General features: G+C 41.9%; 1 long non-coding RNA gene across 1 annotated transcript; it reads right to left on the bottom strand.

The window, feature by feature from the left end:
* Nucleotides 1-14,183: 14,183 nt before the first annotated feature.
* Nucleotides 14,184-53,532, bottom strand: LOC133384236 (uncharacterized). Its single transcript, XR_009762461.1, has 4 exons — nucleotides 53,250-53,532; nucleotides 51,118-51,234; nucleotides 17,092-17,335; nucleotides 14,184-15,088 (listed from the first exon to the last, which is right to left on the bottom strand). It is a non-coding gene; the product is annotated as an uncharacterized LOC133384236 (long non-coding RNA).
* Nucleotides 53,533-72,089: the final 18,557 nt, after the last annotated feature.

Here is a 72,089-nt window from a genome sequence, read left to right as displayed (position 1 = left end):
AAGGATATTAATACTATGAGTCACATTTGCACCAAAGGTTATGGGATTTGGCACCCAATGCCACGTGATGAAAGTGTCATATTAACACCTAAGATAGTGCTGGACAAGGAATCCAGCATAGTGGCTGAGATGGACAGGACTGGCTTTTAATCACAGCGAATTATTTCCTCAATGCCCTCCAATCACAGTGATTTTGGGAAAGGATGTTCTTCATATTTTGTTTTTAATATGCTGCCAAATCTTCCTGTGGCTGCATGGGGGTGGTATTGCTATTGTTTGGCTCATGTTTATTATTATGTTTTCACAGTCTGTTTTATTTGTTTTGTGTAAGTCGCTTGGGGACCTTCAGGTATCACGTGACTAACACATCTAATAAATTATTATTATTATTATTAATTATTATTCATCTGTGGGCAGATTCTCTTCTAAGTTTTTCCTGTGAGAGCGGGAAGAAGCCGTAGTAGTAGACTATTAAGTGGAAAAACTGCCTTTTCAGGTTTTTTAAAATTAACAAGATTTAGCATGATAGCCCATGCACCTATTTGGCTGATCTTTGGCAGGTTACTTATCCAGGGGCATCTCCCTCATGTCCTCAGTTTTCAAACTGATTGCCCACAAAAACACCAGAGGGGGATAAGATTTGTATTTTCCCACCCCACAATGGTAATGTCTGCCTTAAGGGAGAACTGCTACACCTGTCTTTCTGGAATTTGACAGGCTTCATCCCCTCAAAAAGGGGTGACCATGCCTGCAATTTCCATCCAATTCTGAGAGAAAAAAGTTAGAGAACTCTCTCTCTCTCTCTGTGTGTGTGTGTGTGTGTGTGTGTGTGTGTGTGTGTAGAAGGTTCCCTGCATGATCTCAACAATCTCTGAACAAATCTGCTATTTTGTTTTTTAAAAGAATATCCTGAATCCTTGTGCAGCTTGTTTCCCCATCTATCTGCCAGTAGCTTTCCCCAGGATGAATTGTGGCTCCAATGGATCCCTTTGGATTTTCAGACAGCCTATTATAAAGTCCAAAGCAATGTTGTGCTCTTTGCTGCCACCTTGATACATTCCCTCCCGCTATGGTTTAGAATTCCCCATAAGTTCTAATTAAACATAAACTTTTTTTTCCAAAATAGAATATGCCAAAAGGGAGTTTTGTTGAGGTTTTTCATACTCCTACTCAAAGATTATACATTACACATTCATGTCATGTATAACTGTAGCATTTGCTAACCCACCTGGAGCAGGAGAGAGGAGATATGCCACAAAACTGTCATCCCACTCTCATAGGGTAATCCCAACTTTATGAACTAGACTAGTTCTCATATGCCTGTGCATATCAACTAATTACTCAATGGTTGATGACTTGCAGCTGAATGTGTGAAGACTGTGTTCTACTTGTCAGATCTGCTGTAGTCCTCAGATGAAGGGCATGTACAGACGAACTCTTCCCAACTGCACAGGTGAAATCAGAATGCTGGAAGTCTTCTGGAAAGATGCATGTGCAAAACCACCCCTGTGGTATCTTGAATCATTTTCAGCTGTACTTATCAGCCCTGTTTCAGTCGTGTCACTTTTCTCTCAATAAACCTCAGCATGCAGAGGCCCAAGCAATAATTGTGTACCTATATTCTTCTGTTCCTTTTCCTCGTAACTATAACCGTATGACAGATGGCCAGTAAACATGATGATGATGAATTAATTAATTAAATTTATATCCTGACCTTATTCCCAGAAGGAGCTTGGGATGGTAAGCAAAACACTAAAAACATCTTTAAAACATATTTGAAACAAAAAACCTTTAAAAACATTTTTAAATCTTCAAAATTAAATCATTAAAACATATTTTTAAAACATCTAAAAACAATTCCAACACAAATGCGGACAGGTCTCCACTTAAAAGTCCTGTTGAAGGAGGAAGGTCTTCAGTAGGCACCAAAAAGACAACAGAGCTGGCGTCTATCTGATATTTAAGGGAAGTGATTTGATGGGCTGAAATGGCGGCTGGAATAGCACACGTGCATCTGCAGTGTGCATGAATGAAGAAGGCCACAGTGAAATGCGCTTTATATACGCCACAATTTTTGAGAAGTGGCGTGAGAAGACACAGAAATGAAACAGACTATTTACAGCTGACAAACAACCTGAAGCCTGTGACCAGGAACATGGGGGAGGACTTCTGTCAGTAGGAGATCACTCCCAACAATCAGTTGGGGGTGGATTTGCTCCACTCCAATGAAGGAGGAAGCTTAGCACAACTTCTTCCTAAGGGGCGTGGAGGTGGGACTTCATCATATGGCCTTTGAATGCCCAATAGACTTTGAGGAACAGGCTGCCTTTAGAAGTTGGCCCCTCCCCTAAGGGCTTCCTTCTCCCGTTTCTTTGTGATCAGAATCCCATCCTCTTACCCTTTGAGCAGTGTAGGCTTTGCTAGCCACCATACGGAGGCGAGAAGGATTTTTTGGGGTACATCTCGATTGCCTTTGGATGTGCCTTTTTTTTGCCTATTTCACACTGCTCGTCATTCGATTAGCAAATGGTGGCATAGGTTGTCATTTGGCTGTTTGGCTTGTCTGGTATTTCGTGTGGGCAGGCAAATGGTCAGCATGTTGGGTAGAGAGCACTTCATTAACCATCTCCTGTTGTCAGTTGGCTTGGGAGGCTGCTTGATTTGGTGCTCTCAGGGCCTGGTTTGTGCCATCTGCTAAATGCTGGCTGGCACCTGCCAGGTAACACATCCATGGTTTCCCTGTATGGGAACGTGGCTATTTGCTTCTCATCATGCCAGCTTGGATGATGGAATTTATCTAAGGTGGTTTGTCCCTTAGCTGCAGGCAGGAGGCATGTTAACTGCCTGTTTAGGTTTTACCTGCCCATGCTTGTGTTTTGAGATTGGCACAAGTTTTCCTTGTTATATTTTAACCTTTGCCTGTTGTCAAGAGGTGTGGGGCAAAACCCTGTGATGTTCTTGATGAAATGTTTCAGAGATAGTCTGGCCCCACCAAAGCTCCCACCCTTGAAATTGAAATTCTATGATAATTTCGGGGCAACACTGCATCAGAAGATCCATAGAAGTCAAAGGTCATTTAGTTACGCTCTTGGATTAGAAGACAGCAGAGCTGGATTTTGTTCTTGGTTCTGCCCTGAACATCTAGGTGGCATTAAAGTCCTAAAGTGTTCAGCCAAGCACACGAGGGCATAAGCTGTTCAGAGTGTATGGGAGGCCTCTAGCATCCCTGCATGCATCGCCCCATCCATCCACTCTCAACCTTCCTGTGTTGGGTGCAAAGGTCTGAAGGGATATCCTAAGCACATTCAGCTGGATGTGGTTAGAAGCCTCTCTGCAACCCAGAAGCCTGTGTCATGAGGTGCCTGGGAACCTTGTGTTAGAGAATCTCCCTTCAGACCTTTGTGGGGGGGGGGGCTGGCACCCGCAGTACAGGGCAGGCATGCACAGCTTCATGTTTGTGCTCTCATGTTTAGCCGAACATATAAACAGGGGACTTGTAAAGTATTTATTGCTAGTTTTGAAGCATATGATATGGTCACTTCTTTCTGGTCAGAATGTATTGATCTTATTAACTTTGTTTTGATGAAATCCCTGATATTGGTGGATGTTCACACACTTTTAAATTATATACCTCTGGTATGAGGATTAACCAATGAAGAAACATAAGTGGATCCTGTGAGCTCATGTGGTTGCACAGAAACTTACACTGCAAGGCTAGAAGGATAAACATGTCCACCCACTGCTCATTGGTCTGAAGATCTTACTGCCCTCTCTACATCTTTTAATCACCAATCTCATTTGGATATCTGTTTGAACATATGGACTACTTACAGTAATATATATGTGTTTGTGATTGCTTATTTTCATTGTTCTGTGATCTGACAATGTTTCTTTAAATAAAATAAAATAAAAAATTATTTTAAAAAAGCGTTTTTAGCTAGTAACCTCTGCTTATCATTTGTCTTATATTGTGTTGTGAAACTATATAAGCATATAGCTATCTATTCCTCAGGATATCCACCACCACCACTCAGGTATTTTTTGTTTGTTTGTGTGTAATGATCCATAGACTGTTCTGGGTGACCCTCGCATGCAATTCATTCTCAGAACTCTTCTGGAGTATATTTTGTGGCAAATTCAACATTCACCTTTAGACAGCAGTTTCCTTCTCTCTCCCCCCCCACCCACACTTTTTAATTTTTTTATATAAAACTTTGTGTGGGTTACATCCATTACCTAGTTCAATGCACATGATATTGGTTTATTCATTACACCGATTATACTGATTGCATTGGATCCCAATTAGGCACCGAGCTAAGTTCAAGGTGCTGGTACTGGTGTACAGAGCTCTTTACAGGTGGGAACCACAGGATACCTAAAATATCGTCTCATCCCTTATATACCCAACCACTCATTGTACTTTGCAGAAAAGGGCATCTTGCAGACACCATCATATCAGGAGGTCCATTTCACACAATGTAAGAATTGGGCTTTTAGGGTGATGCATCTATGCTTTGGAACTCCATTACATATCTGCCAGGTGCCGTCTTTTCAGTGCCTATTGAAGACTTCCTGTCTGTCTGTCTGTCTATCTGTCTGTTGGACATGTTGTATCTGTACAATCAATACTAGGGTTTTTTATTTATGAATATACAGAGAAATATATGACAAGAAAAAGGACTATAGGAAGACTTGTGTTTTTCAACAAACCTTCTAAGTAGGAATGTTTTATCCCAGTATCTGCACTAGATTTGAAATGGTTTGTATGTGTGTCTTTTATATATGTCTCTAATGCAGAGGTGTCTAACAGTTTTTCATACCTGCCAAAAATGAGATGAATGTGTTTTCATATGTTAAAAATACCCTAGATTTTTGAGGGTAGAAAAATACACAAAAAAGGAGATTTGCAGAGCCACATTGAACCAAAAATTGAAAAGTTTTGCAAGAACTGTAGAGCCGTAAATTAATTTCCATTGAAAATAAGAGCCCACAACATAATAGAATCATCTTTCAAATGTTGAGTGCTTTGAAGTAAAATCACATCCGTCTCAAAAAGGTGTGTCTTCAAAGAAAGAACCCTCACAAGCTTTTGAGATAGCTGAGAATTATAGATGTCAAAATGCATTTATTTATTTATTATTTATTTAAAATATTACTATCCCGCCCTTCTACCCTATAATAGGGCACTCAGGGCGGCTTCAAAATACAATTGAAATACATAAAATACTATACACACACACACACACACATATATATACATAGATATAGGGAGTGGTACTAAAGGGGGCTACAAGGCTAAAATTTAACGTAGAAGGCATAAAATCATAAAATCAGTGTCAGGCTCTCCCTTCAGTCCCTTCCAAAGGCTCTCCGGAACAAGATCATTTTCAGAAGTCTCCCGAAAACCATCAGGGAGGGAGCAGAGTGGACTTCTTGGGGTAGGATGTTCCAAAGTTTGGGGGCTACAGCTGGAAAAGCTCTCTCTCGCGTGCCTGTCAGTCTAACATCTTTCACTCCAGGCACGCAGAGGAGACCAGAGGCAAATGATCTTAAATCCCGGGCAGGTACATATGGGTGTAAGCGGTCCCTCAGGTACATTGCTCCAAGGCCATTTAGGGCTTTAAAGGTCAGAACCAGCACTTTGAATTGGGCCCGGAAGCAAATTGGGAGCCAGTGGAGTCGATAAAGCACAGGGGTGATATGGTCTCTGTGTCGTGCTCCAGTTAACGTTCTGGCTGCTGCATTTTGAACCAACTGTAATTTCTGAACTGTTTTCAAAGGCAGCCCCACATAGAGTGTGTTACAGTAATCAAGCCTCGATGTCACCAATGCATGTGTCACCGTGGCCAAGTCAACTACCTCCAGGAACGGATGCAGCTGGTAGACCAGTTTGAGTTGGCCAAAAGCACTCCTGGCTACTGCAGCCACCTGATATTCAAGCAGCAGGGCAGGATCCAGGAGGACTCCCAAACTGTGGACCTGTTCCTTCAAGGGGAGTGCAACCCCATCCAGAATAGGTTGCAACCCAGTTCCTGGTGCATTTTCCCTTGACCAGCAGTACTTCCGTCTTGTCTGGATTAAGTTTCAGTTTGTTAGCCCACATCCAGCCCTTCACAGCCTCCAGGCACCATTTTGCAGAATATAGGACCTACGGACAAATCTATCATTGTTAAGGATGCAAGGGGGGCATTATTTGAACTGGTACATGTCTAAAAGACTTTTATTATTTTTATTTTTAAAAAAGGGTGGCAGATGTAATCCACCAATTCGCCCCAGGTCAATAGCCATTTTGCCACATATGCCAAGTGGTGACCATGTTGGACACCAAGGTCCTAAGACATTGTAAAGTCACTCCAAAATGCTTTATAGGAAGTGATTCCTAAATGACATAACAACAACAACAACAATTGATATTGTTATTGTTGGTAAAGGACAGGTGAGCTAGCTGGATATCCACAGTAAGACTGACTTTTTGAACACCTTTTGCTATATCTCTGTGGCTTTCTATTGCACTACTCTTCATGCCACCCACACAGCTTAAAGTGGCTGGTGAGAAGGGATGGCACTGTGGACTCAGCTTCCCAGCATCAGTATCATTACTGCTTACCAGGATGGTGTAAGGGTGGGTCAGGGTGACAGTGAGGTCAGGGTGTGGTGGCCACACCAGCAGGAGTACTGGATTGGCTCCATCAGCATGCCCACACTGCCCTATCTGCCATCGCCCTGCCACACCCTCACACTGCCCCAGTATGTTGGCAAACCCTGGTCCAAACCTCTTAGGAGGTCCCAGGAAAAGAGAAAATGACTATTGTGTGACAAAGTCTGACTGGAATCACCATATAGCTTCTACCTCATTATTTACTCAGTTATATGTAATTTCATTAATGGGAAGGTGCAGTTTGGAAGTGGTACTCTCCAGATCAGGAACAAAGAACGGCATACTCTGATGGGGGGTAAACCTTTAATCTTGGTAAGTTTATTACAAAATTAATGTGAATATGAGCATGTTCGTATACTGTAGGTACAACAGTGATGCAGAGACTACTCTCTGGGTCCTATTTATTTATCATTCTGTTTGAGGACTGAGTTGTTCAGAGTATAGAAGAAGTCCATAACAGAAAGTGCCTCTTATAATGAGTACGCTCATTACATTTGCAACACAGGCCTGTCAGATCTTCATTGAATAGTCTTATGCTGCTTATTTTGCCATTCACCCATCCACAGCATGTTTCTTACAAATTATCAACTGATGTGGCCTCTCACAGGAGTTGACTTTTTAACTTTGCCGCGATCCTATCAATAGGATGGGATGGCTTTTTGCCAGCATGCCAAGACAACATCTCATGTTGGAAGTCAATCATAAGTAACAATATGCATTGTTCTGTCTCACACTTCCTCCAAGGAGCTTGCATGGTGCCTATGCCAGTTATCCTTTTTTCTCACACACATAACACAAAAGCCCCATAAGCATTGTCAAATTACACAGGGGCCAGATGGGGCTGGATTAAGCTGAGGAGAGCCCCTAGGCTGATTCTTAGCCGCCCACCGTCCCGTCCCATCCCATCCCCCCCACTTCCCCTACCTTTCTGCTTTTTTTGCAGCTGATCGCATTGCGTGTGCAGGTTTGCCATCAATCAAGATGGCGGCTGAGGTTTCCCCAAGGGGCTGAAGCCTCTGCCACCATCTTGGTTAATGGCAGTAATGCGCATGTGTAGCACGCATGCGTGCCATCAACCACGATGGCGGCAGAGGCTTCAGCCCCTTAGGGAAACTTCGGTCGCCATCTTGGGTGATGGCAAACCACAAAAAACAGGCGAGGAAAAGGTAAATGAAGTGGGGGGATGGCGGGCGGTTTGGAAGCTCTTGTCCCGTGATCCGCGGCTCCTGTCCTGCTTCCGCGGAAGGAGAGCGGAGGACCCTCTGTAGCTCCAGGGGCCCTCGGGCCAGTGCCCCACGGGCCCCCAAGAGCTCCGGACCCCTAGGCTTCAGCCTACTAAGCCTAATGGATAATCCGGCCCTGGGGCCAGAGGGGGCTGGCCCCACTACCTTTTGTGACTTTGGTGGCTCTTTTTAGAAGGCTGTGAGGCATAATTCATTTAAAATTGAGAGGAGGAAATCATGTAGTGGTTTTCATTAATCCTTCAGTAATCCAAACATTACCCATAAAGTAAATTCTAAGGTGACAGTTCATCCAAGGCACACACACTCCTTGAATTTGGAAGGCGGAGGCCATTGCAATCCTGCTTCAATGCTATTTTTATCCATCTACATCATGCATGACACACAATATATTGCCCTGCCATGGCTGTCTCCAGTGTCTTTTCCTGTGACCTACAGAACTTTTTGAATCTGTTGTGTAAGTACAAAAGTTTGGGAGCTGCGCCTTACTTTCACAAAACTCTCTTAGCAGATCAGTACAGTCTTGCATGGGTATAGTAGTGGTGGTTAAATGGAGGATACTAGCTATCAACAGCTTTAGTCATAATGGAACCTCCACTTTCAGAGGCACTGTATCTCTTAATATCAGTTCCTATGTGGAAAATGACAGGAAAGCATGGCTGCCTTCATGCTCTCCTTCTGAGTGGCTAGTGTGGGGAACAGGGTGCAGAAATAGATGGACCTTTGATTTGATTTGCAAGGCTTTTCTTCTGTCATGATGAGTCATTGTGTCACCTCCACAGAAACATGCTACAATGGAAAGCAAGAAGAGGGAAAGAAGTGAAAGTGTAGTAAATCCTTCTCCTTTCAGTTCATTGAAGCTGCTGGAGGTGCAATGTTGGAAATGCCTCACTGAGGCATATGATGTGGGCATACCAGTGATATTTTCTTTTTGGCCTGAAGTAGTTGTCCATATTAACTTTGCATTGGCAAAATCCGTGAACTTTCTGGATGTCCATGTATTTTTAAATTAAATCTCTGTTATATGGGGATGAGAGTCAGTGTGGTGTAGTGGTTAGAGTGTTGGACTACGACCTGGGAGACCAGGGTTCGAATCCCCACACAGCCATGAAGCTGACTGGGTGACCTTGGGTCAGTCACTGCCTCTCAGCCTCAGAGGGAGACCACTCCTGAAAAAACCTTCCTTGGACCCAGAAAATTTCAGCGGCTACAGACCTGTAGCGAATATTCCATTCCTGGGCAAGATCTTGGAGCGAGTGGTCGCCAGCCAGCTCCAGGCGCTATTGGATGAAACCGATTATCTAGATCCATTTCAATCGGGTTTCAGGCCTGGTTTCAGCACTGAGACGGCCTTGGTCGCCCTGTTTGATGACCTATGTCGGGAGAGAGACAGAGGGAGTGTAACTCTGTTGATCCTCCTTGATCTCTCAGCGGCTTTTGATACCATCGACCATGGTATCCTTCTGGAGAGGCTCACGGAGTTGGGAGTTGGAGGCATTGCTTGGCAGTGGTTCCGCTCTTACTTAGCGGGCCGTCTCCAGAAGGTAGTGCTTGGGGAACATTGCTCGACGCCGTGGGTTCTCCAATGTGGGGTTCCGCAGGGGTCGGTTTTGTCTCCCATGCTTTTTAACATCTACATGAAGCCGTTGGGTGCAGTCATCAGGAGTTTTGGAGTGCGTTGCCATCAGTACGCTGATGACACGCAGCTCTACTTCTCCTTTTCATCATCTACAGGTGAGGCTGTCAATGTGCTGAACCGTTGCCTGGCCGCGACAATGGACTGGATGAGAACTAACAAACTGAGGCTCAATCCTGACAAGACTGAGATGCTGCTGGTGGATGGTTTCTCTGATCGGATGGTGGATACATAACCTGCCCTGGATGGGGTTACACTCCCCCTAAAGGAGCAGGTTCGTAGTCTGGGAGTCCTCTCAGACTCTTCCCTCTCATTCGAGGCTCATGTAGCCTTGGTGGCACGGAATGCGTTCTACCAACTTCGGTTGGTAGCCCAGCTACGTCCCTATTTGAGCAAGGAGGACCTCACATCAGTTGTACATGCTCTGGTAACCTCGCGTTTGGACTACTGCAACGCGCTCTACATGGGGCTACCTTTGAAGACAGTTCGGAAGCTACAGCTAGTGCAAAATGCGGCAGCCAGATTGCTAACTAGGACCAAGCAGTTCGAGCATATAACACCTGTTCTGGCTCGCCTGCACTGGCTCCCAATATGCTTCCGGGCCAGATTCAAAGTGTTGTTATTGACCTATAAAGCCCTATACGGCACGGGACCACGATACCTGTTGGAACGCCTCTCCCGGTACGAACCGGCCCGTACACTATGGTCTTCTACGAAGGCCCTCCTCCGGGTCCCGACTCATAAGGAGGCCCGGAGGGTGCTGACAAGATCTAGGGCATTCTCAGTGGTGGCCCCCGAACTGTGGAATAGTCTCCTTGAGGAGGTGCGCTTGGCACCGACACTATCATCCTTTCGGCGCCAAGTTAAAACCTTCCTCTTCTCCGAGGCATTTTAATCTTAATTTAAGTTATTTTATGTTGTATTGATTTTAGTTGTGTTGTTTTTATATGCTCTGTTACATTGTATTCTGCAATTTTATTGTATTTGTGATTTTATTGTACTTTGTTCACCGCCCAGAGAGCTATTGCTAGTCGGGCGGTATACAAGCTGAATAAATAAATAAATAAATAAATAAATAAATAAATAAATAATGGTAAACCCCCTCTGAATACCGCTTACGTGAAAACCCTATTCATAGGGTCGCCATAAGTCGGGATCAACTTGAAGGCAGACCATTTCCATTTCCATTTCTATGGGGATTAACAGCAGGGCAACAAGAATGGACTCTACATGCCCTAATGATCGCTAAGAGACTCGTACTTTAAGCCTGGAAGGACAAATACCCACTTATTATTATGCAATGGTTTGATGACCTAAATGTCCTTACTACAATTCAGCATGCCTTTATTAAGCACAAACTTCATCTGGATACATGTTAGTTAGGACATTTGGATAGCACACATTAATCTATATGTGTAAATGGAATGGATATATAGATGCTTAAATGTTCGGTTAATGTGAGCTGACAGGGTTTCTCTCTCTCTTTTTATGTTCACTTCTCCCCATTTCTATTCATTTTGTAAACTTTTTCTTTAAAAGCCCTCATGAAAATTAATATACATGTTGTGTGCATTTCTCCTAATGTACACATTCTTACAAGCACTTTCCCCTAATAATAATTTCTTCATTTATATACTACTTGCTTAATGCCAAAACAGGTTTCCAAATGGTTTACAAATATGAATGCACAATTTTTTCAGTAATATCCAGATCTTTGGGCACACTTTCCCCTAACATGCTTTTTTGTACACATTTTTGGGGGTTGGAGAACTACACTGCAAAAAAAAAAAAAAATCGGAGTTGTACAAATTTCAAAAGATAACTGCATTTTGGTTTGTGTATTATCCAGGAAGTGCAAATTAGCTTGGTTCACATTAAAATGCAAGCTGAACCATTTTTTCTCCTGTCCTCCCATTAAGTCCCGCCTGCCTTAGGACTGCAAGCAATACTTGACTAATATAGGATCATATGCAGGACACCCATCAAACTACAAGACTGGGTTTGTTTTGACATACCCCCTACCCGCCCAGTTTCTTGTACCTTTTCAGTAAAGGCAATAAACACACACACACACACACTGTGAACTATTGGGGCTGTAGTAATGCATTTGCATGGTGGGGGAAGAGTGGAGAGGGATGAAATTTCCTCTCTTCTGTGTCTGTGTAGTATTACCCCCGCTACAAGAAACAAGAGTGGAAAACTATTTATTTGTTGACCAGAGGTCTCCTACTAATAGTCTAATATAAAGACCAGTGCTAATAGGTCACTTGGTAACAGACAACTGTGAAAGTGTCTAAGGTAAGGCTCTTGCTAATAGACTAAATGTGAAATGAATGCAGTCAAGGCTTAACGGCATATTCTTTTTCCTTCATTTTTTCCCCGTGACTTTTCCCCATTTTAGCTTCATTGCCTTAGATTGCTTTACCTTAGTCAAGTGTGGCTATTTTGTTTAAGAGAGAGAGAGAGAGACTTCAGTCACTTTTCAAGAAAGAAGGAATGGTATTGGCTGCAAAGAAATCAATATTTCATCGGGTCTTTGTTGAGCCCTGGTTTTAGCTTTTCTTAATGGTGCACTTTACCAGGCAGCTTTTTCATACATCATTAAACAGCAGCTATAGTACTTGTGTGCCCTATTTCTGATTTACCGTAGATAGTAATGTTTAAGATCACATTAACAGCACACATGCTTTCAGCTATTTGGGCAGCATCCTAGTAATGAACAGTCAATAGTATTTCTCAATTAGACTGCTCTGGAGCTCTCCTGTTATTGAATGAAATAAGTATCATTGGGCACCCCAGTGTAGGCAATTTCAATGTGTGGCAATTAATTTGATATCTAATCTTACAGTTCCACCCCCAGTGCCAACACCAACACCACCTCCATACTGGCCTTCCAAAGTAAAATATGGGACTAGCATTAAAAAAATGGGGAGGGTCCCCAGCTGGCACCCAGCTCAAGACTCCTTAGAAAAACAAATATGTATAGCCAAACAAGTGCTGGTTAAAAGTTATAATTTCTTAAGGACTCAGCGGTTGCAACAGTCCATTCTCAGCCGTGAACAATACAAGTAAAACATGCTGATGCTAAAAACCAAGCAACCATGTGGTGTCCATTCTTCTGCGGCATTTCAGGTAGTGTAACTTGTTTAAAACAAACGCCTTGTACGTTCTTACAAACACACTGGATTCCTAGTCAATTATTCAAGGTCAGTGCAATGTCAAACTTTTAACAACTCATGCCAACCCTTGTCCCTCTTTCCTCAGCTTCAAATAAATCTTATATGCCAGCAGAGCTCAGTGTTGGAAGGTATGGGTGTGTGCAAGAGGTTTCCTTTTCTGCTTCTGTCCAAGAGAGCTCTGATACAACAAGCACACGCTCAGGCTCCCCAATGGCAAGGGAATGGGAACATCTCTAATGAAAACAGCACACTAACTTTTGCACATGGAGGGAGATTTTGATGTGGGAACCAATCATCCAGTCCCCTATCATTCTCAAATGGTGCAGTTCTGTGAGGACTGTGATGTCCCTGTATATATATGACTGTAAATACGTTAAGTGCGGGTTTATTAGAGTGTATATGGAAAGTGGCCTGAGTGAGAGGGGGGAGTACATGGGCTGGAATGCTGGAGAATGTTGTATTATGATTGGCTGAGTGTTTGAGTGTCTGAAGGTATAAATGAGAGGATGACAGTTGGTTGAGAATTCTGTTGGTGGGAGTTCTGAGGGAGGTTGGAGTTGGTTTTGTGGGTTGGATTGGATTAGGCTGGTATTGAGGCAGGTTATTGACAACTAGAAACATAAAGAGAAACACATCTGATGAAACCATACACTTGTTAACTATACCTTTAAGTAATCTTGTTATTCCCTGTGTAAATAAAGAAATAATTCTTGGTTTACCAAAACGCCTGATCCTTGGCTGGGTTTCACAGACCAGGAGGGTGGGCAGGGCATATACCAAGGTTGGGAAACAGTATCAATGGTGGCAGCGGTGAAGAGATAGTGTAACATCAGCAGGTATCCAAAACAACCCAGGGCTGTACTCTTTATAGGCACAAAGATACGGGGGGGTTGTGGCCTACAAGTGCACCCAGACACAAAGTATCAATAGGCCAGGAGGAGACTAAGGCACAATGTCAAGGCAACATTGAATTACAGGGAGTGACTGGTGGTGCTGCCTAGCAGTGGGATCTTGAGAGATCTTTGCTAGAGCCAGTGAGAACCATTTAAAGACCAGGACCCTGAGGTGGGACCCTGACAAGGCGGTGACCACAGGCGGGATCCTAGCAGGTGGCACCTGAGGTGGGATCCTGACAGGAAGGGTCCTGACAAGGACATACCCCATGCTTTTTCTATATGATTGAACTGATTCTTACTTTGTTCTAATATGTGTTCGTACTTGATATAACTGGGTTATAGATTACCCCGCATCCAGCACTAAGAGTGGATTTAGATAACATATTTTTTTCTAAATGAGTACTATTCATCAAGTAATAAGATTGTCTGAAAAGGTTCTAGTATACAATGGACTCTATACGTAACCAGCAGAAAAGACAGTTCCCTTTTATTTTCACAATTTTTCTAAAAATAACCCATTCTTCTCACTGGATATTTTTTTTAAAAAATTAAATTCATTTGAATCCACCTTAGTCTTTGTCTGTACACATGTAAACACTTTTCTCACTGTCTAGGTGCCAATGCATAATGGGCCATGAACACAACTCCCTGAATTGAGTCTCAGGTCAGTTCATTGGCTGCGTACCATCACAATACAGCCACTTTGCAAAAAAACCTGCATAAAAGACCAATGTGATTGCTGATATGCTATCATCGGGCAGTCTTTGGTGTTTCAGGCTACCCTAGATGGCTCATCCTTCATTTACCTCAACACTGTTCCCACTTCTTGCCATATCAGAAATGTGGCTCATGACAGGATAGATATAGCACCACATGTTGTTGACAACGGGGTTCAACGTAATACAATTCCCATCATAAATTCAATTAAACAATACAACTACAATATATTCAAAATGTTCATTCAAAGAAAAAGTAATCTTAAAGAGCACAAACTCTCCATCCCCTCTACGCAGGATGAACATCAGTAGCCTCAAAAGCTGTTCAAATGTCCCGGAGAATACGAATGCCTTTGCCTGGCACTGGAAAGATGACACAGTCAGCAGCCGGGTTTTGTTTTGTTGTACACCTTTGGGTACAAGCATGATTATATCCCAACTAAATCAACTGTATTTCAGAGTTCAGCTTTCTTTGGAGCAACAAAACTGAAAATCTTATATCAAGAAATCCAAATTTTCAGCATGGTTAGCCGAATGTCCATCAACATGATGGATGCTAAGCCCTTTATTGGGGTGGGGGAGAGAAATATGTCAGCAATCTCAGCTCTTCAATAGTCAGTTGGAAGCTTCTAGATTCCACCAAATTCCTCTGACTTCAGTAGGAGGATCTTCCCCACTTTCCCAGTTTTGGGGTACATGTTCTTTTTGTGAAACTTACTGCTCTGTATACATGCAAAAGGGAAACAGCACCATTGACCTGCTCTGTAACAAGAAAAGTGAAAAAGTTAACTGAATGAGACTGAAAAGCAATTGTATTTTGCTATCACTCAAAATGCATGGTTGGTTACATATGAAATTACCCTGCATTTCCTTGCTATGGAATCACAACACAGAGAAATGTGATTAAGAGTGAAGACTTTTGTGACATGTTCTTCAGTACAACTTCAACATAAATGGGAAATGAATGCCCCAATTCTTCCTTGATGCTGTCAGTTCTTTTGTTCAAGGCTGTCTGCATTTGAGAAAAAAAGTTGTCCTGAGAAGGTCAGAACCCACCAATGATTCATTAAAAAATATATTGTTGAATTTGTCTTGGGTACTTCACCTCAGAAATGTTTATAACTTTGAAATACCCCAGTCACCACCACCTTCATCACATCCAAGTTTTCCAGCTTTCACTGGCTTCTGTTATGTCAACCCCATAGTCAAAATGTTTGTGGTAACAGAGCTTAAATGAACACCCAAGGTGGTGGGACTTCAATGCAAAACAGTCAGAATCTAAATACAGGTAGAAGCCTAACGTGCTTAAAGTTATTTAATAATACTAAATATTGATAAAATAATATAATTGTATACCCTTTATTAAAAAGTTCCATCTGCTTGTCAATTATCCCAGTTCCTTTGCACTCATTGGCTAAAATGCCAGAAGGAAGACACAGGTTTACTTTTTAATGGGCAATTGGGTAGAAATTGATTGTCCTTATATCCCCACGAGCAAAAGGGGTAAATATAAGCATACATAATTAGGAGGGGTTTGAATCAGCTATGTGTGTGCCCTAAATAATGAGGCAAACCTGAGTGATTTGGAGTAGTCTTTACATTACCCAGTTGGATTGCTCCATTGTTGTAGCTTGTAATAGGTTAAAAAAAAAAAGTAAGGTCCCCTGCACAAACATCCCTTGCTGGATCTGCCTGAAATTTGGCAGGCGCAATCCATTGCAGAGGAGCTTTTTGCCTGCACACATATGTTATAGCTGTTTTAGGACCCCATTATAGTCAATATAGAAACAGAGCTTTGAATTTCACAGATCAGATCTGGATCCAAATGAATCACACTGGGATGACACAGAGCAGATCCAAAATGGATTGGGCTGCTGCAGGTTGGATATTACAGATAAAGATACAGATGGAAGGCAATTTCTGTGGTCCCTGCACACCCCTCGTAAATGCTATTCTTGTGTCTATAATGAAGTTGAAAATTCCAGAAGCAGCCATATAGCTTTATCTTTTTCCCAAAAAAGTACACTTTAGTTTTAGAAAAATTAGAGGGCAGAATTGCTGTCTAGCCAAGAATACATAACACAAGAACCCTGATGAAGCATTCAGCCTGATCTTGGGAAAGCTAAATGTGTGTAGGTGCCAGGGCTAGGTGCACATGTACCTGTCCCATGCTCAACATCCTGTGCACGCCAGGAGCATCCCATCTTCCCCCAACCTTGGCATGTTTACTCTGCTGGTCTGAAGGGAGTTTCTAACCACGATCAGATCAACAAGGTTAGACTCCTCCATGGAATCAGACACTATATACAGTAGGGCCCCGCTTATACGGCGGGTTCCGTTCCGGCCCCCCGCCGTAAAGCAGAGAACGCCGTAAAGCAGAACCCCTTTGACTTTAATGGGCCGCGTTGCGCAAAAATGATGTGAAAACGGCGCAAAATGTCGCAAAATGTCGCAAAAGAGAAAAAATAGCTTTTAAATTAAAAACGAAAGCCGCCACATCAGCGGAACACCTTAAAGCGGAACGCCATAAAGTGGGGCCCTACTGTAAAGGCAGGTTGCTTTGTAGAAATGTACTGCATACAGTTGTGTGTCTTCCCTGCTGGAATTATTGCATAGGATAACAAAGAGTTTTGAAGGACCACTAGACAACCATTATTTCAAAGCAATAGGCAAAATGACCAATGCAACTATAACAAGATTTCATGTATGGGGGGAACAAGTTGTTAATTAATTAAATCAATGGTTGAGTTAATTTAAATATTTACCCAAGAAAGCGTAAGCTCCCAGTGTGATCAAGTTCAGATCTTCCACGCCTAAAATTCAAATATGATTATCCAAATGCTTTGTGTGTGCAGTTAGACGTGAGAAGACAGAAAGATATGAGAGGTATCTAATTGGAGCCAATGGCTCTCTGCAGCATTTTGCTGACTTCTGTTGACAGTACATAGTTGCAATGGATCCAGTTCAACAACGGTTGTTCAATTTTCACTGGCGTAACTCAAACTGGATCTGCAAGGAGAACGACAGGAATAAGAATGCTGTGGCTGAATCATATGAAGTGTGCTCTTCCTAATTGGGACATGCTTCATCACGTAATCAACTTAATCAGGACCTTTCCCAAGGAACCCAATTAAAAGTTTAATGACACCGTGGCATGGACCGTTGCTTAATTGGGATGATAATTCTGTTCTCTGTAATTGGGATGCTACAAGGTGATTAAAGGAAACAGAACAGGGAGAAATGTCCTTTGTGATTTTCACAAGCTGACAGTAATTTGCCTTCTTTCAAAGGGCCTCTGTCAGTGGTACTTCTTTCCATCTTTCCAGGCTCTACTATGATACTGTTGTTGGAACTTAACTCATTCCAAGACAGCAGTAATATTGTACAAGGCTTGTAACAGTTAACCTCACAGTCACTCTCAAGTTAAAGTGTACCGGAAGCTTCAAGCAGCAAACTAGCTCTTGAATTGCTTGCTCAGAGAGATGTGTAAAATCTTAACCTCTGGTGGATATTTGCTGGGCATATCAAAAACTTACAAAACCTGACCATATAAAAACCTCTCTTTTCCTCTCTTTTTCTCTCTCCTTCTCTCTGTATGTATATATGTGTAAATTAACTAATAGGCAAAAAAACGTGTGGTTTAAGAACATACCTATAGCCAACAGATATTTCTATCAAACTTTAAAAAGCAGGAAAATTGGGCAGCTATAGTGAATGCCCTCTTCTCTGAGATATTGTACTACCCTACAAATTGGTCAAAATGCAAACACCATTTGGGTTGGCCTTTCACAGTCCAAACCACTTCCTGTGTAGCTTGGAAGAATTTGGTAACATGTGCCTCTGAGCATATGGTGAGTGGTGGCAACACCTGCCGTCTCCAAAGATGGAGAATGACATTTTTGTATGTTTGTTGGTGTTGTTCTCAGGCAGGAGGAGGAAGAGGAAGAGGGAGGGGAGGAAAGGCAGAGGGGAGGACTGGGATGGGAGCAGGCAGGAGGGGGAGGGGAGGAGAAGGACAGTTTTGATCATTTGCATGTTTAATGAATTCAGTGCAATTTACTCCCGTGCAATCATGCTTAGGATAGGTAAAACTGACCGGGGAAGGGAGGGAGGGAGGGCTGGAGTGGGCAGGGGAGGAGGAAGAAGGAAGAGGGGGAGGAGGAAGGGAGAGGAGAGAGGAAGGAGGGGGAAAGCAGGTCTGATCATTTGCATGCTTATTGAGTCTAATGGGATTTACTCCTATGCAATCATGGTTAGAATAGGAAAAACTGACCATGGGGGAGGAGGTGGGGGAAGGGGAAAGAGTGTATTGGAGGGGGGCAAAGGAAGGGGGAGGGGAGGGCAGGTTTGATCATTTGCATGCTTATAGAGTTCAACGGTATTTACTTCTGTGCAATCATGCTTAAGATAGGTAAAACTGACCATGGAGAGGAGGAAGGGAAGGGGGAAGGAAGGGGAAGGAGGAGATTGGAAGGTGGCTGTATAATATATATATATTGTATTTTATGTATTTTAATTGTATTTTATGTATTTTAATTGTATTTTATGTATTTTAATTTATTTTAATGTTTTTGTGATTTTACTGTTTACAATTTGATTATGTACATGTTTGATTTTATTTTTGTAAGCCACCCTAAGTGCCCTATTATAGGGTAGAAGGGCGGGATAGATTTTAAATAAATAAATAAATAGTGCCAGCTGCTCTAATTGCTGCCCTTTCAGGTTTTTAACCAATTAGTGAAGTCAACAGCAATACCTAAACCCCATTTCAAGTTCTGAGAACAGTTTCCTTTTCCTGCTTGTCTCACATCAGGAATTCAGTAAATATATAGCTTTCAGCAGCATAAAGAGTATTTTCTATGTACAGGATTTGGACTTGCTTCTGAGTAAACATGCATAGGATTGCTCTATAAAAGAAGATCACAGCAGGAACTTGGTAGGCATAAAAGTGTACATGCAGAGTTTTTTGAATTACTTGCAAAAATGGCATATTATACTTTTTATCTTTCAAATAATTTTTGAATAGAAGTTCTAAAAAGGGTATATACTGCAGTGTTATACTTTTCTAAGGAGTCAAACAATTTTAAATTTTACTGGACTGTTGAAGAGGGCAGTTTATTTGGCTTATTCATAACCTGTTTTGAAAACCTTCCCAATATGATTTTTTTCTGGGAGTAAAGCTGTAATGCCACATACCTGGGAGTTAACCCCATGGAATTGAGTAGGACTTACTTTTGAGTAGACAGGGTTAGGATTGTGCTGAAAATCAATGGGACTTCTGAGTGAACATAGAAAAGGATTGTGTTGTAAATCTTTCTCTCCCCCTCCAATCCTTTTATTTTGAAGCAAGTAGGCAGGGCTTACTTAGGTGTCACTACTTTTATTTGGCAGGAAACTAATTCTTATTTTTTTTAAAAAATGTTCTGCAATGGCCAGCTGGTTTTGACAATAAACTATTATGTGGGGTGTATTTATTTTTATATCTCCAGTGTGTGTGTATATGGAATATTTCCAACAACTCCATGAGGTAGGGTTGGAAACCAAAGCAGCTCACAACAAGAAATAAAGCCATTTAAAATCCAATAACCAATAACAAATATAAAACAGTTGCAAAACAGCTTAAAGTGGTATGATTCTGAATTTTGAATTGGGTGAGTGAAATTCCTTATCACCGAATTGCTGTAGTGTGCATGCTTCCCTGTCTGAGTAAGCCCCACTTAATACATTGGGATTTGCATCTGAGTAAACATGCATAGGATTGCACTATAAATATCTTTACAGGTTATGTAAATAATAAACATCTTTGACATTCATGCTTCTAGAAATATTTCTTCATACTATGTCTTGATATGTATCTGATTTCACACTATGGTTGTAAATTATTATTTACAAATTATTATTTCTGCTACATTTTAATTGTGCCCTTCTTCCTTAGGGTGTTGTCTTCACCCTGAGGGGCAGATTAGGCTGAGAGATGGTGCGTAGCCCATGGTCACCCAGTACACGTTGTAGCTCATTTTGCATTTTAAAATTTAATTAAAATTTAAAATTTAAAAGGCAAAGTTTATGAAGTAATGCAGATCCACATAATACATTTAAAGCACATCTAACTCACATTTAAAGCACATTACTTCCCCCAAAGAATCCTGGGAAGTGTAGTTTCCCCCTCACAGTTATAGTTCTCACCACCCTTAACAAACTACAGTTCTCAGGATTCTTTAGTGGAATTCATGTGCTTTAACTGTATGTTGAATGCGCTTTAAATACATGATATAGATCTGCCCTAATATGCTGTGTATTCATTAGTGAATTGAAAAGGACAGTTTTAAAAGAAACATTTTTAAATAGGACTGTAGGGTAGGGCACATGGTTTGCATGCAAAGGTCCAAAATTCAATCTGTGGAAGAGACTATTTCCTGGAATCCTTGAGAGTCAATGTAGTCCATGTCACCAGTACTGAGCTAGATTGTACCAAATGGCCTGTGTTGGTATAAGGCAGATTCCTTTGTTCCTAAAAATAACATTCAAGATAATAAAATCAACAATGAGTTCAAAACAGATAAAAGCATAATAACTTCTACATGCCTGGGTAGGCTTGCCTAAACAAAACTGTTTTTAGCAAGTGCCAAAATGAGTACAATGAAGGAACCTGCCTAATGTCAATAGGCAGGGAGTTCTAAAGCATAGGTACTGCCACACTGAAGGACTGATTTCTTACAGGAGCAGAACAAGTACTATGTGGTACCTGGAACATGGAAAGCACACCTTGAACTTGGCCTGGTAGCAAATCGACAATCAGTACAGATTTCAGAGCAGAGATACTATGTCCTGATAGGACCTCACTCATTTCAACTATCGTGCCACAGCATTCTGCACTAACTGTAACCTTCTGGTCAGGTTGTGCTGCATGGAGATTTCTGTGCTTTAAATGCATGATGTGGATCTGCCCTAGTAGGTTGTACATTCATTAGTGAACTGAAAAGAACAATTCTAAAATATACTTTCTTAAATAGGGCTGTAGCTCAGTGGTAGGGCACATGCTTTGCATGCAAAGGTACAAAATTCAATTTCTGGAAGAGACTATGGCCTGGAATCCTGGAGAGCCAAAGCTAGTCCATGTTATCAGTACTGAGCTAGATGGTACCAAATGGCCTGAGTCAGTATAAGGCAGAATCATTTGTCCTAAAAGAGGAAAAAGACCCAAGTGCCACAGTGACTCTGAAATTTATTTATGTAGTTTATTTACAACATTTATATACTGCTTTATTGTAACAAAAGATCTCAAAGCTTTTCAGAAGGAATTAAAAAAATAAAATAACTGGCAAAAAAATTTAAGACAGGTATTTTAAAATATTCTAAATAATAAAACCAACAATGAGTTAAAAACAGATTTAAAAAATAGCTTCTACATGCCTGGTTAGGCTTGCCTAAACAAAAATGTTTTTAGCAGGTGCCAAAATGAGTACAATAAAGACACCTGCCTAATGTAAATAGGCAGAGCGTTCCAAAGTGTATGTACTGCCACACTAAAGGATCGATTTCTTACAAGAGCAGAATAAGTACTGTGTGGAATCCCTAACATGGGAAGCACACCTTGATCTTGGCCTGGCAGCAAATCAGCAACCAGTGCAGATTTCAGAGCAGTGGTATAGTATTATGTGTTGATAGGGTCTCACTCATGTGAGCAATTGTGCCACAGCATTCTGCACTAACTGCAGCTCCGAGGTCATGTTGTGCTGCATGGGAATTTCTGTGACCTTGGCTGACTGGCTACCAGAATTTTTTTAGTTTTGGTTAGGAATCCTGACTGGTTGTGGAATGCTAAGTTTTCTGTCTTACTCCCAGGGATCTTGTTGTGGTTGGTATGGTATTGCATTTAGGAAATCATCACTGTCTTTTTTTTCCTATTTGCATTTCATTTACCTTTCACCTCACTCCCTTACATCCACAGAAGCAACAACAGTGGCTCCATGCACTCAGCTCAACCCTCTTAAACCCACTGATAATGCACCTTGTTGTTTGCATGATGGTTTGTTTCTTGCCCGATAGTGGTAAAATAGAATTCACATACTGGGAAGTGTAGCTGCAATTGCTGTTGTTCTCAAGCTGCCATGTGTATTTTCTCTCTGCCAATTATTACTCACTAGAGTTGGCTTGTCTGTCAAAGTGAGTTGATAGCAGCCCACAGGGTAGGCAGAAAAGGATAGAGAATCTTCTTACTCTTATTCATTTCCCAACCCTATTTCTGAAGTGAAGGGTCTGTGAAGAAGTTTGGAGCAGCCATGTTAAACGGCAGGGGCAGGGCATTCCAGGCAGGGGGTTGCCAACCCTGCTTGAATATCGATATCTTTGCAGAGGATACCTAGTCAAGCCTTACCAACAGCACAATCCTAACAATATCTACTCAGAAATAAGTCCTGTTGAGTTCTATGGGGCTTAGTCCTTTAGTAAGTGTGTTTAGAATTGCAGCCTTCAGGGGCATCCAACTTTATTCCTGAGAGCTCCCATCTAACGCCTACACAACGTTAAGTTCCCTTCTTCCTACAATGGCCTTCAGGTGACTGACCTGGTCAGAGGGTTCTTAAACCTTCTTGCCAGAAGCAGGTAAGCTAGATTAAATGTTCCTTACCCAAGCTCTCTAAGCAAATGATCCCATCACTTTAGCTGGACCTAGAAACACCATCATTTAGCTTCGATTTCTATCTTAATTTACAATCAGATAAAAAAATTTGTTTGAGTGATATGCCCCAAGCAACTGTGGTTGATGCTTAATGTATCATGCTTAATGACATCACCAGGGCCCGCCCCCTATGGCATCACTAGGGCCCATCCCCATGATATCACTAGGGCCTGCCCCTGAAATCTCAGGGTTTGGGATGCTTCCCACCCAAGTGATCCTGTTCCAAGGTTCTGAAGCAGGCCTTCAGTGAAGGGGGTGTGTGCTCGCACAGCCCTAACACTTACATTCATTCATACACACAGGGTGCATATATGTGATATATATGTGGGCCATAGTGGTTAGAGTGTCAGACTGGGACTTAGGAGACCAGAGTTCAGATTCCCTCTCAGCCATGAAGCTCAGTGGGTGACCTTGGGGCAGTCACTGTCTCTCAGCCTAATCTACCTCATAGGGTTGTTGTGAGGATAAAATTGGGAGAAAGAGAACCATGTTTGTATGCCACACTGAGCTCCTTGGAGGAAAGGTGGGATATAAATGTAAATCATTAAATAAGTATTAAACAAACAAACAAACAAATAAATTTTATATCTCTATCTTGTGCATATGGATGAATGGATCAGTGGATATTTATTTTTTAAATTTATAGACCACTTCAGAGCCTAAAGCCATCAAAAGAGTGTACAACAAGATACAAAAGAAATAATATACAAAAAGTACAAGTCCTAAAAACAATAAAATCATTTCTAGAAACTTTAAAACAATTAAACAATTCCTACCAAGTCTAAAAACAATAAAACCATTTCTGCAGATGTACAATTAATATTCCATAAATGACTGGGTCACATCCCAAGGAAAAGTTTCTTATACAAAAATGTCTTTGGTAAGTTCCTACGTTTCTCCTCTGCAGAGGAGGGAGGGAGGAGGGTCAGTGTCAGCAGCGCTGGGCTGCACCGGCAGACGTCCGAGACTTATACCACATCCTGGCCCCGTTCGGCTCTGTCCTGCGACCCCCAATCCTAGCAGATGCTGTGCTGGAAAAAAATGTGGCAGAAGGAAATATGTGTTTCTTTTCCTTCCATCGTCCTCTGCCAGCACAGCCAGTGTGCTCCTGATCAGAGCTGGGATGTGGCTAAACCTGCCATCTTCCCTTCTGCTGACTCCACTCCCTCCAGCCTCCTCTGAGCAGGAGAGTTCATAAATCTCAACCAAAATCCTCATGAAAATTCATCAGCATTTTAGTGTGAATTTCTCCTAATATACACATTTTTGTTTGCAATTTTACCTAACATACACATTTTTGCAAAACATTTTTCTCCTAATAGAATGCATTTTTGTATGGACAAAAGAAAATAAAAGAAGAGGCAACAGAGGAAGGGTCAGCCTCTGCTTCCATGCATTTTAAAAGGAAACGTACAGTAGTGCCCCTCTTTACAGCATTCCGCTTTATGGCGCTTCATTCATGCGGTGGTTTTCAGTTAGGGAAAGGCCCCGCTCTTACAGCGCTTGTTCTGCTAATACGGCGGGTTTTTTCCATCGCGCGCCATTTTGACGTCATTTTTGCGCGACACAGCACATTATAGTCTATGGGGCCCCGCTTTACGGCAATTTCTGCTTTACGGCGAGGGCCTGGTCCCTAACCCGCCGTATTAGCGGGGCCCTACTGTAATAGCTTTTGTACTTGTGTATGTAGCACCCACTTACAAAAAGTAGCATGAGAAGCTGTTCTGCATGATATTGTCTTCTGCTGCTGAAACTATTGGCAAGAAACCTTTTGGAAGAAGCAGACAAAAGAAATGAAAACCCCAAATCTAAAAGCAGAAATTGCCTTTTCTCCCTGTATAATGAACTTTCTCAATCTTCTTTTTGACAACTGATGTTTTTGTTTGTTTGCAGCTGCCCAGCTTCTGGATGTCTTTTATCTTGTTAGCATGGAAATCATGCTGTTCCACCTAGAAAATTGAATTCTTTTAATGCATTAATCACAAATGACAATTGTTCTGTTGTTGTGGCTTGTTAGTCAAACATGACAGCAGTCATGCATTTTAAGGCAAATAGATCTGAATAATTTTTGGCCTGCTAGGGTCACCAGTGTTCATTGTGGTGAATCCCTTCTGACTAGTACCAGCCATTAATACTAAGGATGCATGGGTTCTATCACCTTTCCATTTTTTTTAATTGAAAATTTAGCACAGAAAGTGGCACTTTCCTGGTGATGTTCACATCTCCTAATTGGCCTGTTCAGGCATTCTTAAATTGTATCCAATTGTATGCCCTTCCACCCTGATCCTTCCACATTGAAAGGGAAGGGTTGAAGTGGGATTTGTAAAGACATTCAGCTGAACAGGAAGGATCATAGCTCAGTGACAGAGCATCGGTCTTGCATGCAGACATACCAGATTCAGTCCCCGGCATCTCCAGGTAGGGGTGGGAATGCCTCCGGCTGAAACCCTGAAGAGCAGCTGCCAGTCAGTGTAGATCAGGAGTTCCCAAACTGTGGCCCGTGGACCAGCAGTGGCCTGTGAGCTTCATCCAGGTGGTCTGCAGCATGTCTACATTAAATATTCACACTGATTTTAATTGTATTTTTATTCCTTCTTTTATTTCTTATATTTTATTGTATTACAATCTGAATTCTATGAAATGCAAATTGTAATACAATAAAACACAATATAAGAAATAAAAGAAGCAATGAAAATCCAATTAAAAATCATGGAGCATCTAGCTCAGTACATTACGGGCTCATCCAGACGACTGCAAAATGTGTGACACGCCCGCTATGTGTGTTCATTATTTTTTGGTCGACCAAATGACGTCTCGCGCTGTTACGCATTTTCACGGGTTAAATCCGCTCCTTGCAATGCCAGCAAAAATGTGATTTGTTGTTTAAAATTGGGAATCATCCACTGTGCCTTCAGAAGGTAGGATGCAATACCGCAGACATTACAGCTGATGCGCGGTTCTTGGGCATTTCCCCTTGCCCCTTCTCCTCATTCCAGTCAATCACATATCTGCACTTTTGCGCATGTGCGAGAATAAGCCCGGGAAAATTGAACCAATCATCGCAATGGTGGGGTGTTGGTGGAGGGTCTGCAACTACTGCGCAGATGCATTTTATTTTTTGCCAGCCTGCAATCTGGGCGGCCGCTCTGGGTGAGATCTGCAATGCACAGCAAGTGAGAAAGGGGCTGCTGGTAAGTTTCACACCTGCCTCCGGAAAGCTTTGTCAATTTCATTCTACTCCCTGGGGTTTTTGTTTCAAATCATTTCTGGCAGGAAGGAAAGGGAGAAGGAGGTGTGTGTGACACATTTCTTGCTTTTTTGGAGAAATAAGTGCAGTTGCCAGCATGTGTATCTCCTTAAATATCCATAAAGGCAGAAAAGCATACATATAAAGGAACAAGATGGCGGTTAAGGCGGATGGTCACTTTAGAGCTCCGCATTTGGCTTTTTAATCTAGCCTCTTAATGATTTTAACACCTCAATGTTACCAACTTACCCATTGCCCCAGGACACGGGACGGATTTGGATGCGTCCGGGCTGACCGCTGGTGCTTTGGCGGAGGGTCGCGGGCCGAGTGTGACTGGGTGCGGTTTGGTTTGTCGTCATTGCGGCCTTCATCTCTGTGGCGCCGCGGTCTCCAGTTGCGTTGGTCCTGCTGCCGTTGTGTCTGTGTTCCTGGTTGCTGTGCCGCGCTCCGGCGGATTGTGCGCTGCTGTCGTTCGCCGCTTGCTGCTTGTTGCTGCTTGCTGCCGCTGCGGGAGTGCCTCCGCCGCTGTTGTCGCTGCTCTTCTTCGGACCTTTGACTTTGGTTGCGGTGGCCTCGCTCCTGGCTCGCTGGCGTTGTGGGTGCCGTTGTTGCCGCTTGCGCTTTGCCCTGCTGCCGTTCGTCTTGCTCTCCTGCCTTGCTGCACTCTCCAACATCGCTGTAGGTTACTTGGATGCTGTTTTACCATCGCTGCTTTTTTGACCAGTCTGCCCGTCTTTACCATTGGAGGATGCTTGTCCTGGAGGCGTTGAGCGATGCATTTATTGCTTTGGGATGCTGTCGCGGCTTTCGTTTTTGTCTCATCGCTGTCCTACCATTATTTTGTTGTTGCTGTATCTTTAAGTGCGGCTACTGTTGCCAACTTAGCTGCGGCCTTTGAGATTGCAACATTTTAACTCACTGTTGCCACCTGGATGTAATTAATGGTTGAATTTGTATGGTGTTTGTATGAATGATTGAGTTGGTTGGTATTTATGTTTTTATTTGGAAGTTTTGTTGTTTTGTCATTATGTAATTAATTGATTGGCTGTATAGTGTGAATTTTATTGCCTGAGTTAATGAAGTGTGTGTGTATGTATGAATTTTTGCGTGTATTGTGTTAATACGTATTGTCTGGTGTGAATGTTACCCAGTGTGTGTGTATTTGTGAGTTTTAGTTATTTAATATGTGCCTGGGGGAGAGTATTATACATCATTCGGGGAGACTTTCGGGGGCCCCAATCAGCATAGTGACGGGTAATGGGAGGTATGGTGTTGTGAGGAGAACGTGCCAGGTAAGGGGAACTTGTCCCAGACAAATAGTGCCTGTGACTTGTTCCGGTTCTGCTCACATCCCCAGGACTGCTAGTTGTTTTGTCAGTCAGCCTTCAGATCTCAACATGCTGTTATTAAATGCCAGGTCGGTATGTCATAAGATCTCTCTTGTTCACGATCTGATTGTGGAAGAAGCTGCCGACCTGGCCTGTATAACTGAGACCTGGGTGGGTGACCAGGGAGGAGTTGCTCTTTCCCAGATTTGCCCATCTGGGTATATGGTTCAGCATTGTGGTAGAACCGAAGGTCGGGGAGGCGGGGTTGCTGTGGTCTATAGGAGTTCTTGCTCACTCACCAAGCACCCTGTCCAAGTGACGACTGGCTTGGAATGTCTCCACCTTGTGTTGGGCCACGGAGACAGACTGGGAATTTTGTTGGTGTACCGCCCACCTTGCTGCTCAACAAATTCCCTAACTGAGCTGACAGAGGTAGTCTCGGAGGTACTGTTGCGGTCCCCTAGACTATTGGTACTGGGGGACTTCAACATCCATGCCGAGACTGCTTTATCTGGGCCGGCTCAGGACTTCATGGTTTCCATGATGACCATGGGGCTCAATTTGTTACTGGCCCGACACATGTGTCGGGACATACCCTTGATTTGATCTTCGCCACTGGACATGGAGATGGTGATCTGGAGGTTGGGGACTTATCATCTATACCATTGTCATGGACAGATCACCGCTTGCTGAGGTTTAGGCTCACAGCAACCCTTTCCCTCCGCAAGGGCGGGGGACCTGTTAAAATGGTCCGCTCCCGGAGACTAATGGATCCTGAGGGTTTCCAAAGGGCTCTGGGGGTTTTTCCGACTGAGAAGACTGGCGCTCCTGTTGAAGCCCTGGTTGATTTGTGGAATATGGAAATGACCCGGGCGGTTGACACGATCGCTCCCATGCGCCCTCTCACTTGCAGAGCTCATACAGCTCCATGGTATACCTTGGAGCTGAGAGCGATGAAGCAAGAGCGGAGAAGGCTTGAGTGCAGATGGAGGTGGACTTCCGATGAATGTAATTATGTCTTGGTAAGTGCCTGTTCAAAACAGTATATAGTACCGGTGAGGGTAGCAAAAAAGAGATATTTTGCTGATATTATTAAGTCATCACTCTCCTGCCCAGCGGAGCTTTTTAAAATTGTACGAGGGCTTTTACATTCTGGCCCTCGGGACATTATAGATTCATCTATAGCCCGCTGTGATGAATTTGCCAGGCATTTTCAAGATAAGATTGCTTGCATTCGTCAGGACTTAGACTCCAGTATTATAGCAGTTGGTCCTAATGAAGCATCCAGAGCACGGTCTTGTCCCCATTTATTGGATGAGTTCCAGTCGGTGCAGCTCGAGGATGTTGACAAGAACCTTGGACTGATGCGGGGGACCACATCTGTTCTGGACCCTTGCCCCTCTTGGCTGGTGAAAGCTAGCAGGTCCGGAACCACCGACTGGGCCAAGGACTCTTTAAGAGAGGGAGTGGTCCCTGACTGCCTAAAAGAGGCGGTGGTGAGACCACTCCTGAAGAAACCCTCCTTGGACCCAGATAACCTGAACAACTATAGACCTGTGGTGAATGTTCCGTTCCTGGGCAAGGTCCTGGAATGGGTGGTTGCCGGCCAGCTCCAGGGGCTCTTGGATGACACTGATTATCTTGATCCATTTCAATCCAGTTTTAGGCACGGTTTTGGCACCGAAACAGCCTTGGTCGCCCTGTATGATGACCTCTGTCGGGAGAGGGACAGGGGGAGTGTGACTCTGTTGATTCTCCTTGATATCTCAGCTGCTTTTGATACCATCGACCATGGTATCCTTCTGGGGAGACGCACGGAGTTGGGAGTCAGGGGTACTGCTTGGCAGTGGCTCCGCTCCTACTTGGTGGGTCATCACCAGAAGGTAGTGCTTGGGGAACACTGCTCGACACCCTGGACTCTCTGTTGTGGAGTCCCGCAGGGATCGGTACTGTCCCCCATGCTTTTCAACATCTACATGCAGCCGCTGGGTACGGTCATCAGGAGTTTTGGGGTGCGTTGTCATCAGTATGCTGATGACACGCAGCTCTATTTCTCCTTTTCATCCTCTTCAGGTGAGGCTGTTAACGTACTAAACCGTTGCCTGACTGCGATAATGGACTGGATGGGGGCTAATAAACTGAAGCTCAATCCAGACAAGGATGTTCATCCTGTTCTTGATGGGGTTACACTCCCCTTGCAGGAACAGGTTCGTAGCTTGGGAGTTCTTTTCGATCCTTCCTTGTCTCTCGAGGCCCAGGTGGCCTCGGTGGCACGGAACGCTTTCTACCATCTTCGATTGGTAGCCCAGCTACGTCCCTATCTGGACAGTGATGACCTTGCCTCAGTTGTTCACGCTCTGGTAGCTTCTAGGTTGGACTACTGCAATGCGCTCTACGTTGGGCTGCCCTTGAAGATAGTTCGGAAACTACAGTTAGTCCAGAATGCAGCGGCCAGACTATTGACGCGGACCAGACGGTCCGCTCATATAACACCTGTTCTGGCCCATCTGCACTGGCTTCCTATTTGTTTCCGGGCTAAATTCAAAGTGCTGGTTTTGACCTATAAAGCCCTACATGGCATGGGACTGCAATACCTGGTGGAACGCCTCTCCCAATACGAAACTACCCGTACACTGCGCTTGACATCTAAGGCCCTCCTCCGAGTGCCATCACATCGAGAAGCTTGGAGGGCGGTGACTAGATCCAGGGCCTTTTCGGTGGTGGCCCCCGAATTGTGGAATAGTCTCCCCGATGAGGTACGCCTGGCACCGACGCTGCTATCTTTTTGGCGCCAGGTGAAAACCTTTTTATACTCCCAGGCATTTTAAAAATTTTAAATATTCTTTTTAAAGAAATTGTTTTGTAGTGTATTTTAAAACAGTGTTTCATTGCTGGTATGTTCTGATGTTGTTTGGTTTCTGTTCTTTGTTTGTTTTGCTTTTTGATTTTCTTATATTTGTTCTATTCATATATTTTCTTGTTTATCCTCTATGTACACCGCCCAGAGAGCCTTTTTGGCTTAGGGCGGTATATAAATTAAATAAAATAAATAAATAAATAAATAAGCGTAATATCACAAATACAAACAAGAAAGCGAGCAGGCTTCAAATGGGTAGACCTGGTGGCCTGGTCTACCCATTGAAATGCATAGACTTTCTGGACTCCAGGTCTACCCATTGAAATGCCAGATCTACTCACTGAAACACATTGGCTGTTGTGATGCCAGGTCTACCCATTGAGACTCATGGGCTTTTCTGCCTCCAGTTCTACCTGTTGAAAGTAATGGGCATTCCCTGCCTTGTATATGAGTGGTTTGCTACAGCGTCCCTGCTGCCCGGAACCATAAAGACTGGAGAACGATAGAGCAAGAAACGTGTCACCCCCCTCCTTCTCCCTTTCTTTCCCACAGCGAAATGATTTGAAACAAAAACCCCAGCGAGTAGAATGAAATTGACAAAGCTTTCCCGAGGCAAGCATGAAACCAACCAGCAGCCCCTTTCTTGTTTGTATTTGCGATATTACGCTTAAACGAATGTATGCTTTTCTGCCTTTATGGATATTTAAGGAGATACACACGCTGGCAATTGCACTTATTTCTCCAAAAAAGCAAGAAACGTGTCACCCCCCTCCTTCTCCCTTTCCTTCTCATGGCGAAATGATTTGAAACAAAAACCCCAGCGAGTAGAATGAAATTGACAAAGCTTTCCAGAGGCAGGCTGAAACTGACCACCACCCTCCCTCTCCCTTTCCTTCTGCGGCGAGAACTCCTTTACAGCCATATTGTGCTTCATTGCAAAGGGGGAGAGGAGCATACATCATTTTTTTTGCTGACCAATTGGTTGATAGGGGGAGGTTTTAGAGGCGGAGCTTGGAAAAAGCAAAAAGAATGTAGGGGTCTTACCGCTGTGTGTGCGGGTGCAAAACAGCATTTTTTTTAATTGGGAAAGAGCGAACTAAAGACAAAGTGAGGACTATCAGATGACAAACCGAATATGGAAACTGTGGATTATCCCTCTCCGTTTGGATAAGCCCTCTAATTGCTAAGAAACAGACAGAGAAATGAAGTGATCTGCCAGGACCCTCAGCAATTTTCAAGTGGTCTGTGGGGGAAAAGGATTGGGAACCACTGGTGTAGACATACAGAGCCAGATGGCCCAATGGTCCGATTCAGTATAATGCCACTTCCAATGTTCCTAATGTGCTTACAGTCTTCTCTGTGATGGAGAACCCAACACGATCAGCATTCCTGTCTATGAGGATTCTACCTGCATTCAACAGAACATGCTTACAATACTCCTTGACTTTCTCACTCAATACAGGAAGGTCAGGGGGTAGCAGGACTGGCTTATGCCCCCCATGTCCCCTCCATGGATCAATTGTAAGGACACTTGAACAGGGCTAGTGGTAATTAATTTGTTAATGGTTACATCAGTGTGGAAGATCCTGCACTACTTCTGAACATGCTGCATTACATCTTCCTGCAGACAGTACTGGATGAGACCTGAGAGCATAACTACTTTGGTCCAAGGGCAGCGAAGGAGCAATCCAGTTGGGTAAGCATGCACCGGTAGCTACAGGCATGTTTATATCATGGGAATGACTTGTCCTGGAGTAGTTAGACTCTACATGAGGGTGGAGCAGAGAAAGGGAAAGATCTGATATCATTTCTCTGGCATTGAGGAGTGCATAGAGAGCAGAGAGACCACTGTGTGGGACCCCTTAGCTTTATATATGGGCCCTTTCCCTTTTGACCCATCCCACGGCACGTTGGATTCCTGCTTGTGAATCTTTTGTGTGAAACTGCACATACATTTCCATATAAATAAAGTATAAATTCTAGTATATAGAGGCTAGGTACGCCCAGCTTCAGTTTTTTTAATCCCATGGGCTCTTGGGCAAGTTACTGTTGCCCTCAGCCCAATTTACTGAGTTGTGAAAAGGAGTCTCAAACTGCATGCTACGTAGAGATCAGTCTAGTCCCCTCTTCTTTTTTAAAAATGCCAAAATCAGATTGAGAAGTCTCCACATACAGAGCACCGCAAAGGTATACAGAAGATGGGCCTTAACTCTCTACACTCTGGTTGTATTTCAGCTCAAAGACCTCCTCCCCAAGTTACTTTTTCCCCTATGAGGAAACATAGAGGTCCTTCTGTTTTCTTGATGCCTTTTCCAAATGAATATTAAAAAAAAATTGCATCTTGGGGAAGACAATTTAGGTAACAGCTTCTCTCCGTTCATGCTCCCTTCTCCTTGACTCACAACCCACCCAAACTGATTTCAACGACTAAACCCTCAGGGAGGATGCCTCGCTTCCTTCGCCCCCATGTGGGAAGATGGGCACGCCCTGCCCTAGCCCACGGACTGTCCGTCCTTTGCTCTGTGCTCCTGGCATCAAAGAATCTGGATGGGGCACTATGCTTGCCTCTGTTCCTATTTCATCTGCCCGGCTGAAGATGTCATGCCCGGGAAAACCCGTGCCCGTCTCAGTCCCAAAGCAGGGCAGCAGTGGATGTATGTAATTTATTCTGAGTTTCTTCCCTGGACATTTTTTTTCTTAATAATGTTATTTGTTATTTAGTTTAATTTTTGTAAATTATAAATTGCATTGCTGTATTGCTTTCATTGATGTATTTTTATACTTGTGTTTATTTTTCTTTGTAAGCCGCCCTGAGGGCTTTTGGCCGAAAGGCGGGGTATAAATAAATTTATAATAATAATAAAATAATAATAATAATAATTTAAAATCCACACACACACATACACACCACACACACAGACAGCGAAATGCACATAAAGCTTTGGGTAATGTGTACTTAGAGCCTAAGTGAATAGTTTTTACAATCAAAGATGCTATAGAGTTTATGACAAGTTTGTCTTTTAGACAACTTGTCCTCCTGGTAGCTTTCATCTGAATCTTTTCCAAAATGCCATGGCACCCAACCATAATTACTTCCTTACAATGTAGCACAGAAAACTATTCTTTTCTTTTTCTTTTTTGGTAGAATGCACTTGGACATCTCAAGTGATCCATCCAGCTCTCTCCCTCTGTCTGTAGAGGAACTTGCCTCCGTTTTACTCCTCGCCAGCTGCTCAGAAACTTGCATAGCAGTGACACTGGCAAAACCCTGCATGACCCACCCCATCTCACTACTTACAAAATGCAATAAATACATTCTAATAAATATATATTCAGATTAGAAGCATTTTTGAGCTGCTTAGCCGAGTGCATATCTCGTCCTTTGTACACATATTTGTACAAAGTGTTGCCTGTAATTTTAAAGATGCTTGCCTGAGGGAGGTTTCATTTTTCCATTGAAGTCCCCTTGATTTACTGTATGCAATATGTTACAGCTTCCTTATTTGCTCCTCTGGGACACTTACTGACAGTAAATCTCTATTAAAATATTCTTCCATATGGTTGCATGAAAATTTTATTGCAGTGAGCCTCAGGCTGAAGGTCACAGCTGAGTAGCTGCAGTTAAGCAGTGCAGTCTATAGACTCTGAGGTGCATCTGTTCTGGGAGTGAGAGTAAAATTAGAATTTTACTCTCAATAGCAATTCTCTAAACTAGTTACACTTGTTTACTGTTGCAGGCCGGGACCAAAGCAATACCTTCCATATACATGTCACAGGCTATTGTGGCTACATGATTTAGGTTGTAAACTCTGATCGAAAAATTGCAAAAATGTAGAGGTCACTGGAGAGGGTCCCTAATGTATATTTCATTTATGATACATGAAAATTTAATAACCTCTCACATGACTGGACTCCATGGCTTGCTTACGTGGTTTTTGGCATTGGATTCATTGCTCACTGCAATGGTTTCTGCCCAATACATCATACAAACTTTGTAAACAATGCAAACTATTATTTTTAATCAGCTATTTGAGAGTAAATAGCTAGATACATGGCTGCCAGGCTGCTACTACCTTGGCAGTGCCATCATGACAATTGGCCAGTCTTGGGATGCTGATGTAGTTACAGGATTGCCCACTCTTTGCAAATAGCTTGGCAAGAGATTTAGAAATTGTGTTCCAATGTGAAGACCACTAAGCATGGGGTGTTACACATTACTTAAAATGTTGTGTTTAGTAATTGATGCTAGGGTCAGCCAAATGTTAATCTACACCTTGTATTTGCTTGCACAAAATAATAATAGGGATGTTTCTAAACCCAACTCATTGAGCAACAACAGAATGCTATCAGAAGGAATCTGGGCTAGGGCAGATCTTTCCAAACACCATGTCACATGCAGTCAGAGTACTTTCGGAAGGAATAATAATCATAATAATAAAATTTAATTTCTTCGTTGCCTTTCTGGCCAATGGCCACTCTAGGCGACTTACAAAATTATTAAAATACAATTGATAAAATACAGTAATACAATATAAAACAATAGATCTGCAACAACAATATTAAAACTGGGCAGGAGGCATTACAATTATATCAATTAACCCTCCCCGGATACCCCGAAGGCCTGCTGAAAGAGCCAGGTCTTTAAGGCTTTCCGAAATACATTTAGGGAAGAGGCATGCCGGAGATCTTGTGGGAGGGAGTTCCAAAGAGTGGGGGCCGCCACTGAGAATGCCCTCTCTCTTGTACCCGCCAATCTGGCTGTTTTTGTTGGCGGGATTGAGAGAAGGCCCTGTGTGGCCGATCTTGTCGGGCGGCATAATTGGTGGCGTTGAAGGCGCTCCGTGAGATAAACTGGGCCGAAACCGTATAGGGATTTAAAGGTCAATACCAACACCTTGAATTGGGCTCGGAAAACAACTGGAAGCCAGTGTAGGTCGAACAACACTGGTGTGATGTGATCTCGGCGGCGACTATTCGTAAGTAGTCGAGCCGCCGCATTTTGTATCAAATATGTCCTAAAATGCCTAAACACATTTCAACCAGTGTGGGGCTAACTTCTTTGAAGCAGCCCTACATGTCTATCTATTTATTTATTTATTTATCGTTAGCAACATTTTGTCATCAGATTGCAGAAGGGCTAATTTCTCCTCAGTCTGTGATTCAGTGGGAGCATGGGGGAGGGAAAGGCACAAAATTCAACTTCCTAAGAATCTCAACTTTCCTTTTTGACTTTTTCTATTAAAAAAAATCTATCCTTTCTGACTGTAACATTTATGTCTGAAAGAATGTGAGCAACGCTTACTGAAATTTTGGTGGGCATAAAGTGGTTTGATAACATTCCAATGACTGAGGACAGAGGAGGTGGAGGGCTTCAGTTCCATAGCTTCTTAATTCTCCCACGGACTGACTATATTATGGAAATGGTAAAAAATATTGTATTTTTTAAAATGGTATGGTGTTTTGTTGTGTAAGTCACTGAGAGACTTTTACTGATGTCTGGCCATATAAATTTAATTTAATAATAATAATGCATAATAATACCCATAATACTCATAGTACAGAGTGAATTATGCAAAGCTCTCAGGAGCTCCTGCCTCACAGCAGAGTTGATTCTGAAAGTTGTGGGATGCTCTTGAATAGAATGGGATATGTCGCAGAGGGCTGTGTAGAGGACAGCAGGGATCAGAGAAAACTGGATGCTCTAACTTACAGGAGCAGAAGCCTTCCTGCTTTCTCCCTCTGGATATCAAAGTATATAATTTATACAAATTGAAGAAATCAGTTCTTCAGAGTAAGCATGTGAATTATCTTGGCACAAAATCCAGTTTTGCTTTAAATGGTTCTTCTCCCACTCATTTCATCCTTGTCACATCCCTGTGAGATAGGCTAGGCTGAGAAAGCATGGCTGGCTCAATGTCACCCAAAAACCTTCGTGGCTGCCTGAGTGGAGAATTGAACCAAAGTCTCCCTGGCCCTAGGTCGACACCTACCCAGTATACCATTCTGGAACACATTATACACATAACCATACCTTTTAAATTTACATGTACCCAATGCTGTGTTAAAACTCCTCATAGGGCTTCAGGGAGAGTGAAAACTGCTTTGAGATTTTTCAAAAAATCTTATGAAATTGTATATGAAAAGAGCCATAGTCATTGTGGTTTTCAGACAGGTATGGAAGCAAGTGAAGTTCTGTGCAAAAATATCTGAACTATACCTGAAAGTAGTTCCCATCATTGCTGCGTCAACTAAAGATGTTCATTTGGGGAGTAGAACCTGAATGATTTCTAGTTCATGTTTATTTCCCCCAGATTCTTATCTTTCATTTTAAAAAAACAAATCTCCCGACTGTATCACAAGCCGCCTTTTAATATCCCTTTAGTGTCAATAGCAGTTTTCAGTGTCCCAAGAGACTGCTGTTTGAACAACACAACCCCATGGTACCTTGCAGAAATAGTTGCACAGTTCTTTGGATTCTATCATATATCTCCATCTCCACCTCTGCCTCTACCTATTTCCATCCCATGACTGGACTACAGCAATTGAAGGATATAACTTGTTCAAAAAGAACAGAAAGAATGTAAAGGGAGGCAGAGTCACACTATTGTTAAAAATATATATTCCTGCCCAGAAATATAGGAAGATGAGCTTGGTAGCCCCACAGAGAACATCTAGATTAAGATTAATGGGGCAAGGAATAAAAGGAACATGGTGGTTGGAGTCTAGTACTGATCATCTAATCAAAGAGAAGACGAGGATTAAATTTTTGAAAGTAAATTGACAAGTGCAAGTGCAATAAATAAATAAATAAATAAATGTTTCAAGGAAGCATGACGGAGTAGTAATGGGGGACTTCAATTACCCCAATATCTGTTGTTTGATAAATTCTGTCAAGCACAGCCCCTCCAAGAAATTCCTGACTTGTGTTGGTGATAACTTTCTGCTACAGAAAGTGGAGGAAGGAACAGAGGATTAGCTATCCTTGACCTGATTCTAACTAATAGAGATGACTCAGTGGATGAAGTGGCAGGTAGAGGAACTCTTGATCTGAAAGGAAGCAAATGCTCAGTGTAGTCATACGTGTACCCTGGACTTCAGGAAAGCTGATTTTATAAAACTCAGAACAAGGTCCCATGGCAAGCAACCCTAATGAGAAAAGGAGTCCAATATGGGTGGGAGTTGCCAAAAAAGGAAATTCTAAAGGCATAATGGCAAACAATTCGAACAAGGAAAAAAGTGGAAGACAGCAGAAGCAGATATGGTATACAAAAAGCTGACAGATGACCTGAAAACAAAAAAAAATGGCATATATAGGAAGTGGAAGGAAGGCCAGGCCACAAAGGAAGAGTCCAGACAAGTAGCACAGAATTTCAGGGATGGTGTCAGGAAGGCTAATGCTGAGAACGAGCTGAGGTTAGTGTGGTTAGCTAAAAGCAACAAAAAAGGTACATCCATAGTAAAAGACAGAGAAAAGAAATGGTGGCACAGCTACTCAACGGGAATGGCAAAATGATAACAGATGACAATGGCAGAAATGCTCAATTCCAACTTTGGCTCAGTCTTCTCCCAAAAGAGGGTCTATGACCCTCCTGAGGAACATGAAGTTGAAGGGGCAGGATTGCGGCTTGAGACTGATAGACAAATGGTCAAGGAAAACTAACTTACTTTGAATGAGTTCAGATCTCCAGGGCCCAGTGAACTGGCTGAAGAACCCTTGGAACTACTGTCTATTATCTTTGTGAAATTGAGGAGGATGGGTGAAGTGCCTGACAACTGTAGAAGGGCTAATGTTGTCCCTATGTTCAAAAAAGGAACGTGGGAACTACAGACCAGTAAGTCTGACATCAATCCCTGGGAAAATTCTGGAGCAGATTTTAAAGCGGTCAGTCCGTAAGCACCTTGAAAACAATGCAGTGATTACTAGAAGCCAACATGGGATTGTCAAGAACAAGTTCTGCCAGACTAATCTTATCTCATTTTTTGATCAGGTAACTTCCCTGATAAACCGTGGGAATGCTGTGGACATAATATTTTGCAAAGCTTTTGACAAAGTGCCCCATATTCTGATTAGCAAGCTAGCTAAATGTGGGCTGGATGGAACAACTATCAGGTGGATCCACAGTTGGCTCCAGAATCATACTCAAAGCGTGCTTATCAATGGTGCCTTCTCAAACTGGGCGGAAGTAATGAGTGGGGTACCACAGGGCTTGGTCCTGGGCCCAGTGCTCTTCAACATTTTTATTAATGACTTGGATGAGGAGGTACAGAGCATGCTTATCAAATTTGCAGATGATACAAAATTGGGGGGCATAGCTAATACCGTGGAAGACAGAAACAAAATTCAAAGGAATCTTGATAGGCTGGAGCATTGGGCTGAAAACAACAGAATGAAATTAAACAGGGATAAATGCAAAGTTCTACACTTAGGAAAAAGAAACCAAATGCACAGTTATAAGATGGGGGATACTTGGCTCAGCAATACGACATGTGAGAAGGATCTTGGAATTGTCGTTGATCTCAAGCTGAATATGAGCCAACAGTGTGATGTGGCTGCAAAAAAGGAAAATGCTATATTAGGCTGCATTAACAGACGTATAGTTTCTAAATCACATGAAGTACTAGTTCCCCTCTATTCAGCACTGGTTAGGCCTCATCTTGGATACTGTATCCAGTTCTAGTCTCCGCACTTCAAGAAGGATGTAGACAAACTGGAACAGTTTCAGAGGAGGGCAACAAGGATGATCAGGGGACTGGGAACAAAGCCCTATGAGGAGAGACTGAAAGAACTGGGCATGTCTAGCCTGGAGAAGAGAAGACTGAGGGAAGATATGATAGTACTCTTCAGGTACTTGAAAGGTTGTCACACAGAGGAGGGCCAGGATTTCTTCTCGATCACCCCAGAGAGCACACACGGAATAATGGGCTCTAGTTACAGGAAGCCAGATTTAGGCTGAACATCAGGAAAAACCTCCTAACTGTTAGAGCCATACGACAATGGAACCAATTACCTAGAGAGGTGGTGGTCTCTCCAAAACTGGAAGCATTCAAGAGGCAGCTGGACAGCCACCTGTCGGGTATGCTTTAACTTGAATTCTTGCACTGAGCAGGGGGTTGGACTCAATGGACTCATAGACCCCTTCCAGCTCAACTGTTCTATGATTCTATGAAGCTCTATCTGTCAATCTCTATCTCTATATATCATGGCAAGAGTCACTCCTCATTTTCCAGAATGAATTTCTTGGACTGTTTACTCTCCTAAAGATGGGAATAATTTTTCTCTCCATTTGTGTTTTATTTATGCTTTTTGGTGGTGAAGCTTCAGAGGTCAATCTCCTCAGTTGCACCAAGCATTTCTTGCAATATCAGTTGCCATATTAATCAAACATCTCTAGCTATAGCAATTCACATTTGTATTAAGTAACCGAACCATTCAATATTTTGGGTGTCAATTTACAATTGTTTTTTTTTTTTAAGTATGTGGGCTAATTAGATAAGTTCTGAGTCCTTGCCCAAACCTTAATGAATTCACTTGTACCCTCTTTTTCAAAGAAGATAGATATCAGCTTGCTGTAATATTTTACCAAAGTAGATGTGTGTGGGGTAGGCTCGAAATGAATTCCCAACCACACGCTCCCACGTCCTGACAAGCCAATAAAAATGATATTAGGTGATTAAATGTAGGAATAAAAAAGTAGGCTGACATAATGATAAACTGTAATGAAGCCAGACAGCTGGCAGACTCCTTGGTGAATTTGCCACCTGATGGCTTGTACTAAGATCCAGGCAATGCCTCCAGCTTGCTAGTCAGCTGGCAACCACTGTTATACACACTGAACATTACCCTCCCATTCATTAATTGGCTTGCTGGAAACTCACTTTCTTGCCATTAGGACAGAAAACATCTTTTTCAGATGTGTGAGAGAGCATGGCCTATTTGTTATGTGCAGGAACACTTGATTAATGTTGATAAATTACTGCTGGCTAATCTGCAGATAGGGATGGATTTCTGATATCAAAAGTCACACAGAGGCTTTCATTCTACTTAACTTTGAGAAAATTTGACTCAAGGTGAGATGCTGATGCAGCAATTAGCCTCCAAAAGAAAAGCTCTCTGTGTTTTTTTTATTTCTACCATGCATGGCTCTGACACTAGCCGTGCACACAACTTTGGGTAACCCAACATGGCTGGAACTCAGTGAGGATGTTCAGAGCTACCCATCTCCACACTTGAACCTTTCCACACATCTTCACCCTTCCTTCCATTCTTCTCTCTGCTGCTACTTTGGAAATGGAAAGGCATTTAGGTATGAATGGAACTGTGTCAACTGCTGTGTTTTTCTCCCTACAGAAGCCATTTTTCTGAGCTGAATAAGAGGGTAGAAGCAGAAGCCATGGTATTTGGTCATGGTAATGGAATACAGTGAACATGGAAACATAAATTCTCTCATCTCAGTTTCCAGGTCAAAGCTGGCAATTTCAGGAGAATGATCCATCTCATCTCTAAATCTCATTGTATGTGTGTATGTGTGTGTTTTATATAATATATTATATATATAATATATATGTAATTTAATGTGATGTCACAAGCCACAAAGGGCATGTGTCCCTAATCCCTTCCAACCTAAATGGAAAGCTAAAAAGCATACCAGCAATAGTGGACATCAAATGCTGTGTGGCGGTGAGGGTGGTGAAGAAGGCCCACTTCTCTGCCTCCATCGCATCCTCAAACAGCCGTCCAGTGGAGCTTTTCCATATTGTCAGGGGTCTGTTGACATCAACTCCAGGAAATGGCGTTTTAGACCCTTCGGAGGCCCACTGTGCATTGTTTGCAAAGCACTTTGTGGGGAAAGTTGCTCGTCTCCGTAGCAGTCTTGATGCCCCCTCCACATCTACTGTAGTCCCCAATGAGGTGTCCAATGCAACGTCTGCTGCAACTTCTTGGGAACGGTTTCAGTTGATGTGGCCTGATGTGGCCAGCAACATGTCCTCTCGACCTTTGACCTTCTTGGCTTATTAAAGCTTGCCAAGGGGGTTTGACCAAGTGGATCCAGGGTGTGGTCAACGCATCATTGCGGGAGGGAGTGGTTCCAGGCGCCTTGAAGGAGGTGGTGATCCAACCACTCCTGAAAAAGCCCACCCTGGACCCATTGGTATGTGACAACTACCAACCAGTTGGAAATACCCCCTTTTTAGGGAAGATGATTGAGAGGGTTGTGGCGCAGCAGTTGCAAGTACTCTTGGATGAAACAGATTATCTTGACCCATTCCAGTCTGGGTTTAGGCCTGGTTATGGGACTGAATCAGCCTTGGTCACCCTGATGAATGACCTTTATTGGGAGAAGGACAGGAGGAGTGAGACCCTGTGACTCTTACTTGATCTCTCAGCAGCTTTTGATACCATTGACCATGGTATTCTTCTGGGCCGACTTGGTGAGATGGGTATTGGAGGCACTGTTTTACAGTGGTTCTGATCCTATCTCCAGGGTCATTCTCAGAGAATAGCATTGGGTGACTGTCTTTTGGCCCCCTGGCAGTTGTGCTGTGGGGTGCTGCAGGGTACCATCTTGTCCCCAATGCTGTTTAACACCTATATGAAGCCCTTGGGAGAGATCATCAGAAGCTTTGGAGTGAGGTGTCAGCAGTATGCTGACGATACCCAGCTCTATTTCTCTGTACCATCTGAATCGGGAGAGGCCGTGCAAGCCCTGGACTGCTGCCTGGACTCGGTGGTGGGCTGGATAAGGGCCAATGAACTGAGTCTGAATCCTAGCAAGACAGAGGCACTGTGGGTGGGTGGTTTCCAAGTTCGGATAATTGGTCAGTTGCCTGCTTTGGATGGGGTTGTGCTCCCTCTGAAAGAGCAGGTCCGTAGCCTGGAGGTGCTCCTGGACCCATCTTTGTTGCTAGAGGCCCAGGTGACCGCCGTGACTAGGAGTGCCTTTTACCAGCTTCGGCATGTAACAGTTGTAGCCATTTCTGGACTGGGATAGCCGACCACTGTTGTCCATGCACTGGTAACCTCCAGGTTGGATTACTGTAATGCGGTCTATGTGGGGCTGCCCTTGAGGTTAGTCCGGAAGCTGCAGCTGCTGCAAAATGTGGTGGCAAGACTGCTCACTGGGGCAGGGTATTGCCAACATGTCACCCTGCTGCTGAATGAATTGCACTGGCTGCCCATTTGCTACCGGGCCAAGTTCAAGGTTCTAGTTTTGGTGTACAAAGCCCTATACAGCTTGGGACCAGGATACCTGAAAGACCGGCTTACCCCTTATATACCCAGTCGATCACTGCACTCTGCAGGAGAGGGCCTCCTGCAGATACCATCTTATCAGAAGATCCGTTCTGCGCAACATAGGAAATGGACCTTTAGTGTGGTGACATCTACCCTTTGTAATTCCCTTCCCTTAAATATTAGACAGGCACCATCTCTGTTATCTTTTCGGCACCTACTGAAGACCTTCCTCTTTCAACAAGCCTTTTAAGTAGAGACCTTATCCCAGTCTGCATCTGTGTTGGAATTACTTTTTAATGTTTTTAAACCTTTTTTTAAAAAATAGATTTTTAAACCTTTTTTTAAAAGATATTTTAAACCTTTTTTTAAAATGTTTTTAAAGATGTTTTGTTTTAATATATTTTAAAGTCTGTTTTTATGATGTTTTGATGTGATTTTAGCGCTTCTGTTTGCCGCCCGGGGCTCCTGCTGGGAGGAAGGGCGGGATATAAATAAATAAATAAATAAATAAAACTAAAATTGACAGATCTTTCCATCCCTATCACAGACAGCAGAAACCAACACTCTTTATGCTGAAAACCAGCTTTTACACAAGTAGAATGGCTTGTACAAAGCATTTCCTCTGATCTCATATGCCTGTAACAACAGTGGCTGCATATATGCAACTCTTCAGAAGAGAAGAAATGGAGGGGGCACCCGGATTTTTGACAATACACTCACAACCCTCTGTTAAAAGCATTAATTGTGTGGCTAGCAGCTATTCCATTTTAGCAGAAGAGTAGGGGAAAATAAGTCACCTTTCTAGAACAGTTGATGTGTGATTGGAGGAAGCAACCGTCAGATACCCTCCATCATGCCGAGATAGATACAGCTCCAGCTGAGAACTCTCTCCCTCCTGGTACATAGTGCCAGTGCTGAGGCCAGCAGAAGGAGAAGCAGCAGCAGTCAGAAGCTCTCCATCATGCTAGGATATAACTCCAGCTATAAGCCTCCTCAACATCTTCACACGAATGCTAATCATATAGCAGCTGGGAGAATGGTCAGCATCAAAGGGCATGGCCTTATGTATTCATTAAATGCAGTGTGTGTGTGTGTGTGAGAGAGAGAGAGAGAGGTCTGGACAAACATTTTACAGCATGAAAACCTGTGTTTCTATCGGCCTTATCCATGAAGGACATCCAATGCCATTTCAAAGTTCCTGAAGCCTAATAATTCGGCATAAGCTCTTATATGTGTTTTCCCACTTCTCTATCTGATTAAGGAACCCTTAATTGTACACTATGAAACTGAACGCCTTCTCCCATGTGATCCCACTGGGGTTTCGGCAGAGAGCCCTTGCTTCAAGTGTCAGACCAGAAACAGGACCCAAAGCTGTGGTGGCCCAGAGCCATCAAACATATTCCTGGCCTCTTTTCGGGGACAGGTAAAGCCATGTTTATTTGACCAGGTGCTTGAGAATTAGCTGGAGGTTATCATTTACTGTTGCCTTCATATATGACACATACTTTTGTAAAAAAAAGTGACTAATACATTTAATAAATAAATAAATAAATAAATACAGCCTTTTGAGTTTTATTGTTGAAAGCTGGTCTAAAAATACAGATGAGGAGGAGGAGGATAACAACAACAAGAACAACAACAGCAACAACAACAACAATAATAAATGTCAACTGTTCCAAGGAAACTCATGCATTTCATCACTGCTGTTGAAGGGAGACCTTCTCCTCATCCTCAGCTTTTGTGCTCGCCCAGCCCAAGGCTGCTTGCACTTGCTTGTTTTGCTATTTACTCCCATCAATGGAGCACATTCTCAGCCACTTCTTAAATGCATTTTTATGAAGAGGGAAAGTCAAATCACTATTACTTAATTAACACAATTGTGAAGGCTTCCATCCAGCTGCACAATAGCTTCCCTGACCTTGCAATAAGGATGCATGACTTCATTATTGAGTATATTGTTTCCTATAAACATATAAAACCGTACCAATAACAATCCCATCAGCTGAAATGAAGTTATCTGAGAACAGAATTAAACTCTAAATGACCCCTTTGCTCTACTCTATAGACCCCTATTAATAATTTCTAATCTAATCAACAGGGGTAAATGTACTATTGCAGCCCATGCCAGGCACTCTGCCAGGAAGGACTTATTGCAGCCTGTCTCATTTATTCCAGTCCGGGGCTTCTCTGGCAGAAGATGCATCTTTCACTGGGAGGCCACTGGCTGATTTCCTCTTTTGTTATCTTTTCAGGCAAAGTCATGTCCTTGTAACTGATAGACACATTGCTTTGTAAATAACCCTGGAATGACTGATAGAGCTCTTGCCAGAAAAAACCCTGTAAATAGCTGGGCATTACTCACGACGGGCCTGAGAATGCTGCGACGCAGCTGACAAATTTATGACAGATACAAGCTCACCTCTTGCACAAATATATGCTTTCCTGGCAAATTCATCACATGTTTTTAATGGGCCCCATACTGAATTTGTCAGCTGTCTGTCCCTGCATGTTGCTTTCCTTTGGGTTTCCGTCAGGGATTGCTGGCTAAAATCATCTCTCAGCTGCCAGGTCTGGGAGAGATCAATGATGACACATCTATTGATGATATTTTACCTTCAACTATTCTGCCCATGCATCATTTTAACAATGCTGATATGTTTATGGAGTGCCTGCTAGCATTCACCATTGGATGGAAAGTGATGTCAGACCACATTTTTGCCTTGCCTGGCAGAAATTTCGAGACACACACCCTTTCCACTGCTTAGCCCTCCTTGAATTAGACTATGTGCAACTCCATTTAGAAGATGAAAGGTACTTAGAGAAAGACTAAATCAAATGATAATTTTCTAATGGGCTATGGTCCTCTCAGTACAGGAGTACTGATCTCCTGTGAGATGACTACTTGTTGAAAAACACCTTCACATCAAAATTACCTGTTCTGGACAAGGTTGCCCTCTCTCGAAAGGCACGAAGTGCGTAGCTTGGGTGTTCTCCTGGATACATCTTTGTCATTAGAGACCCAGTGGGCTTCTGTAGCCAGGAGTGCCTTTTACCCTGCTTTGTCCAGTATACCAGCTATGGCTATATCTAGATCAGGATCACTTGGACACTGTAGTCCATGCACTGGTAACCCCAAGATTGGATTATTGTAATGATTTATATGTGGGGCTGCTCATGGGCCTGATCCAGAAGCTGCAGCTGGTGCAGAATGCAGCAACTTAACTGCTGATGAGGGCAGATGGCCAACAGAATGTGACACACCTACTAAAACGTCTGCACTGGTTCAAGGTTCCTCTGTTGATATACAAAGCCCTGAACAACTTGCACCCAGGACTCCTTAAGGACCACTTGACCCCTTGTATCCCAGCTCAATCACTGAGATAAGCAGGAGGAGCACTGTTAGTTGTCCCTTGTGTTACAGATGCCCACCTGGCCTCATCTAGAAGACAGGCATTTAGTATTGCTGGTCCCATGCTGTGGAACATTCTTCCCGTCGAGATCTGGCAGGCAGCCTCACTTCTGACTTTCAGGCATCTCTTGAAGACCTTTTTTATGCCAACAGGGCTTTGCAGCTCTTCAATTTTTAATTTTCTGATTAGCCAGTTACGTTAATGATTATCTGCACCATTTTTAATGGTGTTATTTGTTTTAGTGTTGTACATCACCCTGAAAATTTATGACAAGGCAGTATAGAAACAGTTTTATAACTAAAGTGGGTCTTTGGGCCCCGAGGAGGGCCAATCCACCTTGTCCTGAAGATGGGATAATCCGCCCTGCCCTGGATCTATCCCTGAAATTATCAGGGTGGGTTAAGGTTTTTTTTAAATTAAAAGTATGGTCAGGAGGGGGGAAGATGGAGCCGCTACTTCTTCCCCTCCAACTGAGAACGGGTGCATCAGGGAGAGCCGAGGAATTGAACCCCCCACTGCTGCCATGATGTAGAAGTCCAGCTGGCCCAGTGCAGCACCTTAGGGGAACCTCTGCACTGAGGGCCATGGTTGAATGGGGCAGTCTCTGAGGAGAACCAGGAAGAAGAAGGAGGAGGAGGAGGAGGAGTGAAGCTGCAGCTGCAGCCTCACAGGACGATGCCCCTGCCTGCCCCCCCTCACTCAGCCTGATGTCACCTCCCCCATCCACGCCACAGCCTAGCTCCATCCTTGGCCCTTCACCTCACTCTCCTGCTCCCTCCACTACTGCCAGCACCACCACCAAGTTCTCTTCTTTCTGCCTTTCTGCCTGCCCCGTTAGCCCCAGATCACTCTGGGCTGCTGAACCTAACCTGTAGCGATCCAGGGCTATCTGAACTCAACTTGGCCAAGCCCCAAAGCTTTCTAAGATGCCTGATTCCACTTATGCCTTAGCCAAATATGGAGCACAGCCCTACTAAATAAGTTAAGTAAATAAATAAAATTGCATATCCCATGAAAAACATGACTCACAGAGAGGTTTTGTTTAAAAATCATAGGCTTCCCTTCAAATGTTATGCTGACTTATATGGGGACAGGGGTGGGAAGGCATGTGTTCCCCTCATATGAAATCTCAAATGGTACAATCATGTGAGATGACTGTACCTTAGATAACAAACAAGAAAGATTATAAACCAATTGACTGGGGCTGAGCAAACTCCAGGGTAAATTGATCAATTTCCAATACCCCAGTGTGGATTCAGACCAGACCAGATATGAACCTCCTACAGACTAGAAACGAGCCAAAAATTATATTTATTTTATTTGTTTATTTGAAAGCATTTATATACTGCTGAATATTTCAAAACTCTACAGCAGTGTATAGTCTAAATATCTGGCAGTCAGACTTTCCAGATCGAGCAAAACTAAAATCTGGATGAATCCAGTTGTTTTGCACGTAACTTTAGTTCAGAAATGACAGAAAAACTTTGCCATATGATGCATCCTGCCAGACCTATGGGTATATTTGCATGGAGAAAGTGATGTGGGGCCTGTGACCATAGTGGCTGAAAAATGTGCTGCTGCGCTTATGGAAACTGCCACTTGGTAGTTGCAATTGTATCTGTGGATGGCCAGGGAACACATGGCATTCTCCATGCAAATACATCCTTGGAGACTGCCAAGATTCATTATCTGGAGAGATATTTTGTGCATGTCTAAACAGATCCACCTGAACAGCTGCCAAATATATGCTCATAATTTATAGCACACTTGACCATTACCACAGATGCTTACTGCAGACAGCTGCTTAGATTGCAAAAAAAGAGCAACTACTTGCCATAGAAGGCAATTATTAAGGGTACTCAGGTTATCCTTCCCAAGAAGAAAGTTCCACTGGACATCAAGAGGATTTATAGCAGCTGCTTGAACAATGAGTACTCTGAAAGGTTTATGTGGCATTATCAAAACACATCTCAATTATCTTGAGCTGATATCAAAATGTAGGAACATTTTCTTTTGCTTCTGTCCTTTTGAAGATGTAGATCTATATAACTGCATGTTCTTACATTTGAAATATCTCCAGGGCTTGCTTTCCTTGGCACTTCGGATGAAGGCAAAACTAGCATTCATGTTCCAGATTACAATGTGGAGGAAAACTTCATTTAACTTGTTGTTGTTATGTGCCTCCAAGTTGACTACGACTTATGGTGACCCTATGAATCAGTGACCTCCAATAGCATCTGTCATGAACCACCTTGTTCAGCTCTTGTACGTTTAGGTCTTTGGCTTCCTTTAGGGAATCAATCCATTTCTTACAAGTTTTAAAACTACTAATTCAAGTTTGGTTACAAGCAGACTGAAAGATTATGGCAGGTTGCAGATAATATGTTGCTTTACCTTGCCATGCTGAATTGTACAACCAGCAGTGTCGGCCCCTGCTTTCTGCACAAGGCCTCTTCAGTCATCTCATATTCTAGCCATATTGGATGGCTGTGTTTTGGTTATCATGTTGTTTCGGAAAGTGTAAATATGATAGATTCAGCTTGAAATGCAAACTGAATCAATTTCTCACATATCCCTAACAGGGGGGCATAGATATGAGAATGAAGAGAGGGCCTGTAGAAAATAATCCTTGAGGAAATGAAACAAGACATTACTAAAGTGGTTTGAGATGTTAGCTGAGATCTAAAACTATAATTGTAGTTACAGCAGGACATGTTGCTAAATGTTTGTGAACTCATTGATTAGGATTCATTGCTCTCCTGAACTTACTCTATTGGCTTGCTGATACACCCATGGATTAATTGGCTTGCATCACTACATTTGTGGATGACGTCAGTATTGTTGGGTAACATGGGGAGTGGCTTCCATCTCTGTATACTGGCTTTGCTAAAAATAGTATAGAAGGAAAAGCTAGCAAAAGGGCACCTTTACGTGATCTATCTAATGCAAGCCACTCCAGTTGTTGATTTAAGACAAGGATGTTTGAACATTTAAAAGGAAAAGACTCCCTGGTAGGCAGATTCTTGGATGGTCTGTCTGCTCCGTCAGTGAAGCCTTGCCCTAAAGTGAGTTGGGACATGTGTGTGTGTGGGAAATCAGGTTTCACTTCTATCTAAGGATCAGAAGACTGGTGGCTATCCCCCTTTACTGTCAAGTTAGGTTGAAGTGAGCTATCACCAGTTGTGGGCAAATATATTGTACTATGTGGTAGCCTTGTGTGTATTTACATTGTAGGGTAGCCTTCTGGGAGAGTGCATTATATCTGTAATCAGTACAGTTATACCTTTACTCATCTGTTGTCTGAATTCCACTTCCTAATTACACACCCTTACACTGACCTGTGTCAGTGCTTATAGGTCCATATAAATATCTATGAACTTCAGAGAAGGATATTTTGTAAATCTAATAGACAAGTGGAGGCCAATGAGCAGGGGGCAAAGAGAAGAGGGTGCATGCTCCCTACCCCCTCTTTCTTTCCCTCCCTCTGCAATGAGTTCCTCATGCAGCAGACATGAGGGCCCTGCAGAAGTCAGTGTGGTGCCATGTCTTAAGATCTATGAGGAACTTTTCCTGGGCATTCAATAGAACCCAGTAGTCAAGGACATCTTGGAAAGAGTGGTGTAGCATCTCCAGAATTCTCTGGATGTGGCACTGTGCCTCCTCAGAGTTCTGTGTCCTGGCTCATACAATATATTTGAAGCAGAAGGGTGGTGATCTTAGCCCAGCATCACCCAATCTGGTGCCCTATAGATGTTTTGGACTACATCACCCATGAGCCCCAGGGCGCATGGCAAATGGTGGTCAAAGATGGAAGTTGTAGTCCAAAAACACTGGAGGACACTTGGTTTGGGGAAAATTAACTTAGTTCTCCTTTGCAGTGACTTGTCTTGGATTCAGGAAGTGAATGCAGCAAGACACATCCATCCTTTTAGCCAATGTACTCCAGCTCCCATAATGGATTCAGGAAGGAAGGACAGACCCAACCCACTCTGGTTCTCACACATTTGTGGGGGCTTCTGCTTGACTGCAGGGAAGCAAGCAGCCTGCTGCCCTCCTTTGCCCCCCCCCATGTCCATCACCATCTTTCTAATGGACATTTGGACAGGGGGCTAAAGGAGGATAGCATGCATGTGTAATCACTGTGCTGCAACCGATTATGGGATTGTGGTAGGAGACAGGAGGAGTCATTTTGACCACATGAGTTTTGGCGAAATGTCTTAAGGTCTCTCCCACTGGTTCCAAGCCCATTTCCCACCTTCACTTTCTGTACCTCCATCATGGAGTTACAAAACAGATGACAAGCACATTCAAATTAGAGATTCAAAACTGCCTTTTTCTTCTTTACAGTACAAACTGAATAGCAAAAGAAAATAGATTAATAAGAATGATCTTACATCTTGCCAGCACATTTTATGGTTTTTGGCTTTTTTTAAAAATTGGGGGAATACAAATGCCCAAAAGTCACCACATATTGCAAAATGATCCAACCAAATTGTATGTAAGTGTGTGCGAGTATACTTTCTTTGTGATTTCTTATATCCTAGTTCTACTAGGCACAACTCTCCAGAAGAAAATACTAAACATTACTTACTTTCCGCTGCCATTGTTTATGTTCACTCACTTTAGTGTGTTAAGCTGTTCAGAACCAGCTGGGGTTGTGTGTTGCTGTTATTTGAGATATTGCTAACAATGTCACACTTCAAAAGCCTGGGTGTGATTGAAGGAGGATTAATTCCTGAATTTGTTAAGCTATAGATTGAAGCATGTTGACTTGTATGGTCTCTTTGCCAACTTCATGGTTTTATTTATCAAATGTCATTTATTCTCAAGGCATTATATTCTATCTCACCCTCCAAAATATATGCTATTTTGGGGATGCTTTTAACAATTGGTTCTCAAGAACACTTCTTTATAAAATAAGCTATTGATTTTGTCCACAAAGGGTGTACAAAGTCTGGAGTGTATTCCAATGTTAGTCATATTTGGAGAAAACCCATTAAAATTAGGTCCATTAGGTCTACTTTGAACAGAACTTACTTGGTTACAGCCTTCTATGTCCAGGCAAATTCAGAACACACTCTATGTTGGAATTTGGTCAGAGAGGTAGTGAATATATTCATGCATTTGTCCACTGACTATTTCCTCACCCAGATGCTGCAACACAAATGGGTAATCAGAACATAATTCCAAAAGTATGAACACCCGCTCTTTGACATGTCTAAGCTTGGGTTCATGTTACAGGATCTAGCCATGTTGGACTTTGTACACTGGGTGGTGATGGCCTGATTTGACTGGATTATGCCCTAACTAGTTTATTACATATGAGCTTACATAAGAAACAGGGATTTCATCAGATGGGGTAATTAATAACTGCAGCTGAACTGACTGAATTTGAGAGGGATGGGCACAAATTCTCAAGAAAAAATGCCCTTCCTTTGAATTTGCTTGAAAATAATTTTCTCAACATTTCACCAATGATTGATATAGGGATTATAGAAGAAAGAGAAACTGAAGTATAGGATGCCAGCAAGCTGATACTCAATATTTTTGCCTCAGAATTCATTAACAGTAAAGATTAAAGGATTGATTTATTTATACACATTTTCTGCCAAATTTTGGAAGCAAAGTTTGACATTTCAAAATTCTAAAAACTGAATTCAAATGCTGAATATTTTGGATGTGTATGAAACTGTTTCAGCTGTATTGAAAAACTAAACTGACTCTAAGGGTACAATCCTGTAGATATTTAGCTGGGCTGTGGATAGTTAGGATATGGTGGATCTCCAACTGAGCCAGCTGGGTCCTGGCTGAGCTGGGCTGTACCAGCATAATCCCTACTCTACTCAGTCAGCAAAACCCCACCCCTCCAGGCTCAGCCAGGCAAGACCGGTCGGTGTAAATTAACCTGGCATAAGTTCCCAAAAAGGGTTCTGGGGATGTGACTGAGGGGAGAGGGACTTATGTCATATTCTACATCCGTTCAGTTGGGTCATGCAACTTCCAGTTCTAGTGTAAATTAAGCTGTGGGGAAAGGGTGGTTTAAGTAAACACACACAATAGCTCTCTCTATTGCTGCTTTTATTTTCTGAGCCAGCTTTCTCCCCTCCCCAAGGCTCCTTGAATGGAGTTAGGATCTGGTGTACTTTAAGATGGCAAAACTTCAGCCAGCTTGTTACGCTGTCTTCCTCAATGTAGAATTGCTCTGCCTAGCTGCAATCCTAACCCCATTTACCTGGAAGTAAGACCCACTGAATTCATTGAGTCTCCCTTTGAGTAGACATAGATTGCACTTGTAAGTAAACAGTATTTTAAATATTTTAGAAAAATCAGACCTTGACTGGAAAGATATTAGATTGATATTTTTATGAATCCGTCTTAGTCCAGTTCAAGGATTGTTGGGATTTCTGACTAGAATATTCTGGCTTCGCAAAGGCTATAGTAGCGCCTATTAAATGTAATGGAGTCCAATAGTCCTTTGAAAGAGGTTAATAAAGACATGAGACTTTCTCACTGCTAGAGATGCCAAAGCTTTAAAGAATAAGACTTATGAGCCATATGTAGGTGCTTATGTCAGGACTGCACACTCCGTGTCTCCCAGTTGACTTCAAAGGAGCTTCTAGGAGCTCTGCAGAAGGTCAGGCTACGTTAACAAGAGCCTGACAGTTGCACTCCAACTGCTTTGGGGGGACTTGGCCAGCTTGATCCCATTCATCATCCAGCTGCTTTTTCAGCCCACCCTAGTGGTTACTTGAGGAAGCAGCAAAACAGAGGTTGCTCAGAAGAAGATCACTTTTTGCTCTTTCTCCAGCTGTGGAGATGAGTGCCAGATGCAGACAAAGGGAGGAGGCGGGAGCTCAATAGAAAAAAGGGAAAAAAACACTTCAGGCTAGAAGCAAGAGAAAGTGTCAGCCATTTAAGAAGGGCGTGGGAAAGCCTTAAGGCCCATGTGGTGGCCAATTTTCTGAATCACTGCCTGAGGGGATTAGAGAGTTTAGCACTGTGGTAACTTGGAGGGAAAACCCACCTGGAAAATAAGCAGAAGTGGGAGGAAAGTCCTCCACCCTTTCCTGCAGAGGAATGGTTTAATGGGAGACATCAGAGAGGATGAAGGGAGAGTAATCACACTAGGGAAGCAGCCAAAAGCAAAGAAGGGGATGTTTTCCTCTTACCATTTATATTCTCTTCCTAGTTCGTCAAAGCAGCTGACATGTGTGTTGTCTCCTGCAGATGAATCAGACGTGTCAGACACACAGCTGTGCATATTTAGCACACAGAGATCTGATTAGGTATTTGCTGGCCGGCCAGGAGCAGGCTGGATTTGGAGCTGATTGCTGTGGGGTGAAAGCCACAGAGAGTCCCCTACACTCATTAATCTTCTACAACAGGTTAGGCTGCCTTTGAACCAGAGCTGTTACTCCTTGCCATCCGATCTCTCTCACAAACAGACCTACGACGACCACTTCTACTCTACTTTGTGTAACGATTTCAACTAAATTAGATGACACAACAGAACACAGCACTTTTGCTAACAGCATATTTTGACTGCTGAGAAATCTAAACAGCTGATGACACTTAAGCAATCTGTTTACTCAAAAAAATTGGTGTCATGATATATTGCTCAAGGAAAATCAGGAAGATCTAGAAGTTACAGCTGTGATCAGATAAATGCAATTTATTAGAACCATGCTTTGCAAAGAAAATGGCTGCCAACTCTTACCCCAGATACTGGATGCTACCTTCAATTGCCTCAAGTTGAAGTGGGAGAAAATTGTAGTTCCCATACATATTCCTTCCAATGTTGCCATCATATATCCCTTCCCTCACCTGTTGTGAGGTATACCTAGAAATATAGTAGCCTAGGAATAGCCAGCATGGTGCCTTCCAGATGTTTTGATCTACAGTTCCCATTATCTCTGGTTATTGGTCATGTTGAATTGATGGGAATTGCAGTCCAGCAACATCTGGAGGCACTACAATGACAACCCCTGTGCTAGCCATAAGACCATAAGATAAGAGCAGAAGACCAGGAAGGGAATGGGCAGCTCCAGGCTGTCTTCTCTCCTGATTCAACTTGAGTTTTAAAGCACAATAACTGTTATTCTGGGCAAGAGATGGAATATGTTGTGCAATATACAACAGGATCAGGTTTCCTATTTTGCCTCCTGCCGCATTGATCCCTGCAAATGGGTATTCACACACACAAGCACACACTTATGCAGCTAGTACTTTCCCAAATCACTCACTTCAGCATAATTGTTTTAATTTTAATTGAATACTGTTTTCTTAGCAGCAGACAGCTTGGTGGGGTAGCAGCACTCACTTGATCTATCATCATCATCATCATCATCATCTTCTGACAGGGAGAGATGACAGGTGAAGGTTGGTGTGGCACAAACACATGGGCAGAAGCAACCTGGTGCTTCTGTCAGTGCACTTGTACTGCACCAACCTCCCTGATGTCTGTCCCGTCTCCCTCCCAGTAAGCAACACCAACTCAGCTGTTGGAAGTTCAGATGAGCACTTCCACCCCACCATGCCATCTGCCGTAAGGACTTTGAAGGGGGGAGCAGAATGCACTGACAAAAAGCTTCAACAATGCAACAAGAACATCCCATTTCTTTTCAGGTGGACATGACTGAGTCTGCTCTAACCATGACTGTTTCCTTTTCCCTTCTACTTCAGGCACTGAAGAAGAGGTAACAGAGCCGCCTGGTGGTTTTCCTTTCACCCAGACCACGTAAAAGCCATAGTCAATCACTAGAATTATGTATCAGATCAATTTATTTGATAAGGGCCTGAATGCTGGGCCCTTCTAAAAAAAGATTTCAGATCAACAATTTCATGACAATCATCATTATGATTAATGCATTATTAGCTGTGAGGACATGTGACTGTTTTTAAGTGTCCTTAATGTTTTCACTGATTTTATTTCACATTTTATTGTCGTGCAGGTGCCCTAGGACACAAACTTTTCAGAGAAAATGGCAGCAGTTAAATGATAGAGGAAAGTGCTTCCCATCAGAACAGCATCATATTGAGGGGATGTGATCAGGATACCAGTAATAACCAGCAGCAACAAAGTCCACCGAGCATGTCCATGCCGACAGATGCCCAAGTTACTGTTGTGCATAAAAACAACAGGTGCTAGGAAAGAAGCAAGCCTTAATAGCGATAAATATTTAACCATAGCAGATGAATAATAAATTAGCAAGAACAACATCATGCCACAAAATCATGAAGAACTATACCACAGACTGTGAACAATATGATAAACCCCATTAAAGCAGGATTGTACGCTTTTGTTTTGTTTTTGCTTTTGTATATATTAAAAAGAAATCAACTTGAGAACATAGTGGTTAGTCTATTTCCCCCCTCTCTCATATTGTGTTCATTCCGGATGCAAACAATTAAGTCAGTGGGCCTAGGAGGACTCTAACCATCTGCATTACATTAGCCTGAAAGAACTCCTCCTGATGACTGATTTTTCAGGACCAAGCCAGCATAACAACAAAGATTTGATAATATCCAGTAATAAGACTAAAGAGAGGGACACAGTGCAATCAAACAGAGTGAAATGTTCATGGCAGTGGTCTTTGTTAAACCCAAACTGCTAACAGACTCCAATGATAACACACTCATTATAATCTGTTGTTATTGATTGATTGCATTTGTATCACGTTCTTTCTCCAAGGAGTTCAGGGTAACTTGTAAGCAATCTCCCATCCAGGTGCTGATGTCCAGACTGGCCTAGTTTCAGTGAAGAAGCTATATCAGCCACCTACAAAAACTTTCCAACTGGAAACCTGCTGAAATCAGGAGGGCTTTTCAGATAGTGAGAAATACATATGTTTTTGAGGCCTTCAGGCTCATAATTTGTACCCTTGCTAATTTCTTGTTGATCTGTTTGATTGATCTGTGGTTGATCTGAACCACAATTTGGTTCAGAGATATGATGTCACATGGATGACAAACATAACAATGCCAAATGAAATTTGTACTGTTGTTTAGTTGTAAGTCATTAAAGAGGAGGAGCAAATTAGCCTCTTTTTTCCTGTGAGTACCTGCCTGCTGACACACTCACACTTAGCCATGGTTTGGCTTAACATTACATTTGCCACCCAATAACATTTTGAATGAGCAATTTTGGCATAGTTGATCTTTAATTCCACATCAGCTCCATAAAACATACAATAACATTTAAAACTATTACAAGAGCAAGATATTGACATGATATGTTCAAAAGCCGGTGGGGGGGGGACATTTCAAGCTTCCAGAAAACTCTGTAAATTACCTTAAAGTAGGCATCTTGGAGCAAAGGAACTTTATAGGGAGATGGCAACTTGAAACTGCTGAATTATAATACATCAAGAGTTTCACTTGTGGGCAGAACAGAGACAAAGGATTTTTAGCACATTGAATGTGCTAATTGGCTTACTAATGACAGGATATCTGTGTCATCAACAATTGTTTTATGAATTACCACTGTTAGGCAATTATCACTTTCTGCTGTTTTGTGCATTTCATTTCCCTCTGACATGGCTTTTTAGGGCTCATCCAGATGACTGCAAAATGTGTGACACGCCCGCTATGTGTGTTCATTATTTTGCGGTCGTCCAAATGACGTCTCGCGCTGTTACGCATTTTCGCGGGTTAAATCCGTTCCTTGCAATACCGGCAAAAATGTGATTTGCTGTTTAAAACCGGGAATCATCCGCTGTGCCTTCAGGAGTTAGGATGCAATACTGTGGACTTTACAGCTGATGGGCGGTTCTTGGGCATTTCCCCTTGCCCCTTCTCCTCATTCCAGCCAATCACGTATCTGCACTTTTGCGCATGTGCGAGAATAAGCCTGGGAAAATTGAGCCAATCATCGCAATGGTGGGGTGTTGGGGGGGGTCTGCAACTACTGTGGAGATGCATGTTATTTTTTGCCAGCCTGCAAACTGGGCTGCCACTCTGGGTGAGATCTGCAATGCACAGCAAGCGAGAATGGGTCTGCTGGTCGGTTTCAGCCTGCCTCCGAAATCTTTGTCAATTTCATTGTACTTGCTGGGGTTTTTGCTTCAAATCAGAAAAGCATACATTGGTTTAAGTGTAATATCGCAAATACAGGCTTCTGGTCAGTTTCAAGCCTGCTCCGGAAAGCTTTGTCAATTTCATTCTCTGTGGGAAGGAATGGGAGAAGGCGGGGTGTGTGTGTGACACGTCTCTTGCTTTTTTGGAGAAATAACTGCAATTGACAGCGTGTGTATCTCCTTAAATATCAATAAAGGCAGAAAAGCATACATTTGTTTAAGTGTAATATGGCAAATATGGGCTTCTGGTCGGTTTCAAGCCTGCTCTCCGAAAACTTTGTCAATTTCATTCTCCATGGGAAGGAAAGGAAGAAGGGGGGGTGACACGTTTCTTGCTTTTTTGGAGAAATAAGTGCAATTGCCAGCGTGTGTATCTCCTTAAATATCAATAAAGGCAGAAAAGCATACATTCATTTAAGCATAATATCGTAAATACAAACAAGGCAGGCGTGAAACCAACCAGCAGCCTTTCCTTCCAAGGCGAGAACTCCTTTACAGCCATATTGTGCTTCGTTGCAAAGGGGGAGAGGAGCATACATAATTTTTTTGCTTACCAATTGGTTGATAGGGGGAGGTTCTAGAGGCGGAGCTTGGAAAAAACAAAAAGAATGTAGGGGTCTTACCGCTGCGTGTGCGGGTGCAAAAAAGCGTTATTTTTAATTGGGAAAGAGCGAACTAAAAGGCAAAGTGAGGACTATCAGATGACAAACCGAATATGGAAACTGTGGATTATCCCGCTCCGTTTGGATAAGCCCTTATTTTTGCTGCAAAAGGCTGCTACACTGGATATTGTGCAATGTTGTTCAAATTAACAAAAAGTCATGAAGTCCAACCACTACCATAAGGCATGATCTTCCATTTACCAGCCCAGCATCACAACTGGGCAACTTCTGAAGAAAAGGTGAAATATAAATTTAATAACAACAACAACAAGTCACAATACAATCAAGATAGCAATGCCACAACCAAAGAACAGCTATGGATAAAAGAGAGAAAAACCCTTTTCTATGTCTGGCAATAACTGAATCAAAGAATGCATAGCTGAAGGAGGGGTGTTCCTATTGGAATGCAGCTTGCATCAAAATGGGTATCAAAATAAAAGTCACAGGTTATCCTTCATGAAATTTTCTGTCCCTCTGAAGCTCATGAAATCCTTTGCAACCATGGTTGTTCCAAAATTTGAAAACAGTAGTAAAAACAACCTAATTTACAGTTTACATTCTGCTAACTCACACTCATTTCTGTGGCTTGCATCACCAGTCACATGGCCTTTCACAGTAGGCTGAACCTAGCAAAAATAAATGTGCATTGATTTTTGGGCCCTCAAGATGGTAATTGGGACTCTAGCACGGGCACCAATATTTAAAGCAAATCTTATATTTTGTTTCCCTTTGAACTTGTGATGATTAATTTCTCTTTTAAAATTATTGAATCAAAAAGGGTTTTGTATAAAGAATTAGTTAGCAATGGATAGCCACATGTAAATATTGTTTACAGCTTTCTCATTCAACATTCTTGCATGCAGGACTCCCAATTCATCCTTTCCCTATGTCCATGCACATTCTTACCTCTGGGAACTTTGGAAAGCAATTATACATAAATATAGTATTCTCCACTATTCCCTTCCAAAGATTTCCAATTTTTCCCTAGTGATGCTCCTGTCTTTTTTAAGGGGGGGGGCAGTGACAAAGATTGCATTCATATGCCACAGATAGGGATGGGATCCATTGGCCAGTGCCGGTTCAAGATCATTCCACTGATGTAACAAGATGGTATTAATTTGACTTCATTCTCTGTCCACTAGCCACTGCTTTTACTTAATTTATTTTTCCTCACAAAGATATTGATATTAATATTGATATTTTGAAAGGAAATATCAATAAAATTATAATTCTTAATATCAATATTTTAGAGATGGATTTTTTTTTTAAAAAAGTCTGTTTTTTAAAAATAGCCATGAAAAATTGCTACATAAAAATCCTATCCTCAGTGATAATGCTTACCTCTAGATAATGGAAAATTCTGTAACAAATCCGAATTGGGCAGAATTCTAGCACATTCCTAGCGACACATTATTTGTGTAATCAAAGTGTGCTTTGTATATTTATGCATTTTTTTAAAAAAAATTGTAAACCATGTTGTGAAGGTCAGTCTTGAGCAAGGGTTCCCAAAGGGTGGTCCATGGACCACCAGTGGCCTGTGAGCTTCATGCAGGTGATCCGTGGTATATCTGCATTAAATATTCATATTGATTTTTAATTGTATTTATTGCTTCTTTTATTTCTTATATTGTATTATATTGCATTTTATTGTACTACAGTTTGAATTCCATGGAATGCACATTTAGCACAGCTCATTACAATTGTTACAACAGGCAGAAAAATCATTCAGTGGTCTGGCAAGACCCTATGCAATTTTCAAGTGGTCCATGGGGAAAAAGATTTGGGAACTACTGGTCTAGAAGGAACTCTCAGAGTCCTTCCTTCAGAGTCTATCTGATGGATCCCTACTTCTCAAAGAAGAGCGGGATCCTTCTTATCAGTGGAGTCCTTCTGTCAGATCCAGTTAAATGAATAAACAAACTCTCACTTGCGACTGAGCTTCCCGTTCAGAGCTTCCAATACTCCCAGCTTCTCATTTTCTCCCTCCTGACCTCTTGCTGGTTCTTGGCTGCTGCTGCTGCAACCTTGCAGCATTCCCTTTTACCTCCCCCTGCCATTTTCCCTTGTCCTTGGTTTGTATATTTCTCTCCTTGTCCTTCCTCAGTGAGTCAATATGCCCTGATGCTCCTGTCAGCTATCTTTTATCTAGCCACTGTGCTCTCCAGGCCATTTCCCCTGCCCTGCCATTGCCACAGCATTTCACTTCTGGCACATCCATGCTTATATCGGGTATGTGCATGCAAGAGGGATGCTGCAGGGATCAGCTGTAGCTGCCTCCACCAGCATCTATTTCTTATACATGCCTTTAATCAAAACATAGATTCCAGTGTGGTGTATTAAAAATGCAAATATCAATATAAGATTAAAACAAACCATACAAAAATCAAAATAACATAACATCTGGACAATAACAAACAAACAAAAAACCCATTCAACAAGTAAGACAATACAGTGTATTTTAAAAGCCTGGTCAAAGAAAAATGTTTTAACTTGGCATCGAAGATAATACAATGTTAGGCAGGTTTGATCTGAGAGGAAGCACTCCATCAGGAATTTGAGTCTCAAGCCATTTACGGCTTTAAAGGTAAGCACCATACCCTGAATTGGGCTTGGAAAGGAATAGGCAGCTAATGTAATACATTTCATTCAGAAATAGTTTAATATAGCTCTACCCAGATAAACCCCATCAGAACTCTTCCAACAGAATTCTGCAAGGCTTGCATCTTCTGAACTGTCTTCAAGGACCTCACTTATAATGTGTTACAGTAATCTAACCAATAGGTACAAGAGCACAGGGAAAGCTGCAGCTGATGAACCAGCAGAAACAGGTATAAGGTGTTTTGAGCCACTGAGGCCATTTGGGTCTCTAGTGACAATGCTAGATCAAAGACCACCATTTCCCAAACTGTGCACCTGCTCCTTCAGGGTGATTGTAATACCATAAAGCAGCAGTTCCACCCAATTCCTGGGCCTGGTAACCACCCACTAACAGTGCTTCCATCTAGTCAGGATCTAGCTTCAGTTTATTGGCCCTCATGCTGCCCATTACTGATCCCAGACAGGACATGTGTTCATGCATACAGAAAATAGCCCCAAAAGCCAGCCTCATTCATTTGGGACAATGGTTGGTAGTAGGGTTGCCAGGTTCAATCCCTCAGACTGTTCCTGTATCTTTAGGAGAAGATAAAGTCAGCCAAGTGCAGGTGTTCTTGCAACCCTGTAATGGGAAAAACCACAAGGTGGAATTCTCCCTTCCCCCTGCACAACTTTTAAAGATACAGAAGACCTCTTGGAGGCCAGGCCTGGCAACCAAGAGATCTTCTGTATCTTTAAAAGTTGTGTAGGGGGAAGAAAAAATTCCACCTTGTGGTTTTTCTCATTACAGTGTTGCAAGAACACCTGCACTTGGCTGACTTTCTCTTCTCCTAAAGATACAGGATCAGTCTCAGGCCCTGAACCTGGCAACCCTGGTTGGTAGGCAGAGTGAAGGACATCATTTGCTCTTGTCTAATGCATTTGCTTTCTTCAGCTGTAACAATAGCTGTAATGGTGGTAAGCTAGTCTTCAGTTTTAACTTTAAATCAACACCTAGGAAAAACTGGCTTTGTCTAAAATGATTTGGAATCAAAGACATTTTTAATTTTGCTTTGAGATCTTGGATAACACCTGTAAGAAACAAAAGCAGATGGAGGGGGAATGTAGTACAAATGAACATATATATTGCAATTGACCACTGGGGGAATCTCACACTCTTTCCATGGATTATGGAACCCTGGTTTATATTGGAATGATTTGTTGTGTATATGTCATTTTAATGATGCTCTAGCATTCTTGAGTTTGATGGCTAAATGATTGCTGATCAAGGCTTATGGGCTCTTTTTTCAGCTTCATTGTGCTGTGCCTCCCCTTGGCAGTCCAAGGTGATGTGAACTTCCTGCTATTGTCTTTTCTCACTCCTCTGAGGTTGTCATGGAGAATTAAGTTACTGACAAATCAACAGCTTATGTGTTAAACTGTTTCCTGCACATCTTCATTGTTAGGAATGTGGGAAATGGCTAAGGCCTTGTTTCTATTCACAATATAGCCCATTTCTGCAGCAATAAAAACTATATCCAATGATACAGACTGAATTTTACATGTTTGTAGTGAATTTCTCCTGATGGCTATACCTGTACAAATGAAAATATTGAGCTCTAACAAATTGAAATGTTTCTTTAAGGATTGTGAAATGAAACACAAACTTCATTTCAAAATATCCGGCCTAGGAAAAAACTGATGCTAATGGTTCCATTGACTTAAAAACAGCAATGATAGCTAGGGCTAGTTTGCACTCAAATCATTCTGTTGGCCAGGGCAAGTTCAGGCAGCAGGATAAAAAGAGTGGTGTTCCAGCTTATTCAATTCTAATCTCCTTGGCTGTGTTGTTTATGTTTCAGGAAGCAATCACACACAGTAGGTGTGACTGAGCAAACACAATACACTGAGTTAATATCATGTGAACGGTGATAGCTGATGGTTGGCAGCCTTTCTTGTGCAGGACACAACAGATGTTAATTTGTGCCATCTATCTCCATTTTAACCTGCCCGCAGGAACTATTTTTATGCTTTGAAGAAGTGTCGGATCTATGGCATGAGTCACAAAGTCATTTTTTAATACTTTCCCATTATGCCTCCCACAACTAGATAAAATGAGACATTCTTTTGCATGTCTGGAAGTGACCCATTTCTGACGATATTCTGAAGGTTTCTAACATGGAATGCGTATTTGGAGCTTGCTTTCCAACAGCTTATCTTCCATCATCATCATCTTCATCATTGTCTTTATTTATTCATTGCCATATACCAAAAAATGACTAATTGCCTTACAATACAACAAGGAATACAGATCACAAAGTTAGAATACAAGCATAAAAAATAAAAGTAAAAGTGTTTTTTCACTAATTCCAGATAAAAACTATTTAAAGAACAAACCTCTAACATTAGCAAGATCACCATGAAATGACCAACCAGCAAATCTCACTTGCAAAAGAAAAACTGCAAGAAAAATGCTTGGGAGAAAAGAAGATAACATTCCATACATGGCAGGAGGGGGCACTACAGAAAAAAGTCCCCTCGCTCGTAGCTGCTTCTCCACCTAGCTAGAGGAGGCAATCAAAGGAGGGTCTGGGCAAACTCATATCAGAAAAGGCATGCCAGGAGGTACTGGGGTCCCAAGCCAAGTAAAGTTTATAGGGGAAAACCAATACTTAAATTTGATCCAGAGTAGAACTTCAGAGTTCTGCGCCATTGAAAATATTGTACTTAAAAAAAAAAAACTTTACACAGCTGCTGTATGGTATTTTGTAATAATTTATTATAAATAAATTCTCAAAATTACAGCAATGAAAAAAATGAGATATCATCCACCTGCTCGCCAGCAATGTGGCTCATACAAAGAGGGACCCTCATACATCTCAGTAATCCTATGTCTTCTTCCACCTCATCTGGGATCCAGATTTTTTTTTAACAAAAGAACAAAGCAGAGAGTGCAGGTTCAGTCAGGATATGGGAGGAACGTACAGAACTTCTCTTCCCCATGTGGTGCTTTCTCATGTCTGATAAAGAATACATGGAAATGAGCAAGGTTCTATTGTGGTTTATGGGGGATCCATCTGTGCCCCAACTGCTGTCCCCCCAAACAGACACCAATCAGGTCCACACCTTTTACCAAGCAACACCATCAGACATCCTCTGACCATTTATATGGAGAAAATGTACGCTGTTTTGTTGATAGTTCCAAACTATCCCTAATAAAAATTCCCTCTAATACCAGACATGGGTGGCCAATGAGCTTGAAAGTGAAATTAATAATAATAATAACAATAACAACAACAAACAACAACAATAATAATAATAATCCAAAAGAAATCCAAAGTGAATTACAATATTAAAAACAGACATTAAAACAAGAAATGGGGTCACCCAAAAATAAGTTAGTGGCTTTTACATAAATATGCAAAATGTATTTGAGTTTGCAAGTTATAAGAAAGGCATCTTTTTAAAAAACCCAAAATGTCCAAAAAGCTTGAGGGTTTCCAGAACCTGTGGATCAAATGATGAGGGCATAGGGATGATTAAACACTCGAGTAACTTATCTCGTTTCTCGGACAGAGACTACCCAGGTGGACTGAATGCCAAGCACAAGAAGTCTTGGCTGCTGCATTCGGTGGTGGTAGTGGGGATCATGGGAAGCACTCTGCTGCCCAATCCCAACTATGCAAAAATCCTGTATTCCTGAATTGTTTTCAATGGGCAGTTTTTTCTTTTACTCCAAGAGACTGGGATTGAGAGAGGTAGTAAAGGAACTGGGACAGAACAATCCTATGGAGCTCAGAGGGTTGAGAGTCTGTTTCCAATGCTGTATGGCTCAAATACCACCACCACTCCGTTTTTTTGTCCATCGCAGGAAAAAAATCATCTAGTTCAGTTGCCTAGAAATTTCTTCTAGCACAGGAACTAAGGCCCCATCTACACTATACATTCAAAGCACAATTAGGCCACTTTAAAGAGCCATGGCTTTCCCCAAAGAATCCTGGGAATTATACTTTGTGAAGGGTGCTGAGAATCATTAGTAGGCCCCTTTTCCCCTGAGACAGCTACAGTTTCCAGAGTTCCCTGGGAATAGGGATTGATTGTTAAACCACTCTAGAGGTTGTAACTCTGTGAGGAATAGTGGAGTCTACTAACAACCCCCAACATTCTTTGGGTGATGTCATGACTGTTTAAAGTGATATAATACTGGTTTAACTGTATAATGCAGATGAGGCCCAGACGTCAAGAGGGAGAACATATGAAGAGCCACACAGTGGAACAGACCAAAGGCCCATCTTGTCCAGCATCCCGTTTCCCACAGTGGCCAACCAGAAGCCCACAAGCAGGTTAGGAATGTGTGAAAGTGGTCTGGGAAGAATGAAGCAGGAATGAATGAATGAATGAATGAAGGTAGTTAGGTCTTAATAAAAATTTCCATTAAACTACCTTGATATCTTCTATTTGCAAGGAAAACAAGATGCACAAGTTCACTTAACCTTCCTTCAGTTTCTCAGGGTGGGGAAAGCACCTATAACTGAGATGTTGGCAATATGTGAATATATTTAAATTTAATCAAGGAATAAATGGATTAATCAGATGAAAGGAAGATGCTTAATCAACCAAAAAAAGGAATTGACCATCAGACCAACTTCAGCAAAAGATTTATTTTTATTATTATTATTATTATTATTATTGTTATTGTTGTTGTTATTATTATTCTTCCACCCTTCCTTCCACAGGAGTCCTGGGTGGCAATACCAAAATGATAAAACAATGATAAAATAATGCAAGTGAAAATAAAATAAAACATATTTAGAACATTTAGAACAATTAAAAACAGCTAGGAACATATAAGGAACATACTACCACCTATTGTGCTTATGTTTACTATGCATGGCCATGATGACAGAGCTTCATTGCTGAAGTATCACTTGCAGGAGTATCCTGCAGCACATAAAGGGCTGTTGGGCCATGCCCTAAGGCAGGGCTGGAAAGCCTGGCTGTAACCTCCAAATGTTCTTAGCCTCCAGCTTCCATTAGCCCCAGTCAGAATGGCCAACCATAAGAGATCATGGAAACTGGAGTTCAGCAGCTTCTGGACAGCCACAGGTTCCTCATCCATGCTCAGACAAATCACCCAGGCAAGTGATCACATAGAAACCTGTGCCCCTTTCTTCCCCACAAATCTCACAAACTTCTAATTCTAATCGTACTAAAATAGGTAGAAATGCTCCAGCAAAATAAAGACGTATTGAAAATACAATCTGCTTTTTGCAGATATGCCTGTCAATGAAATGGCTACGAAAAGTGTCCTTTTAAGCAAGATAAACTACAGGATGTTATTTTTTTAAAAGGTTGACTGATGTTTTCATATATTTTAAAACTCAGGGATGGATAAATTGTGTGGTTGATTCATAATGACATCAATTACACTTATGGTACGGTAATAATTCACTTCTTTATTATTATTTATGATGTGATTTGGGGGTTTTAAATATGTTTTATGTTTATTGATGCATTTGGTTAACACACACTTAAACAACCTGGTCAGGTGCTTTTGCAGGATGCTGGAGAATGGCAAAATCAATACTTTCTGCACCCGAGAACAATCTCCTTAGTTTTGTAGTACAAAGCAATGATTCTCTGTGCAATATCCCAGGAGTCTCAAAGATAATTGCAATTCCACACAGTCAACAGTCTGTTCAGATCCATATAATCATTCTCTTTAGCAGCTTTATATTTGTTTGTGATCTTTGGCTTTAATGCCTCTTTTATTCATGGTGATCTAAATTGACTATTGTTCTTTTTAGAAAATTTAGGAAGAAGGAAAACCAATCTAGAGAAGAACATAGAAGGAGCTCCTTACACAAACTATCACAGTTCAATCCTATACATGTCTAGGCAGCAATCCTACCCACGCTTTCCTGTGAAAAAGTCTAATTGAACTCATTGGGGTTACTTCTGACTAGACATGCATAGGATGCGCTGTTATTTACTTTTTAATACATCTTGAATGCTACCTGTAAAAAATAAAAAGTTGTGAACTTTTAACTTAAATATTACTTAGCATAAGAGAAAGCAAGCTATACTTAAAATGGAATAGTGGTTTATTTTATATTATTTATATATTTATAAAAAGGGCCTTTGCAGCCATAGTCGGGAAATGAAGAGGCGAGACAAGATGAAGTGTGGGTAAATCAAGGGCCACGTTTATTTAAATAAAGGAAATTAAGTGCTTGACTGTATAAAAATGATCTGCAGAGAAAAGTGTGGGACCGAACTCTTATCCAATCGGGCGAGGACACCCTGCCAGGGGAAAGGCGGTGGTCCAAGTCCCAATCCCCTTCTCTGGGCCCCATCCCCGCAGGGTGGTTAGGGAGGCCTTCCTGTTCCACTCCCCCCCCCAGGGCCACACAACTCTGAGTGGGTGTTATAGCCCCAAAGGTGAGCCTTATCTTGCCAACAGGCCGCACAACCTGGAAGGCAGGCCTCAGATCCCGTCTATCACCTTAAAGGGTGCCTAAGGGTGCTCACCAAACCCTACCCTGTGAAATTCCTGCACATATCCACCAAACGTGACCAAACTAACCTATTTACAGGATTAAACTACTTGGCCAGGCAACAAATCAGCCAAATCAAATTAAGCCAAATTAGCCAAATAAAGATGAGGCAATCAGCCAAATTAGAAGATCAGGATAGGTAGAAAACTTGTCAGCAAGCGAAGGCTGATGAGCTAAACATTCCTACCCAGCCCGAGGCAACCAGTTAAACTTGTACTGCCCTAAGAGAGGGTGAGCGGGTGTTGCGCTAGGCTGAAAAGAGGCCCAGGAAGGGGGAGCAGGGCTTAAAGAGCCACCCTCCCCCGCCCCCTGCACGAGGCAGCCTGTGTGGCCACACTACAATCAGGGGGCCTTGAAGCCACGCCAGGACTTCTCCCGGGTGGGAATTGGGGACATAGCCCTTACAAGATGGTTTACATATCCTCAGATATAAAATACTAACAGCCTCATATCTGGCACTGCGTGGGAATTCTAAGAAATCAAAAAATCATTGCACTTTTGAAATCAGTGCAGTTTTGAAAGGTTCAGTCCACCATCTTGATTCAAAATGGCATCCAATTGTATCAAAACACTGATGAAAGCCTACTGCTTGATCTCAGGAACAGTCATGCCAACAACTTTCCAAAATACATAGCTGACAATTTGAAACAGGATAATAAAACAGTTATATGGCAACAGCACAAGAATGATTTCAAAACATAGGCTGGTTAAAATAAATAAAATTGTACCATGATTTTCAGCAGATAAAAGCTAAGCATCTTAATCTACAGCTTGGGATTTTGTAATAGGCTGGAAGAGGGCCATCCTGCCAAAATGGAGGTGCTGTGGGTATATGGTTCTCATGTCCAGAAATTAAGAATACAACAACTTGTTCTAGGTGGGGTTGCACTGCACTCTCCATGACAGACCTGGTACATAGCTTGGGGATATTAGTGGATCCAGTATTGTCACATGAGGCCCAGGTGGCCTCATTGGCACCAAGTGCCTTTTAATTCACTTTAGCTGGTTCATCAGCTATGACTGTTCCTCAGCAGGGATAGCCTTGCAACAGTAATCCATACTCTGGTAACCACCCCAATGGAGTACTGTAATGCACTGCATGTGGGGCTGCCCTTGAAGACTTGGACGATTCAGTTGGTGCAGAATATGTCTGCCAGAATATTAAGTGGTATAGCCAGATGGGATCATATAATAAAAATTTTGAGCTCAATTCAAGGTGCTGGATTTCATATTTTAAAACATGACATGGCTTAGGAATCAATATGTGAAGGGACACCTCTCCTTATACCAACCTCCCTAGGTCTTAAGATATTCAGAGGAGGTTCTTCTCTGTGTCCCATTGCCAGGTGAGATTTGTTCAGTGCCTCCTCTGTGGAATGCCCTCCCTATAAGGATACAGATGGAACATCTGTCAATTTTGGTTCTCTTGCTTTCTCATTTTCCCCATTTTAAATTCAGTTCTCCACATTTCTGCAAATATTTACAATTTGTTTTTAAAAATCATGAAAATTCTTCAGCATTTTAGTGTTAATTCAGTCTAAAAACACATTTTGGGTGGACTTTTTACTAATGTACACATTTTTGCAAGCAATTCCTCATAATATAATGCATTTTGCGGTGTTATTTTCCCTAATTTATTCATTTGTATGCACACTTTCCCTTAATATATGCATTTTGGAGAATGGCATTACATAATTCAGATAAGCACAAGTTTGCGTGCCTATGTTTTGGTTCTCATATTGTTTTGGAATGTGCAAATTTGATAGCTTCAGCTTTAAATGCAAAGTGAATCAGATTGTTCCCCCATCTCTATTTTGCATTATACTAGATTTACCTGTTATTTTTGCAGATGAAGGCTGCTCTAGGTGCCTTTTTGAACAAACAAACATCATGAAGAGGGAATTGGTGAAAATCAATTCCCCATCACTATTTGTGAAACGGTTTTGCTGAATCTGGCCAAGTTATTTTATTTTATTTCATCCCCTATAAATATGTTTATTTAATCTGAATTATCTGGTGAATAAGCATTTTTTCTTTTTTCTTTTTTTTTTTTTTACAATAATTTTTATTCAAATTTTCATAAAACATAGAAAACAAAATCATAAAACATTCAAAGACAAAAAACAAAACAAAACAAAAATGATTAAACAATAAAATAAAATAAAATAAAATGTTGACTTCCCATTTGTCACATATCAAATCAGTTATAGGTCTACAATATATAACAATCCTGTCTCTTAAATCATATTATAAAATCACTTTCCTCCAGTAGTTATCTTAATTAATCATCAAATCTCATAAACATTACTTTATTCTTTCCACAAAAAGTCAAAGAGAGGTTTCAATTCTTTAAGAAATATATCTATCAATTTTTCTCCAAATAAACATGTCAATTAATCCATCTCGTTAATAATTATAATAATCTTATTGTCATAACCATAGTCCAAATAAACATTTCGATTAATCCATCTCATCAGAATCTGTTAGGTCCAATAATTTCAATAGCCATTATTCCATTATCCCTATTAGTTCCATCTTCCATCTTCAATAGTCCTGTTAAGTCCAGTAATTTCAGTGTCCAATCTTCCATTATCAGTATTCCATAATAATCTTGCTGTTGTAGCCATAGTCATATAATAAGAGTCTGATGGGAATTTCCTCTATCCCAAATATTTTCTTGCCATCCATTCTGAATAAGTTGCTGAAATACTGTTGTAAAGTCATATCTGTGTTCTTCTTTTTTACAAAATGCACTGGCTCATCTCTTAAGAGTTTTTCCATTGTCACATGGCTGCAGTTAATTCCATAGATTTTCTCTATATCAAGCTCCATCACATCATTCCAGTCCAGAAGATTATCCAAGCCATTGATAACTTTATCTCTAATATCTTCATTAATAAGCATTTGAATAAGCATTTTTTCTTCATGGTGGGCGTCTTTCAAGTTGCTGTGATCACGCAAATAATGAAAACAGTGTCCCCACACAGCTGTGCCTGTTCATAAACTAGCATCCCCAAACAATTCAAGCCAGATCATGGTGCTGCATGCTGCCATAGACAATCGTATGGAGCCCAACAAACATCTGAACTGGGCCTAATGATGTACTCTGAATATGTCAAATTTAACTGCATTTGCAAAAGCCAAGTCAATCCACACAGAAACATACAAGAATTGTCATCAGTGCACACACCTCTCTTGTATGGCTGTTCAGGGTGCCATGGAAAACGTTTTAGAGGAAGAGGCACTGAATGACCCAAATGCAATTTCCCCCCATTTTTTTGTTTTGTCGAGCTTTAATGAAAGGTTGTATGTTTGTAACACAGAAGCACACATACAATATATGAACTTCGTAGGCTATTTTATTTCAGTCCTGGAGAAATTGAGGGAGCATTGGCTAGTATGTTCTTAGTTCCACTCAGTGGAGGCCTGAACTAAAATTACGGCTTGAAAGCAAATGCGGTGACCTTTAAAGGAGTTGAGAAGAAGCTATTTCCAGCATATTACTAAATGCTATATTTTAAAGGTTCTAACCTTATTTGCTACAAGTGTATAATATCAGGAAAACCTTGTGAGTGAAGGTTCTGCATTCATCACATGGCCCAAGTCACTTTGCAGAGGAGATGGGGAAAAGTTATTACATCCCTGCTTCCAGACACTAAAGTTCAATCCCTTTTTCCAGTTGCGTTTTGCTGCATTAAATAAGGTTCAGGGATCACTTTCAGAATTACAGGCTTCTTGAACTAACAAAAAATATATAAAGTTTCCAAGAAATAGCAATGACTGTGTCATCCTGGAGAGCAATTTACGATTCAGTCACATACCCTGAAGAGCTCCTACAAAGTGCTAACTGGACAAGCGTCTATTTGATATCTTCAAAGCATAAACTTTATTGAGCAAAATATTGTTTTATGTGGATTCTAATAGAAATTGATTTATAAAGCATGGGTTAAAAGTAACAGATAGGCAAGTGAAAGACATTCAAGCTGCAAAGTCCTGAGAGGCCACCCTTAAAGCAGGAGTTTAATTTCACTGAGCAGGTAACGAGAGATGTATGATGGCCCCATTTTATAGTGCCTTATTTAATGTCTGACACTCTACAGAGGCCTCAAAGTCTTCATGTTGCGATGCTTAGAAAAAGCATAAAGTGAAATATAAACTCCACTTCAGTTATTATTGTGATTTTTATTTATTTATTTATATCATACCGCCCTGGGCTCCTACTGGGAGGAAGGGCAGGATATAAATCAAATAAATAAATCATACCTTTTGTCAGCAGGACTGCCAGTTTTCCCCATTATATCAGATCTCATAAAAATTAAGTCATGGCAAACAAAAAAACCAAATGTAGACAAGAAGTGGCAATGAAATGCATAATGAGTGTAGAGGAGAAATGTGTAAGACTTGGAGGTGTGTGTGTGTGTGTGTGTTCTTAACTGAATCAGCAAGAGCCAATATTGCAAGGTTAAACATTTTACCAGCCAGACTCCAAATGAGAAAATGTGCTAGGCTGGGGAAATAGTAAATAACAGAGGTGGAAAATGTAAATATAAATCAGTGGGGGAGGGTTCCAAACATGAACCAGAAAAAATAAATAAAAAATAAATCACAGTTTGGAAGGTAGCAATAAAGTTTTCAATTAAGTTAATGTGCACTAATTAGAGAGGCAGACAGTTCATAGATCACTACTGTCCAGCAAAGCAAAATAAGGCTTACAATTTAGGGTATTTTATTTACCACTTGGAGTCGAGAAAGCAGTTTTTGAGCAGATGCTCACACTTATGTTGTAGTTGACCCCCAACTAATTGAGAACATGTTAGTATCACCTAAAAATGTGGCTAGCTTCCAGAGGAATGATTGAATACTCCTGTTGTACAAGTTACTAGTTGCATTAACTAATTCTGAGGACAACTGAAAGTATCCAATGAGAAAATATATTTTTTATCTATTAGGGAATCTTCTTGGACGCAACTTGTTTGTAGTATATGTACTGAAGAGAAAACTTAGGGCATTGGAACTGCAAGCAGTGTGGCTAATAAAAGCTAGCAGGGTTGGAACTGCCGGCTGGGCCAGGGAAGTGATTAATGCCTCACTACGAGAGGGAGTGGTCCCTGGCTGCCTGAAAGCAGCGGTGGTGAGACCAC

The sequence above is a fragment of the Rhineura floridana genome, chromosome 4, assembly GCF_030035675.1.
Source record: "Rhineura floridana isolate rRhiFlo1 chromosome 4, rRhiFlo1.hap2, whole genome shotgun sequence".
Taxonomy (NCBI): Eukaryota; Metazoa; Chordata; class Lepidosauria; order Squamata; family Rhineuridae; genus Rhineura; species Rhineura floridana.
Note: the sequence above shows the minus strand (reverse complement) of the source record. Positions and strands in the feature narration are given on the sequence as shown.